At 34.5% G+C, this 72,089-nt stretch overlaps 5 protein-coding genes across 5 annotated transcripts; all 5 read left to right on the top strand.

The window, feature by feature from the left end:
- Positions 1–8,510: 8,510 nt before the first annotated feature.
- LOC100028930 (olfactory receptor 4K2) lies at positions 8,511–9,470 on the top strand. Its single transcript, XM_007480114.2, has one exon. It carries the CDS (start codon positions 8,514–8,516, stop codon positions 9,468–9,470), a length of 957 nt encoding a protein of 318 aa, XP_007480176.2. The 5' UTR covers positions 8,511–8,513.
- Positions 9,471–39,346: 29,876 nt separating this feature from the next.
- LOC103097776 (olfactory receptor 4K15-like) lies at positions 39,347–40,331 on the top strand. Its single transcript, XM_007480113.2, has one exon. It carries the CDS (start codon positions 39,348–39,350, stop codon positions 40,317–40,319), a length of 972 nt encoding a protein of 323 aa, XP_007480175.2. The 5' UTR covers position 39,347; the 3' UTR covers positions 40,320–40,331.
- Positions 40,332–44,731: 4,400 nt separating this feature from the next.
- Positions 44,732–45,703, top strand: LOC100028897 (olfactory receptor 4K3-like). The gene has a single exon (XM_007480112.2). It carries the CDS (start codon positions 44,735–44,737, stop codon positions 45,701–45,703), a length of 969 nt encoding a protein of 322 aa, XP_007480174.1. The 5' UTR covers positions 44,732–44,734.
- Positions 45,704–53,910: 8,207 nt separating this feature from the next.
- Positions 53,911–54,917, top strand: LOC100028882 (olfactory receptor 4K5). Its single transcript, XM_007479726.3, has one exon. The coding sequence runs from the start codon at positions 53,946–53,948 to the stop codon at positions 54,915–54,917; it is 972 nt and encodes a 323-aa protein (XP_007479788.1). The 5' UTR covers positions 53,911–53,945.
- A 9,701-nt stretch (positions 54,918–64,618) lies between these two features.
- On the top strand, positions 64,619–65,567 carry LOC130453508 (olfactory receptor 4K1). The gene has a single exon (XM_007479729.3). It carries the CDS (start codon positions 64,619–64,621, stop codon positions 65,549–65,551), a length of 933 nt encoding a protein of 310 aa, XP_007479791.1. The 3' UTR covers positions 65,552–65,567.
- The last annotated feature ends 6,522 nt before the right edge of the window (positions 65,568–72,089 follow it).

Raw genomic sequence — 72,089 nt, 5'->3', positions numbered from 1 at the left:
TCCCGTCATACTACTGGGCTAAAGACTACTTGATGGGTTATAGTCTGGTCCTGTTTTCTAATTCTGATCTGGTAGGTAAAGATAATATCGAAAAGATTTAAGGCATGATGAATGGCCAGGGGAGGCTGAGAAAATATCAAGGGAAGGAGGAGGGTATTAATCCCTATGATGGAAGTAGTGAAAATAACAACTGATTTGAAGACAGAAAACCTATCATTAAATTCCAGATCTTCTACTAATAACTGTATGACCTTAAGTAAGATATATCATTTTTCTGATTTTCAGTATTTATCCATAGAATTATGTAAAATGGATTAATGATTTTTAGGAACGCTGCCAGCTCAAAAAATAATTTGATTCTTTTTTTTTTGTTGTTCTTACCTTCTGTCTTAGAATCACTCCTGTGTATTGGTTCCAAGGCAGAAGAGTGGTAAGGGCTAGGCAATGGGGGTCAAGTGACTTGCCCAGGGTCACATAGCCAGGAAGTGCCTGAGGCTAGATTTGAACCTAGGACTTCACATCTCTAGGTCTGGTTTTCCATCCACTGAGCCATCCAGCTGCTCCCTACATTTAATCCTTTTATAAGATTTGTCATTATCTTCTATTCCCTTCAAAGAGCATGTGCTAATTGAATCAAGGCATAAAGATGGTGAGTATAATGGTAGAGCATAAAATCTAGACTTTTGAAGCAAATTTAGGAAATTGGAAATGAAAGAATTCACCCAAAGTCCCACAACTAGGTAGCAAAAATAATGTGACTAGAACTGAGATCACTCAGTAAAACTACTTTTCTGTTACACTATACTGTCTATAAAACTAATTTTTATCATGTTGCCAAATAATTTCTAATCAAATACTTATAAAGGAAAATAAGGAGCTCTATATTCTGGAAACTGATAAGCTCTCCAGAGGGTAATCTTGTCCTTAGAGTCTAGGCCCTTACCACTCCCTTTGAGAGACCATTGTTTAGTGCTATCTTATTGTTATTTTAGGAAGCAAAATGTATAAGATCATATCCAAGATAGACTCTTCTTATACTGGATTCCAACATGTAGAAAATAATGTTATTGTGGCAGCCTAAAATGTTTAGCACAGTGCTTAGAATGTAGTTTTTATTGTTCAGTTGTTTTTCAGTCTTATCTGTCTCTTTGTGACCCCTTTTGAGATTTTCTTGGCTAAGATACTGGAGTGATTTGCCATTTCCTTCTTCAGCTCATTTTACAGATGCTGAATGTGAGGCAAACAGGATTAGGTGACTTTCCTAGGACCACACAGCTAGTAAGTGACTGAGGCCAGATTTGAACTCACAAAGATGAGGACCCCAGGCTCACCATTCTGTCCACCTAGTTACTCTGGTACATAGTAGGCTCTTAATATTTATTGGCTAAATGACTTACTATGGATATTAGAAAGAATAATGAATTTTAAGTCAGCAGATCTGTGTTAAATACCTAGGTCTACTCTTATCTAACTCTATTATCCTGAATGAGTCATTTAATCTTTTTTTTGTCTAATATTTATTTGTTTGAAAATTAGGATGTTACATGCAATGGCTTCTAAAGTTCCTTCCAGCTCTATTGTTCTGAAAATGCTTTTCCACATGGTTCTGACTAGAGGATAGAAAAAAAAAATCAATATTGACAATCATTCTACTCATAGTAATCATAAAATTGTAGATTCATAGATGTAGAGCTAAAAGGGACTTTAGAGACATTCTGTTTTAATCCCCTCCTTTTACAGGACGAAACCAAAGCTCACAGAAATGATTTGCCCAGAGACTCAGAGCTAGTAAATATCAAAGGAAATTTTTACATGGATCTTCCTGAATCTCAGTCCAGCACTCTGCAGTATTCATTTCTAGTTAGCATCTGAAATGGAAAATTCAGTTCTGGTTGACACATTTTAGGAAGGACAGTTTCAAACTGGAGAATTCCACTTACAGTTAGGTTAAAGAAACAATAGTAACTTCATAATTGTAACATGAAGAAGTATAGATAAATACAAAGTCATGTGAAAAAAAATGGGAGGAGAGTTTGCTGCACAGTAAGTTCATGATGAATCAATTGTGTGTTATGATTGCCAAGGAAACTAATGAAATCTTGAATTTGTATTTAATGTGCTATAGAATTCAAGAATAAGGAAGTTATAGTTTTCATATATTTTGACTATATGGTCAAACCAGATCGAAAAAACTGTGTTCTTTTTTGGATGCCATATTATAGGAAAAATACTTAAAAAAGAGAATATCCAAAAGAAGGCAAAAAACCTTGAGTTCATGGCAGATAATGATAATTTGAAGGAAATTAAAACATGTATAATGAAGAAGAGGAACTTTAGAAGAACATCACAGCTATCTTTAACTATTTGAAGGACTGTGAAGTAGAAAAGGGACTAGACTTCATTCTGCTCCAAAAGAGCAGAACTAAGAGCCATGGATGGAAGTGGAAAAGAAACAAATTTAGGCTTGATAGAAGAGAAAACTTTAAATAAATAAATATATCCTAAAGTGGAAAAGACTAAATTATGGTCCCCTTAAAGTAGGTTTTAAACAAATGAGGGATGATTTTTGTTGGGGATGACTGTACATATGATTGTGGTTCTGACATAATCTGGACTAGATGGACTCTAAGCTCCCTTTCAAGTCTGAAATTCTGTGATTCAAAGTTGTAATCTGATTGACTACATTTTAATAGAAACTCCTTTCATCATCTCTAATATATTATGTGAACCCTTATAATCAAATTTTCCAAACTGAATGTTGGTGATTACATTTTGTAAAGTATAAAAAGCAATGTAAATGTGAGTTCTCCTCTCTAATTATCAAATGGGATACTATTCTAGGACTATGAATTTCGTTTCTTCTATTGTCAATATCAACCCAATAGTTAGCCATTTTCATTTCATACTAATCTCTGCTTTCAAATCACTTGCCATATGTTGTATTGCTGCTCTTCTCTTGAGGCCTTGATTACTTTCACTGTTTGCCTCCTCAACTCCTACACAAACTGCTTAACAAAGTTGGAGGGAATCCTACAACCAAGCCATTGACTACACAAAAAAATTCATATTATCCAACTTTACTTGAGCCTTTACTGAAGCAAAGCAGTCTTTTTATTTTTTCCTAATTGATGTCCTATCTCATTCTCTGACTAAGCTATTTCAAATCTTGTCTTTTCTCTTGATGACCCATCTCCTTTGATGACTCATCATCTTTCACACCCACAAAATGTAATTCCCCAATATCCTTCTTAAAATGCATCAACTAGAACTGGACCAGGAAAAAGTACAGCAGGAAGCCCTAAGTTCAAATCCTACTTCTCATACTTATCAGTTTTGGTATCTGTGCAAATCATTTATTTTCTGTAAGCCTTGCTTTCCTAATCTGTAAAAGGAAAGGGTTAAACTAGATGGCCTCTAAAGGAAAGCTATATCTACTTGTTTCCAGAACAATGAGAAGGTAAGTAAATTAATTTTCACTTTATTGAATACTTACCATGTACTTATATTGTGTTAGAGATACAAGCATAAGTAAGAGATAGATTTCTTGAACTTTAAGATTATGAGCAATATTAAATGGTTCATAGTTTGAGCTATACATTACTTCTGATTTGCCTGATTAGAGGAGAAAATGTAGCACTTTTAAAAGAGTATTAACTCTTGAATTGTATAATTTGTTTGAGGATTCAATGGGGGGAAGGGGGAAGAAAAAAAATTACCTTGAAATCAGACCATGGGTTTGATTGAGAGCTCTGACTCTTATCTCTACATGAGGTTGGGATATCATTCAACTTCCCTAGGCCTTGGTTTACTTTTCAGCAAGAGGGCTTTGGACTAGATGACCTCTGAGATCCCTTTGATTTCACCCCTACCTGTTCTCAATTTAGAAGTTAGTTCTGGATTAGTTTTGGCCCAGCTTAAGGCTCAGTAGTTTAATTTAATTGATTTATTAAAGGTCCCCTGGCTATACATTGACATCATTAATTAATATCTACTTAAGTGAATCAGATGTGTGTTTGGATTTAAAATCTAAACTTTAATGGCATCTGACTTTTTATTTTGTTGTTTGATTATTAGAGATTTGTTATAGAAAAGTGTCCTATATGGAAACTGCAGATGACTGGAAAGAGTAACAACTCCAGTACTTCTCATAAAACTTTCCTTAACTGCTCTAATTCTATAGTAGATTTTGATTATTTTGAGGGTAATGAGTGTCTGGGTAACTATTACCAACATATTTTATCAATACTTCTAGATGAATTTAATATATGGAATGAAAGAGAGTGAAGAGTCCAGCATAATATCAAAAGTATCAACAATCCATTGGAAAGATGATTCTCCTTTTGACAGAGAAGGAAAGTTTAGAAGAGGGTTACTTTTAAAAAGAATGGCAATGAGATCAGTTTTAGACATGTTAACTTAAAGACTTCTTCAGGACATTCATTTTGACATGTCCAATAGGTAATTGGTGATAAGGAACTGAAGCTCAGGAGACAGACTATGATTATATAGATATAGGAATAGGAATTGTTAAAATTACTGAAAATATGGAGGGGGGGAAGAGGGCCCTTGAGAATAGCCACAGTATGGGAGAGGAGTCTTATGTAGATAATGAGTTATCAAAGGAAACTCAGAAATCAGATTTGTGAGTGAGGATAGATGAATATCATGAAAATGAAGAGATAGAAAGGATATTGGAGAAGATGGAATTTAATAGGGTCAAATGCAGTAGTCTGAGATATATGAGGACCTAGAAAAGATCATTAGATTGCACAATTGAAGGATCACCTATAACTTTGGAGAGAATAGTTTCAGTTGAATGATGAAGTCAGAAGTTGATGACTAAGAGGAGAGATTAAATGGAACTTTGGAGAACTTTGGGATATAAAATAATAACTTGAGCAAATGACATGATTTAGTGAAGGCATTTCCAGAATTGGGAATATTGGAAGCCAGCTGAAAAGCAGAGGTTGAAGGTTCAAGAAAAGGGATTTTATAAAGGCATTATCTCCCTGAGGGGAGGGAATGGGATCAAATGTACATGTAGAGGAGTTAGCCTTATGAAGAAAAAGACAATCTCTTTTTCATAGATCAAGGAAAAAGAGAAGGGAATGGGGAATGATATTAAGAGTTTTTGAAGTGAAACTAATGGTAGAAGAGGGAGCTTATGTCAAATAGTTTCATTTGTTTTTTAGTAAAATAAGTTATGATGAGAGTGAATATTAGGTGGGAAGTATAAGGATTATATTAGAAATTGAGTCTTGTTATATTAGTATTAGTATTGTTATATTAGATAAGAAGTAGAGAAGCTGGCTTGAGAAAGAATTGGAGTTTGAAGCAGATATGAGACAGAGTGTCAATTTCAAATGTTGACAGTTTAATGGTTTTCCTGTGACAATTACTTTGTTTGGGTGTGGCAGCTGGTCTCTGGCAGTAGGCAGAGTCACTGACAGAGATTCACTCTCTCTGAGGGCTTGGAAGAGGTAACTTCTTTCTCTCTCTTGTTGTCTGAGGTAGACAGAAAGGAGGAAAAGATCTGAAGGAGCTTAGTGTTTTCTTTTTCCAACTTGGGAAACACTTTTGACTATCTATTACTGTTTTATAGATTGTTTAACTCTGAGAAGACCAAAGAAAGACCTGGTTTGGTTTGGACTCTGAGTCTGCTAAGGCTCAGAGTCCTAACTTGATTCTTGTTGAGACTCAACTAGCTAGCCATTGTTATTTTTGTAACTTTGAGACATTAAAAATTATAAGGAAAAGAGTGTTAGTTTATTATAGAATAGGGAAAATTTGGGTTAGTCAGATCAGGAAGGATTAGTGTAGCCTGGGGACACAGGAGAAGCAGTTCCTTGTGGAACCAGGGAGATTTATTTGAGTGGAGTTAAAATCCTTTAGAGTTAGAAATAATTTTATTCTTATATTTCAATAAATATTATATTTTTTATAACAAGAGTCTCCATAGTGTCCTTGTGCCTGACCCTGAAGAGAAATTCACTTGTGAGTTTCACTTCACTTAAACTGAGGATACTTTGTAAGCACATCAAGCAGAGTATCTAAATCAGTTTATAATCAATAATCAATCCATTGCCCTTATTAGTTTTACAGTAGCCTTTTATTTTTAAAGAAGAAAAAGTTTGAAATGGCTTCTTCAGAAAATGAGATAGGACTTTAATTAGGGAAGAATCAAAGGATTGTTTTGTGGCCGTGAAGGTCCAGGTGAGGATAACATGGATAACATGGATTTATGATGAACCTAGGCAGCTCAGTTGTAGTACTTCCTCCAACATTGTTCAAAAGTTTGTGAGCAAGAGTGGAGGATACTGTGGGAGTAATCTATTGCTATACTTAATAAAGAGAAAAGCAGCAATAGGATACTGGGCAAAGAATCCAAGAGTAGAGGATAGTGTAGAGATGAAATGGTTAACTTCTAGATAAAGGTTGGAGAAAGGGAAGAACAGCTCTAAAGGTCAATGAAAACACTGAGGGATGAAGGGAAAGGAAGTCAATGATGGAAAAAATGTGGGAAAGGAGTGAAGGATAGAGAGAGGTGAAATAATATGGTCAGATAGCAGAAACTTGGAGTCTAACCATCCCTAAATATGACTAGGCAAAGTGAATAGGTTATTGTGTGACTTAAAGAGATTGGGGAAATGAGAAGTTGGAGAATAGGAAGAAACATGGTGTGACAATTAAAGTCTCCAAGTATGCAGAAAGGGTTTGAGGGAGGCCTGAAGGATGGTGAACCAGGTGCTGAATTCTTTAAGAAAGGAGGAATAATGGTGTCGATGGGAATATACTACATCTATTTTAATTTTGATTGGGTGGAAGCTTTCAATTGTGGGGATTTAAAAGAAGAAAATTTTAATGAAAGCAAAGGGGGAGGCTGGAAATGGCAATTGGGAGAAAGGAATATTTTAATTCCTCCCCAGGATGAATATGAAAGAAGGTACTGGGAGTATGGAAGAAGACAGCCAGGGATGCCACATGATCAAAGGAATCCTAGCCCCCATGGGGGAAAAATATATGAAAAGAGTGGGAGAGAAAGAGGTGTGGGTTGAAGGGAAGTTTATTTTCTTTGGAACTGAAATTCCAGAGGGTGCAAAGGAAGGAGTGAGCAGGTTGAATTAGGATATAGTTGGCATTGGGTTGGGGAGGATAGGGATGAGAGAACATAAGGAGGAACCAGGGGATAATTTTCTTCTAAACAATTACTAATTAATTATTATAGGTACAGGGACAGAAATAGTATACCCCTGCTATAGTGTTGAAGTTTTTATTGTCCAATGCTCAAGATTTCTTATGGGACTGTTGCTATGCCTGTGGGCTATAGTTGTGGAGACACTATAGACTCCTTTTGCCTTCTACTCCTTCCTATCCTCCAAGTTCTGGGTCAATTTTGCTTCTCTCTCATTTTCCCTTTCATCTACTATAGAACTAAAGGTGATTTTAATACCTATAGTGAATAACTAAACCAGACATCTTTCTGGATCATCTCTCTCTCTCTCTCTCTCTCTCTCTCTCTCTCTCTCTCTCTCTCTCTCTCTCTCTCTCTCTCTCTCTCTCTCTCTCTCTCTCTCTCTCTCATCCTTAGGAAGCATAGGACAATAGTGGTTCAATTCTCTTTTAACTATTTTTTAACTATTTATCTTTCTCTACTATTTACCTCTGCCCAGCCCAGGTCACTAGGGAGTATTCAGTGACTCTAGTAATAGCTGAAGCAATTCTGCCAGTTTTAGGCTCCTTCTTCAACCTTCTTTGCACCTAAACCTGATAGATTTTTGCTAATGGGATAGTTTCAGATACCATCTAGCTGATCATTCAACTAAAGAAGCTGGCTATAGTAGGCATTTCTTACCCTAAAATATTCTGTACTAAATCAGCACAAGGTGATGACAGCCACTCTTTTGGGAAGTATATGCCAATTATCATGGTTAAATACTTTTGTTTTAGTTTTCCATCCTTTTATTTGTCTATCCTTCACATGACTTCCCTTCTTTTTCATTCCCTTCCCTTCTCTTTTTTTTTACCTTCTTACCTCTCCTACTCTTTGCCCCTCTTTCTCTTCACTTCCTTGTGTCCTGTACTATTTTGCTTTTCCTTTGGGAAGTTATTTACTTTTTTTCTTGGTACTTATTACATAAATGAGCCACACAAAATTCATAAACAGCAAAGGAGCAATACAACAAGATATGCTTCTATCTCACCAATGTGGAGTAAATACATGTAAATACTGTTCTAAATTAGGGACAAATGAAGAGACAGAAATCTCATTTTAAAACAAAAGTACGAATAATCAACAAAGGAACCTTATGCATTATTCTCCATTAACTTTTAGACAATAGCTGGCAATGTGGTAACTTCCTTCTGGGATCTGAAGTTGATTCAGTGCTTGTGAGAATAAAGCTAATAAATTATGAAGAATAAAATCTTTAAACATGAGGTTATAATTTCCATGCCAACATTATTTATTTATCTCTGATTTCTTTTCTACAGTCCTTTGCCTGTTCCCTGAGACCATGGATATAGGCAATAAATCCACTGTGTCTGAATTTGTGTTGTTGGGACTCTCCAGTTCCTGGGACCTCCAGCTATTCTTCTTCATGGTGTTTTCTTTGTTTTATGTGGCAACAATGGTGGGCAACTGCCTCATAGTCATCACAGTCATTGCTGATTCCCACCTTCATTCTCCCATGTATTTTTTGCTCACTAACCTCTCTCTCATTGATATGTCTCTAGCTTCCTTTGCTACTCCCAAGATGATTACTGACTATCTCACTGGACATAAAACTATCTCCTTTGATGGCTGCATCTCCCAGATTTTTTTCTTGCATCTCTTTACTGGCACTGAGATTATTCTGCTCATGGCCATGTCCTTTGATAGATATATTGCCATATGCAAACCCCTCCGATATGCAACTATTATAAATCCCCGGGTGTGTCTTATGCTTGTAGTGACTTCCTGGGTTGTGGGTGTCATGCATTCAATGAGCCAAGTGATATTTGCTCTTCACTTGCGTTTCTGTGGCCCCAATGAGGTAGACAGTTTTTTCTGTGACCTTCCTGTGGTGTTCCAACTAGCCTGTGTAGATACTTATGTACTAGGACTCTTCATGATCTCCACAAGTGGAATCATTGCTCTATCCTGCTTTATTCTCTTATTCAATTCCTATGTAATTGTTCTAGTAACTATCAAACACCATTCCTCTGGGGGATCCTCCAAAGCACTTTCCACCTGTACAGCCCATTTCATTGTTGTCTTCATGTTCTTTGGGCCTTGCATCTTCATCTACATGTGGCCATTGAGCAGCTTCTTGGTGGACAAAGTACTCTCTGTGTTTTATACTATCTTCACTCCCATCCTGAATCCAATAATCTATACATTGAGGAATCAGGAGGTGAAGACAGCCATGAGAAAACTGAAAAATAGATACCTGAATTCTGACAAGATATCACAGTCACCTCATTACTCCTAATTAGTTAAGACATGATGACACTTCTGAACACCCTAACTGATCTCACTTTCATGTTTTCTGTACTGTTACTTTTCAAATGACAATTGCCAAGTCACTTATGAGGAAAACCTATAGATTTTGAAAATTTCTATATTTTAAAGTGATTTTTTAAGTTCTAAAGGCAATCTTTTTTTGCCCTCTTTAAGTAAGAAAAACAATTTCTGGTAGAAGCAAAGATAAAATACAATATGTATTTTCCCCATTTGCTTCAACAAAGTTATTGAATATTAATTAGGTATTGATTACAAAGAAGAAATGAAGAAGAGGGTGAAAAGTAAGAAACTAACTGGGCTATACAAAATTAGTATCTCATTCACCTTTTCTATATACACATATTTATTAAGTGCCTACTATGTTCTAGGCACCATGCTAAACAATGGTGATACAAAGACAGAAAAATCCCAGAAGTTTCTCTTTAGTAGGGAAAATTAGAGTTGTAGCCCCAGGACATGTGTGTTGTTGAGAAAGTGGGATTCTGGTATTTAGTAGGGTTGATTAGGTCTCAGGGTATTAGATGATAGGGGAAAAGGAACTGCCTTCCTTCCTGAACTGGTGCCATAAGAAAAGACTTGATATTATTCAGCCAGTCAACAAATATTTATAAAGTATCTACTATGTGCCAGGTACTGAAGCTATATTACATTCAATTAGCTTATGTATCCCTTCATTCCCTAAGGCAGGACAAAATTTTTTCAATTTTATTTACATACTAATATGACTTCTCTAGTTATGTATGAACTCTTTTGTGATAGATGCTTTTATCTTTATTTTTTAATTGATTGATTTTTTAAGATTACTCCTATCTTATATTTTAAATTATTTATTTTAAATTGCTTTCATAAATAGGAAATGGAAAATCCTAAGTCTAAAATATCTCAGTCTAGTCATCTACCTAGAATTTCCCTGGTTCCAGTTCTTTACTATTTCTATTGAAAAATGTTCCTGATTTTTCAGGGAACAGTATCTAATAAAACACTACTAAGTAGACTTAAGCTACCCAGAACAACACTTTCACTTACAAGCCTATTACTATTAATTACTTCAGAAAGTGAATAGCTATATCTGTGGTGGGGAAGACTGGGAGAAAAAATAAAAAGAAAATAGAAGTGATAGCACATTGTTTTTTACCAACTCCATGGTCTATCAGATCTCAAAAAGAATTATAAATACAGTCACTAGAGGTGAGTTAGAATTCAGCCTCTGAAACATTCTACCTAGGTGAATTATTAAGCCTGGTTTTTTTTAAATCTTTAAAACAGGAAGCAGTATCTGTCCTACTTAAATCAAAACATTGTTGGTGATTATCAAATGAGATTAAATGAGACATGTAATTGATTTGTAAATTGTAAACCATGATAGACATGTAATTTATTATTATTAGGTTTTTTACTGTTCTAATTATTCAGAAAAGGAAAAAAAAGTTACCTAGTACTACTACACCTGGTGATTGTTACCAAATTATGACTGTTAAACACAAAATTTCAGAGAATAATACTTAGTTTTAGTGAAAAAGATAGTATACACATCTGTTGGATAGAGATCGAAGGTTATTTCCCAGTTGACAGTGATGAAATGACATTTTTGCTTGTTTATTTGTTTGTTAATCACTTCAGGTCAAATTTGTCGTGACTGATGGTTCAATCTGTACTCGAAGAAAAACAGTTCTGGTGCCAGTACAGAATTCCACAGCATCTGCTGCAATTTCTAGAAGGCTGTTATCTTCTGAACATACTGCCATTGGGCAATAAGCAGCTATCCAGATGAAGCTCATATAATGGAAACTGAAAGGCAGCTTGCTGCTCACTCTGGCATAAAAACTTATACATACCTGAAGGGTGCTGGGTGTGGCAAATTGTCTTAAATTCTTCTTTAAACTCAGACCTTTCCTATTCTTCCAGATCTTCTGGTGACTTCTTATCATATTTGTTTACTTGTCCCTTATATTTTGTGCTATTCTGGCACTAACAAAGCTTCTGATCTAGAACCTACTTCTCTTCTCTGCTACTGTCTGCCATTTAGTAATTAATATCTACAATAATTGATCCATGGCCCTGAACTTCCAAACTGTCCCTTTTGTATATCTCTCTGAGAAGGAACCTCCTGACCATGGTCCTTTCCTATTGCTTAGATAAAGATGCCACTTTTTTTTTTTATCATTGGATATTTCTAGTTTTAGCTCATGACTCCTCTGTTCCTTTCCAAGCCCATAGGCAGAATTAGAGTAGCATTACACTCTAAATTCAAGTTATTACTTATGTTTTGGAGCCATTCACTAAGTATAGACAATCATGCTTTTTGATTTCATTATTGCCAGTGATCAGTGAAAGTGAATACCTTGATTTTGTTCTCAAGCCAAAAGGTTATGACAAGAAGGGATTTTTGACTGTTCATTAATGGATCCAATGACCCTATACATTGTGTATAGGATATTGTGATCTGAAGCTAATAGCATCATCTGATGCAAAGAGAGGGAACCAGAAGCTGGGGTAGTTATTAGATTAAAATGTATGTATTTGATAAAATTGCAGTATAGTACTACATAGTATAAATGAAGATTTTGAGAAGTGACAAATGCATGTTCAAAAAAGAAAAGGAGCTCAGAACTTTGTGAAACGCTAATCAACTGAGATGGGGAGACAGTTCCATGGAACCCTGGGGAAAAAGCAGTTAAGCAGCTTGAGCTGGCTGAGGGAATTCCTTCTCTGGCTGTTGGACCAGAAAGTGGATAATAGAACCTCTCTAGCTATTGCCTTATACATAAGATTGTATGCTGAAAAGACTTTTGGGTTTTAGCCCAGAAGAAACCTGTCAGCATTGCTGTCAATATCTCCCCTTAAGGAAAGATAATTTTGTATCCTGAATTTGAATACATCTTGAAATCTACAATCAACAGGATAACTTAGAAAATTTAGGGAGACCTATTTTCTTCTCACACTTCCTCTTGCCTTACCTCCTCTACTCAAAAGAATAAAAGACCTCTTAGTTAAAGGATTTGATTGTGGGATTTGGTTATTAGGGGAAATCTTCAAGCTTACCATCTCTGAGAAGAACATTTCTAAGACAGTTGAAAGGGAACAGGAAGTAGTATAGGGTGAGGGGAACAAGATCCAGTCTTTTCCCTGGCTTGCGTCGTGGTGTTACTGCTCTAACATTTCCCCATTACCACAATTCCCATAGTATCAATATCTACTACAATAGATATAGATACATAGTTAGATTATATGTCAGATAGGAAAATTTAAAAATTATTTCTGTCATTTATTATTTACATAACTTTGAGTAACAACTTCTTAACTTCTTTGGATAATATTTAACTTTTCTTAACTTCTTTGGATAACTTAATATTAAATGTCTCTTAGCCTCAAATTCCTCACTTATAATTGAAAAGACTAGACTAGATAATTTCTAAGTTTCCTTTCAACTTTAAATTGTTTTTCTGAATTATGAAATAAGGATTAAAATAAAAAAAGATGATTAAGTAGTTTGGATAGTCAATCCCATGCAATTTTTAAACGTTGAGATTAATTTTTGACTTAACTTTGTTCTTATTTATAGCTTCTTGGGTAAATATATTAAGAGTTGAGCAACTTCAAAATTATTACTTCCTTAGTGATTGTTTCTAAGAGAAAATCTTTATCTAGCCAAGTAATATTTTTGAAGGTCACCTGAATTGTCATGGTTATAATTATAATCTTATTTGAAGCTAGTAATACTTTTCCATGAAGTCCTATTCTGTACCTACTTAGGGAGGGGAAAACCTATTGTAAAGGAAGAATTTTCTCTTTATTTGGGGTTAGAATTGTCAACATCCATTTTTTCCTTTAAACATGAGAAAACCTTACAGAACAGCAACACTACACTGCCAGTTGCCATAGTCCTCAAAGGGTGTGTATCTTCAATAGCTGCTGTATAAAGAAAATGTACTCTTAAGTTGCTTCAGAAAAGGAATAATTGCTCGTGTCAAGAGTGTTATATTTTTTTTCCTTGAAAAGTAATTTAAATTTAAGGCATATCACTGCTGTAATCAATCTGGTAGTCTCTCATTCATCTGACCAGTGTTGTTGAATTGATTTAAATTATATCTGACTCAAGAAGAGTCTAACTTATGAAGAGCTGAACTCTTGGTGACTCATTTTTGTTATTTCTGGGCAAAGATATGAGAGTGGCTTGCCATTTTCTTCTCCAGCTCATTTATCAGATGAGGAAAAAGGGTCAAAATCCTTCAGTATAGTGATTATATTTTAAAAGGATGATACTACTTTTCTTGATTATTACATGTGATTCATTAACCCTTCCTATCTGAAACAAAACAAAACAGAACTGATCACAGAGAAAATAGAGATCTCTGGATATGTGATAGTAAAGGAGATAATTTCAGGGGTAGCCTAACATGGTGTAGAAAACTTATTCAAATGCAATTATCCCTCCTTCAGTCAATTTTCCTTGTCTGTTATTTGTTCTTTCTTCCTTTATTTTTTGCTTTAAGAGTGCCTGAAATCTTGCATGCTATATTCCCAGGCTCAGAAGAATATAATGATGGGTGATGGTAAAATAAAAAATTCAAAAGCATACAAGTTGAATAATGATTATGTACATTATTACTATGCTTGATTCTATATAGGAATTACTATAACAAAATTCCTGCCTTATGGAACATTCAGTCCAAATAGTCAATGCTCATGAAAACCATTACAATGAACATTTATAGCTAAATGATTGAAGACCATTATACCAACTCATAAATTTTCTGGTGTGACAAGGAAATCACTTTAAAAGACTGATATATATTAATTTAAGGTTGCCAAGGAATTCAGCTATGTAATTCCTAAATGAAAATTCAAGTCAGCAGTCAACCTTTTATGGAGTTTTTAATTACAAACAGGAGGAAGAAAGGTATTAGAGAGAGAGAGAGAGAGAGAGAGAGAGAGAGAGAGAGAGAGAGAGAGAGAGAGAAAGAAAGAGAGAGAGAGAGAGAAAGGGGAGAAAAGGGAATAGGGCTTAAATACCCCTTCTGTTTAGCTGGGGCAAAGAAAGGAGATCAGTCCCTATTACTCATGTGACCAAAATGGAGAAACAGTCTCAGGGGCCTCCACCTCCAGCTTCCTTCAGAGCCCACTCTCAAAGCACCACCTCTCCAACCAACCACCCCCCTCAGTCCTCAGACCTCTCTATCTTTAAGGAAACCATCCAAGTTCCCTCCCCTCAGTTCTCACATCTACCAATCACTGTTCATGTCTTCCCTGTGCCAATGGTGGCTCTACCTTAACCCAGGACCGCCCAGAGGTCTGTGGCTTTGCACATGTCTGTTGAAGGTCATATTCTCAAATAATTAAATCTTGATCCTTTGCTACAGCCCTTCCTAAATCCTGTTTCCCTGAGTAGGGTAGAGATTGGAATAATTAAATTTTGACCTATGCTGCAGCCCTTCCTAAATCCTGTTAGGACTGAGTAGGGTGGAGATTGTAATTTCCAAGACCTGGTTCTGTCATTCCAAGTATCTCTATTGTATCAATTCTAAAATCAATCATGACTCAAAGAAATTCCTGTTCTATGCTTAAGCATAGGTCAAAGCCCTTTCCATTGTTCAGCAAAAGGTTTCTGTCCTAAAGTAATCTTAAGAAGGGAGGAGGAGGAACCTCCCATGCCAATGGGGTTCACATTCCAATAGAGTTCCCACTATCAATAGGAAATTTTTCAAGTATGAAATTTCCCAATGGTGAAATTTCCAACATTTATAAGTCTAAGAAATTTTAAGGTTTACACTGGTTCACTAGGACTTTTACTTTCACATCTATGTCAAGCTAGCCATACCCATTCCTAAATCAAATTGCTATATGAGTTATTTTGTTCTTTCTTCCTTCTTTCTTTTTAAGACAGATTTAGGGAGGCAGATCCTGTTCCTTTGTACAAATTTAACCCTGTTTCCCACTGTGTTAATCTTTAAAACAAAAATAAAACTTTAAAATGTCAATTTATCAATAACTAATGTGAAATGTATCTGATAGGGCAATTAGTCATTTTGTACTTGTTACCCCTGCTGGTAATCACGTTAATTTAAGAAGCTAAATTACATATTGAAAAGTTGATTACTGTGTATTGTCCTCCATCATAATATCCCCTTTAGATCCTGCTCTATTTCCTTTCACTCTGTTCATCCTCACCAGTATCTTACTTTTTTGTCACCCCCGACTTCCCTTTCCTTCAATTATCTACCCCTTCCCTTATCTTATTCTTCTTCTACTTCTCTGTAGAGTGATAGAATCCTATACACCACTCAGTATACTTGTTTTTCCCTCTCCAAGCCAGTTATAATGGGAGTAAAGTTTAGGCATTGCCCATCACCACCCTTATCCTCCCTTCTCTGTAATGATTTTTCACACCTCTTTATGTCGCATAATATACTCCTTCTATCTCTCTTCCCTTTTCTCTCAGTGCAACCCTCTCTTTCAGACTTTGATTGAATTTTTTACATTCATTCACATGCATCCATATCATATCATACATACATATTGCTCCATATCATCATATTTACATATCATCATATACATCAAATCATTATAATCAGACTACCTTTCCACCCTCTTTCTAAAAAAGTTGATGGATGGACATAAGGTTAGAGTAAATGAAGTTATATGTTCTTTTTATTTTTATTTTATTACTTATTTATTTATTTATTCATTTATTTTTTTTGGCAAAATAGTTTTTAATGATTGCCTTGATTTCCCCTTCATTAGAGGTGAGGTCTCCCTTTTCATCTTAGATACTGTCATTTGGTTTTCTTCTTTCCTTTTTTTATATTACGTTGACCAGTACTTTGTCTATTTTATTTGTTTTTTCAAAGTATCACCTTCTAGTCTTATTTATTAATTTAATAGTTCTTTTACTTTCAATTTTATTAATTTCTCCTTTAATTTTTAGGGTCTCTAATTTAGTTTTCATGTGGGGATTTTTAATTTGTTCACTTTCTAATTTTTTAATTTGCATGCCCAATTCTTTGACTTCTGCCCTCCTTAATTTGTTAATATATGAACCCAAGGATATGAATTTCCCCCTTAGTACTGCTTTGGTTGTATCCCACAGATTTTGAAAGGATATTTCATCATTGTCATTTTCTTCAATGAAATTATAAATTGTTTCTATGATTTGTTCTTTAAATAACCGATTTTGGAGAATCATATTATTTAATTACCAATTAATTTTTGAATTGGTTCTCCATGTACCCTTATTGATTATTATTCTTATTGCATTATGATCTGAAAAGGTTGCATTTATTATTTCTGCTCTTTTTCACTTGTTTGCCATGTTTTTATGCCCTAGTACATGGTCAATCTTTGTGAATATACCATGTGCTGCGAAAGAGAAGGCGTATTCCTTTTGGCCCTATTTATTTTTGTTTATTTTTTTATTATATTATTTATATGTTCTTTTAAAAATATAATATATTTACATTATATATATATATACATATATAATATCTTTTGTATTTCATTTTATCTTCACAACAACTCTGGGTGCTACTATACTATTATTCCCCTGTGGAGAGAGCAGGTCCAAGATGGTGGAGTAAAAAGTAGGAACTCACCTGAGTTCTCTCAAATTCCTCTCCAAAAAACATTAAAATAACATCCCGAAATGAATTCTAGAATGAAAGAATTAACAAACAAAAAAAGTTGGATTGATATATTTTTCCATCCTAAGAAAACTTAGAAGTTTGACAGGAAAGATCTATCTCACTGCGGTGAGAGTACAGTATAGTCTAGGTTAGGAGCTGGGGCAAGTCAGTAGTAGACCATGTCTCAGCAAGCCAGTAGCAAGGCCATGTGTCCTGGCATAGCCTACCAGCAAAAGTCAGCCCCAGTAAACCAGCATTGGCTTTGGAGGTAGCTAAATTAGCATGGTGACTTCTGGAGCTCTCAGCCCACATATGGCAAAGAGTACATACAACTAGCCAGTTGTAAAAGGAAATTACAGAAGACACTTTACTGCTTATGGGCGTAGGACTCTGTATCATTGCCTATATGTAAATCCAGGTCCCAGGCTTAGGTTGTAGTTTGAGAGTGAATATAAACACTAGAGCATGCTACTTCAGAGGAGCAGGGATTTTGGTCATAGTACCAGAGTACAAAAGAGTGATTATAGTCCCTCACAGACCAAAGCACAGTCTAAGAACTATGACCATACCTCTCCTTAGATCATATCTCCCCACAAGTATTAAAAACTTATAGGACTTTAGATCTAGTTTTGAAAACAGTATCATAAAAATTTGAAGTTTAGAATAATGCTTCTTCCACATCAAGAGCGTAAAGTTAAAAGTCATAAAATAGGCTAAAAAGGGAGTAAGAAATTTTATAAAGAACCTGGCCATATAAAGTTACTACGGTGACAAAGAATACTATAATACAAATTCAGAAGGGAACAATGAAAAAATGTTTATAGGCAAAGCCTCTAAAAATGTATTTTTGTCTCAGGCATAAAAAAGAATTCCTAAAAGATCTCAAAAAAAGATTTGAATACACTAATTATAGAAGTAGAAGAAAAATTGGGAAAATAAAGAATGGGTACAAGAAAATCATGAAAAAAGAATCAATAGCTTGGTAAAGGAAGCACAGAAAATAGAAAAAAACCCCTCAAAATTAAAATTGGTCTAATGGAAAAGAAGGTATAAAATCTCACTGAAGCAAATACTTTTGAAAAAATTAGAATTGGGTTGTTGGAGCTAATAACATCATAAGTCATCAAGTAATAATAAAGCAAATTTTTAAAAGTGATAAATAGAAGAAAATGTGAACTATCTCATTGGAAAAACAACATACCTAGAAAATAGATCAAGGAAAAATAATTTTAGAATTACTGGACTATTTCCCAAATCAATTCTTAATGGTAGATTTGAATCTTTGATTAGCTACAATGATGAAAGAAAAGATGAAAAGTCACCTTTTAAATGTCATCTAATGGAACTAGAAAAGGAACAAATCAAAAATTTGATGATATATTAAAATAGAAAGATAAGGTTAAGATCAGAAATATATTAGAATCAATAATTAAAGAACAATTGATTTGATAAAAATCAAGAAGTCTTTTTAAAGGGTAATAAAGTTGACAGACCATGAAAATTTAATTTTAGAAGAAACCAAAAACAGATCATCAATATAAGAGATACAAAAAAAGTTATATCACAACAAAAATAATTGGTGCATTATTATTAAGGAAAATTATATAAATTATAAATATCTTTTAAAATAGAATGCTTATTTTACAATTATGGTTTCCATTTCAAAACTTGCTAAAAAAAGAAAATTATATTAAGGCACAAATATGGCATGAATACCTAAACTGGGAAGAATCAAAATAGAAAAAAGAAACGAAGATTAATTTCCATAGTGAACATTAACAGAAACATTTCAAATAAAATACTAACAAGGAAACTGTAACATTATATCAAAAGTGTCATACAACATAACCAGGTGGATTTTATAACAGGAAATCATTAAAGATTCAATATTAGGGAAACTATCAGCATAATTAACCATCTTAATAACAAAAGCAACAGAATCCATGATTATTTCAATAGATGCAGAAAAAGCCTTTGACAAATACAATACACATTCCTTATGAAAACATTAGAAAACATTGGTATAAAAGCTTTCCTTTAATGATAAATGGCATCTATCTAAAATCATAATATCATAAAATCTAAAAAAAAATCATTAGCAATTCTTTACTAGCAGCAATGCAATGATCCAGGACAATTCTGAGGGACTTATGAGAAGGGATGCTATCCACATCCTGAGAAAAAAACTGTGGGAGTAGAAACAGAGAAGGACAACTGCTTGATCAAATGAGTTGATAGGGATATAATTGGGGATGTAGACTCTAAACAATCACCCTGGTGCAAATACCAGTAATATGGAAATAGGTCTTAATCAATGACACATGTAAAACTCAGTAGAATTGAGCATTGGCTATGGGAGGGGGTTTGGAGAAGGGGAGGGAAAGTACATGAACCATGTAACCATGGAAAAATTTTCGATTTCTAATCAACTAAATAAAATTTTAAAAATAGAATTATTAGTAAGTATTATCTGTAATGAAGATAAATTGGAACCCTTCCTAATAAGATCAGGGGTGAAGCAAGAATGCCAATTAGCATTACTACTATTTAATATTGTACTGGAACTGCTAACTAAATATCACAATAAGAGTAGAAAAAAGTTATTGAAGGAACTAGCATAGACAATGAGGAAATAAAACTATCACTCTCTGCAGATAATGTGATGGTATTCATAGAGAATTTCAGAGAATCAGACAAAACATAATAGAAATAATTCACAACTTTACCAAAGTTGTAGGATACAAAACAAACCCATATAAATCATCAACATTTTTATTTATCAACAAACTTCAACAGCAAGAAATAGAAAAGGAAATTCAACTTAAAATAAGTATAGATAATATAAAGTACCTAGGGTTATATTTACCAAAACAAACCCAGCAACTATATGAAAACAATTACAAAATACTTTTCAAACAAATAAAGTCAGGCCTAAACAGTTGAAAGAATATGAATTGTTCATGGATAGTCCTCACCAACATGATAAAAACTACAATTCTATCTAAATTAATTAATTTATTCAGAGCCATACCAATAAAACTACTGAAAAAATATTTCCTAGAACTAGGAAAAAAGCAACCAACATTCATCTGGAAGAAAAAAGCTCAAGAATATCAAGGGAACTATTGAAAAAATATGAAGGAAAAAGGCCTAAGCATACCAGATCTCAAACTATACTGTACAGTTTTGATTATCATCAAATCAGTCTGGCACTGGTTAAGAAATAAAGTATTAGATCACTAGAATAGGTTGGGTGATCAACATATAGCAGTTCATATTCTTAGTAACCTAGTTTTAGATATTGAGGGAGATCTTGCTATTTGACAAAAAATTATGGGGAAAGCTGAAAAACAGTATGGCAGAAACTTGGCATTGAGCAACATTTCATACCATACACCAAGATAAAGTAAAAATGAATACTTGATTTAGAAGTAAAGAGTGACACCATACACAAATTGAGGGAACATGGAAAAGATTTTTTGTAATTGTTATGGTGAAAATATCACCTTTAAAGATTGTTATAATATTAAAACTATGGCCGCCAAGGAATTTACTTATGAAATTCCTAAAAATGAAACACTCAAGACAGAATGGTATTTATGGTGGTTTTAATCACAATGGGAGTAAGAAAAAGGAGAGGGAGAGAAGTAGAGAGGAGAAAAAAGGAAAGGGGTTACTCAACCTCTGGCAGGGAGCAAGAGGGAGTTTAGGCCCAAAGGGGCCAAGGTAGAGAAGAATCAGTCCTTGACTCATGTGACCGAGCTGAAGGGAAGCTGTCTGCGGGCCTCATCCCTGTTCAAGCTCCTAGCACCAACTGCCTCTCTCTCTCTGTCCACAGGAAGTGAGCGAATCCCAGAGCTGCTTTCTCTGTCACTTCCTGTGCCTCACAAGTGCCAATGGTGGCTCAAGCTTGGCTTAGGACAGCCCAGGTGGGCAGTTAGTTATTTCTAATTTGTCATTGACTAGCACATGCCCATGTAGTGTTGGTGTGCACAATTTTGGGTGCAAGATCAAGCAAGATGGAGATTTTAAAATTCACATAATGGAGAAAAAGTTTTAAAGTTTAATAAAATTAAATTATAGAGCAATTTACTTATTGATTATTAATACTAAGCACTAAGTAAAATGCTTTAATATACTAAAAATTTATGATGATCAAGCAAGATTCATACTATATAGGCAAGGCTTGTTCCAGATTTAAAAATAGAAAAAAAATGATATAGTGCACAATAAAACAAACTTTTATTCAATTCATGAGCATTTATGTTCTTTAAAACTTACTATGTGCCAATCTGCCACTGTGATGAATGCTGATAATAAAAAGAGATAACAAAAAAATTCCTGCCCTCAAGGAATTGACATTGTAATTGGGGAGAAAACATATATAAAACAATGTATAAAACATGAATTTAGAGTAGATGGACATTAGACTTAGAGAAAAAAGTTTTAGCACTTGATTAAGGGGAAGGAGCAGAGAAAGTCAATAGGGAAGAGAAAGTACTTGTATTGGGAGAGATTTCAGTCATAGAGAGAGTGAGGGTAAAGACAGAAAGACAGGAAACAGAGCATCAAATATGAGGAATCCCAAGCAGGCCAGTAATGGTAGAGGATAGAGTGAATGAAAAGGAATAACAAATTTAAAGCCTTGAGACATAGGATGAAATCAGATGAGGATTATGAAAAGATTTTAATGCCAAAAGGAAGAGTTTATTTTTAAACCTAGAGAAAATAGGGAATCACTATAGTTTGCTTAGAAGGGGATGACATAGTCGTATTTATTCTTTAGGAAAATTGCATTAGCATCAGGGTGGAGGATGGATTGCAGTGAGAAGAAATTTAAAGGTATTTGACTTAACCTAACTAGGATGGTATTACTACATTAATACAACACATCCACTAATATTGGGTTTCCTTCCTATTACTGGTCTATATTTATATCATTAGATAGAATGTTATAATTGTTTTTATAAAGACCTTGTGCAAATTTAGATGGATCAATTCTCAAATAGTTGCTAGTCTTTTGTTGTTATAAATGGAATTTCTTTTTATGATATTTTCTAAATCCTTATAGTTAAAATACAAATTATTCTTATGTGTTGTGGGTTTTGAGAAAAAGAATATATGCTGGAACTAAATCCCCCAGCATGCCTTGTACTTCTCAGGGTCCCTCCCCCCTACTTCCTGGTGTGGGATTGGCCTATAAATGGACCAATCCCACACCAGGGAGGGACTTTTAAAGGGGACGTGAAGCTGAAAAGCAGTGGGATGGAGGGGAGAGCTTGCCAGAGAAGAGACCTTTGTTATTAAGAAATAAAGACCCTTTGTTTTGATCCTTTTCTATTGCCTTTTCTTTATTTTCTTTCTTACAGTGTTAATATTGTTTCCTGAGATTTTATTTAAATCATGTAACCTCTCCATAATCATTGTGTCCAAATATTTTGGTTTTCAATATGTACAATCATGTACAATTATTATGGTATTTTGACTTTATTTCCAGTTATTATTAAATTAAATATTGACTTTAATTGTGTACCTTTTTACTTTGAGAGAAAAATCACTTAATTCCTATCAATTTTAGTAGTTACCAATGATGCCTTAGTTTTCATATCTAATAATTTCTTCCCAATATTGATCTCTCTTTAGATTTTACCATTGTTTGTAATTTTCCTCTACTGAATATAGTTTTCCTTATATAGATTTTTCTTAGTAGTGTTATAGTTAAGTTAAACAGAAGGGATCACATTAAATAGAGATATAGATCGATATAGATATAGATATAGATAATAGATACAGATGCAACAGGCTTATTAGCTAAAGGGACAAGGAATGGAAGGGGATCAGGAACCAACTTATTATTACCCCTCCCAGATATTAAAATCTTAGCCTTTCTAAATAACCTTAATCTAACTAAATAAAATGATAATTAAAGATAAATAGGGATTAGTAAAGTCCACAGGGCTCAGATTCTCACAACATCAGAGTCCTTGGTTGGGTCACACAGCTGTCTCAAGATGAGTCCTCACAAGGTTCAGGAAGGGAGGAGGATTACACCCACACACACTGTGTGTGTGTGTGGGAAATCACTCACTCAACCTCTCCTTAAAGATGATCCAATTCCCAAGCAGCTCCAAAGTTGGTTTCTTTCAGAGAGACACTTCCACACACCCTTTCTGTCTGCTTCTCAGAGAAAGAGTGTCAGTTGCCAGGTTTCCAACTGCCTTAGAATGCTGACCCAGTCCTTACTCTGTGGAATCTTGGTTTGAAGGCTGTCAAGCCTTCCTTGCTAAGCCTAGCAAGCCAGCCTTACTAGATTCTCTTGCTACAGTAATGTACTAAACCATTATGTGTGTACAGACTAATTTTTTCTACCATGTGTTTCTCCTCTTCTATTGGAATAAACCATTTCTTAAGTTGTCCTAAGTATTCCATGACTTGTAGCCATAAAATAGAAGCAGAATAATATATCAATTCCTTAAAAGATCCATGAAATTTCTAAAATAAAATAAAAACCATTCTTCTCCTCTTATTCAATCCTTGATCTAGCTGATTGTCCATATATGATGTCTATCCAAAATATACATACTATTGGACCAATTCTATGGACCTGATCTGTGTATATCCAGGACCCCCAGCCTAATCATGTAGAGAAGATCTGAATCCCAGGTTGAGGCAGTCTTCCTGGTACTCCAGGTCTATGTAAACACAGAGCTAGGCCTCTTGATCCCCAGTGAACATAGTTCCCAGGGTGCTGGCTTATAGAAGTCCAGACCTAGCTAGCCCTTTAAAAATCTCAAGTCTGAACCCCAGGGCAAAGTAGTCCACAGTGTGTCTGACCTTATCAAGTCCAGAGTGAGATCAAAAGCCCCTGTTCAACTCTGGGGCTAGACTTTAAGCTCCAACATAGGGTAGGTAGCTAGCTTATGGTGCTCTGAGCACTGCAATCCATTAACAGATTCAGGAAGTTATTAAATCAGTTTGGGAGATGGCTTTTAGAGCTCCCACCCCACAGGCTATCATACCACTTTGGAAGAACTGAAACATATAGAAACCCAGAAATAAGGCTAAAGTTAGTGTTAAGGAAGAAATGATGTTTAAGAGAGTGACATTTCTTCCATTAGAACAGAGCCTATCTTTGAAATATAAGTGAAAGTCAAAAAAAAAAGGTCAGGAAAATGAGCAAACATGAAAAAAACCACCTAACCACAGAAAACTTTTACAGAGACAAAGAACAAGGCATAGTCACAGAAGGGTCCAGTGAAAGCAAAGCAAACACATGCAAAGCTTCAGAGAAAAATATGAATTGGCCTCTTCCAAAAGGAAGAACTCAAGATGGATTTCAAAAACCAGTTAAGAAAGGCAGAGGAAAAATGGGGAAGATAAATAAAAGCAATGTAAGAAGAAATGGTCCAAATGAAAAAGGAGACTCAAAAATTCACAGAACAAAATCATTTCTAAAACTTAGAATTGAGCAACTAAAGCTCATGACTTCACCAAACATCAAGAAACAATAAAATGAAATCAGAAGAATGGAAAAACAGAAGAAAACATGAAAAATCTCTTTAAAAAACCAACTGACCTGGAAAATAGATCCAGGAGAGACAATTTAAGAATTATTTGATTAACTGAAATCATGGTCCAAAAAAAAATTTTTTTAAGCTTGAATTCTATAATATAGGAAATTATCAAAGAAATCTCCTTGATATTTTTGAACAATAGAATAAAATAAGAATTTAAATAATCCAAAGATCAGCTACAAAAAGAAATCCCCAAATGATAACTTCCAGGAATATTATATCTATATTCAAGAACGCCAAAGCTGAGGAGAAAATACTGCAAGTAGCCAGAAAGAAACAATTCAACTACCATGGAGACAGGATTACATAGGACATAGTAGCTTCCACAGTAAAGGACAGAAGGTGTGGAATATGATATTCTGGAAGCTAAAAGATCTAGGTTTACAATCCAGAATCACCTATCCAGTAAAAGAGGATATTTTTTCAGGGGGAAAAAATGGTCATTTAATAATAATAATTAAAAAAAGAAGCTTTCCAAGTATTCCTGAAAAGACCAGACCTAAACAGAAAATTTGATATTTGCAAGACCCAAGAGAAGCCTACAAATGTTAATAAGAAAGAGAAAACTTAAGGAACTCAATAAGGTCAAACTGTATATATATTCCTCTGTGGAAAGAGGATATTTGTAATTCTTAAAAAAATTTTTATCAGCTATTATAAAAATTAAAATTAATCTCAAATAATTTAAAATATTATATTTTAAGAGTTTTATTAATTATCTTTAGACACAAAAGAATAAAAAGCTAATAAAATAAAAACCACGTGCCTATGGCTAATCTACTTATCCAAAAACCCTGCTTTCCACCATGGTTGCAACCCAGGAAGAAAAGAGAGGGAGGCCAGTGTAAGGGGGGGGAGGGATTTAATTTTAAAAGGGTTGGACTTTATATTTTATGAATATGGTTACCAGGAATTTAGTTAATTCCAAAAAAAATTATTTACAAAGTGTAGAAAGAGTGAAGCAAAAAATTGGAGAGAAGATAACTAAGTAATTTATCTCTAGCCCCAGGCTCAACCCAGGCAGGGCTAATTAGTCCTTAGCTAGAGGGGTCTTGGCCTTGAGCCAAGGACCTGGGATGCAGGTAGCCTCTCTTAAGAGGAGAGGTCTCTCCTGAGGCTAGTTTCTTCAGATAATCCAGCAGTTAAGAGTATGTTTTTCACTCGCCATGTGTCATTCCATTCAGCAGATTCTTTATCAGCCTCACCAGGAAACAGGGTTTCAGGTCCAGTCAGCAAATCAAATAATGAAGAATGCTCCTGAATCCACTTCCAAAAATGAAGAACTCCCTCTCACAGGAAGTGACAGCCCCCTTTAAAGACATTTTCCTCTTGTGTCACTTCCTGTGTTTTCCCCTAATTTTATGTCTACTAATCACAGTTGACGCTCTGCTCTAGTACTGCCCAGAAGGCAGTCAGTCGATTCTGATTTGTCACCCACAATTGCACACATGGGTAACAGACCTCCTCCACTCAAGTGTGAATGGGGTGTTTGCACCTTTGGTGATTAAATCTAAATTGGGCAGATCTTCATTCTTACCCTTTAAGTAGTATATTTACACTTTGGGGCATTAATTCTAAAGAGTCAGGGGTTATAATTTAATCTTCACAATCAGGGGAGAGTTAAGTATTTTCATTGTTATATTCAGGGGAGAATTAAATTTAATCTTCACACCAGGAACCCCACTCAATATATCCCCTTTCTACAGGAAGTATGTAACTACAAGAAGTCAATGGACTCCTGGGAAATGCAGTTTTTAGGGTAACAGATTTCCAATTACACCCAAAAGAGCATTTAAAAGAAGTATATATAAACAGAGGATATGGAAGTAAGTTGATTAGGATGACATGATATGGGGGAAAAATCAAGAGGTCAAAAAGAAGATTGCACTGAGAAAAAAAGGGAATGGAGAGATGGAATTAGGTGAATTATTTCACAAAAAAATACATGAAAAACTGTTATAGTGGAGGAGAGGATGAGGGTGGTGATAGACAACGCTTAAACCTTACTCTCATCATAACTGGCTCAGTGAGCAAATAACAACTCTACTGACTGAAGTATAAAATTCTATCTTACCCTATAGAGAAGTAGGAAGGGAATAAGACAAGGAGGGTAGTAAAAGAAAGGAGGAGTATGGGCAGTTGATAAAAAGAAAAAAAAACATGAGGAGGGCAGAATGAAAGAAAAAAGAGCAGAATCCAAATGGGAAAATAAGATGGAGGGGAATACATAGTTGGTGATCACAATTGTGAATGTGAATGATATGAACTCACCTATAAAATGAAAGTAGAGAGCAGAGTGGATTAAAAATCATAATATTACTGTTTGTTGTTACAAGAAACTCATTTGAGGCAGGGAGACACACAGAGTAAAGGTAAGTGCTGAAGCAAAATTTATTGTGCAACATCTGACATAAAAAAGCAAGAATAGAAATCATGATCTCAGACAAATATGAAGTAAAATAGATCTGATTAAAAGAGATAAGGAAATTTGGAAAGAGAAATAAAAAAACTAATAGAAAACTAAATAACCTAATGCTAAAAAGGGGGTAGTTAAAAAGAAAATTATAGAAATAATCAAAAATCACATTAATGAGAATGACAATGAGGAGACAACATATCAAAAATGTATAATATATAGTTTAATAGTGAAGGGAATGAAGAGGATTTAAGATGTTAAGGGGTACTGGAAGGGCTGGTATCTGGGAATCTGAGGAGCTGAAGGGATAGAGGGAATATGGATGCTGGTGAGGTAAAGGGAGAGATACCCCTTGCTACGAGGCTGTCTTTGAAAAATGGGGTTCCTGAGAAATGGGCCAACTGTGATGCCTGAGGGGATGTCTTCTCTATTGATTGATATTGAAGATACCCCAGGGCAGGTAAGGATAGACCTTCCTGAGGGACAAGCCTCTCTCCAGAACAAGGTTGCCCAGCAGGGGTCCAATAAGGACCATTTATGGTTGAATGGTTGTCCTTAGGTTCTGCTCCCTCTATGTCCCCCTGAAATGATAGTTGTCCTCTTATCTGACTGTAGGTTAAATATGGTTTAATAACTAGCTGTAATCAAGAAAGGGGATAGGTAAGTGGGAATAGGAGACCCTTGCTGCTTCTGCAGCTGAGCCAAAATGGCTCAGCTTCAGCTTTCTTTGTCTCTTATCTCTATCTCATTATCTCATTATCTCTATTTTTCTAAACAAAAGGCAAGTGTCTTTCTTTGGAAGGGTAAGGAATGGAAAGAATCTTCAGAGTGAGCCCCTGAATTTAATGGATCAACCCCTTTCAGCAGCATACTTTGTCTTGGTCTTTCTCTAATGGATGCTCTTACACATATAGGGACCTTCTTTTTCTTCTGGATAGAGGAAATGGAGGCAAGGTAGTCCATAGGTTGGGATACAGAGCTTCTGATCTATGCTTCACACTCAGCTGAGTTCAAAGGGCAAAGACCCTTCCATTAGCAGTTTTCCCCACAATCCTCTTTTTTCACCTCAACTGTCAAAGACCCTCCCATCACATTCCAACCTCTGTCTGTGTGACCTCAGTGACAAAAATGCCAAAATTTGATTCAGTTTTCCTTTCAGTACAGAACAGTTCTTAGGGGAAAATTGATATCTTTAAACACACCAATAAAATAGAGGGAGAAAAATAGATAGATGAATTGGGCATGCAACTAAAAAAATCTGGAAAAAGAACAGACTAAAAATCCTCAAATGAAGACTAAATTGGGGATCCTTAAAATTAAAGGAGAAATTACTAAAATTGAAAGCAAGAGAACCATTGAATGAATACATAATACCAGGAGCTGGTTTTATGAGAAAAAAACAAAATGATTCCACAAAGGAAAGAAAAAAATAAAATAATCAGTATAAGATATGAAAAGTGTGAACTCACCCCAATGAAGAGGAATTAAAGCAATAATTAGGAGCTATTTTGCTCAATTATATGCCAATAAATCTGACAATCTAGACATCCTTGCCTAAGTTAACAAAAGAGGAAATAGAATACTTAAATAATCCTATCAGAAAAAAAAATTGAACAAACGTCAGAATGGAATTTTATTGTGGTTTATTTACAATGAAGGAAGAAATTAAGAATGAGGGAGAGAGAGGGAAAAAGGGGAAGATCTTTGCTCTGGCCTGGTCTTAGCCAGGGGTATTTCAGAGGCCTCAGCCAAGGGGCCTTCCCAAAAGATTAAATCTAGCTCGACTTCCAGCCATGAGGCCTCCTCAAAGATGAGGGGCCTCTTTGGAGGCTGGTGCCTTCAGGAAGGTCAAGGGAAAGGGGAGTCAGCCTTATCACTCACCACATGATTGTTCAGGAAAGCAGGCTGAGGACCCACGCTCCACCAAGTCAAGTTCCACCACCAAAGTCCCCAAAAGCCCCTCTCACAGGAAGTGATGTGAAATATAAAGGCAGTCCTTTACATCACTTCCTGTGTCTCACATGTACCAATGGTGGCTTAAACTTGGTTTTAGATAGCCCAAAACCAAGTCAGTCAGTTGTTTTGGTCAGTCAGTCGTTTCTGATTTGTCACTTGCTGGCACACATGGGTCATAGACCATCCTCCCCCACAGTTAATCCTTAAGTGGGGGTGTATACATTCATGGTTGCTCAAATACTAAAGACTAAGCAGGGTGGAGTAAATCTAAAATTCACAGAGTGTATCATAAGATGTAAAATGAATAATTTTGATGATATTCCAATTAAAAGCTTTTTTACAAACAAAATTAATATAGCCAAGATTATAACAAATTTCTCTGATAAAGGTCTACTTTCTCAAATTTATAGAGAATTAAGTTAAATTTATAAGAATACGAACCATTCTCCAATTGACAAATGGTCAAACAATATGAACAAGCAATTTTCAGATAAAGAAATTAAAGGCATTAATAATCATATAAAATGTTTTAAATCACTTTTGATTAGAGAAATGCAAATTAGAACAATACTGAGGTACCACTTCACACCTGTCAGATTGACCTATAAAATACTACAGTAGTAAATATTAGAGGGGATGTAGCAAAGTTTGGACACTAATGTATTTTTTCTTTTATTAAAAAATCTTAATTTTATTCCAATAACAAGCTTACACATATGGTTTCTAAAGTTACATGATTCATGTTGTCTCCTTTCCCCTCTTCCCTCCCCTTTCCCAGAATTGAAAAGCAATTCCACTGGGTTATACATGTATTATCACTCAAAACATATTTCCATATTATTCATTTTTTATAAAGGAGTAATCTTATAAAACAAACTTCCCCCAATCATATACCCCCCCCCCAAAAAAGTGATACATCATTTTTTCATCTGCATTTCTATTCCAACAATTCTTTCTCTAGAGGTGGTTAGCATTCTTTTTCACAAGTCCCTCAGAATTGTCCTGGATCATTGTATTGCTGTTGGTAACAAAGTTTATCACATTTAATTGTATGACAATATTTCAGTTACTGTGTACAATGTTCTCCTGGTTGTGCTTATTTTACTCTGCATCAGTTTTCATGTGTTTCTCCAGTTCTTTCTGAAATCATCCTGTGAATGATGATCCCTTTTTAGCCAATAGTATTCCATCACCATCATCACTATTGCATTGGAGTTGTGAACTGATCCAACCATGTAGAGAGTAATTTGGAACTGTGCCCAAAGGGTTGTCAAACTATGCATATACTTTGATCTGGTAATGCCACGACTGGGTCTGTATCCCAAAGAGATAATTAAATAAAGGGAAAGGACCTACTTATACAGAAACGCTTATAGTAGCAATTTTTGTAGATGCAAAGAACTGGAATTTGAGGGGATGTCTATCAATTGGGCAATAGCTGAACAAGTTGTGGTACTTGTTGGTGATGAAATACTATTGAGCTATAAGAAATGACAATCATGATAATTTCAGAAAAAGCTGGAAAGATCAGCAAGAACAGATGCAGAGCTAAATCAGCAGAACTGGAAGAATGTTGTACACAGTAAAAGTAATATTATATAATGATTAGTTGTGAAAACTTGGCTACTCTCAGCAAAGCAATGACCTGGGGCAATCCTGAAAGATGACAGGGAATTCTATCCACCTGCATAGAAAGAACTGTTGGAGTCATCTTTAACATTAGTTTATTTATGGTTTTATTTTGGGGTTTTAGTTATATATGAGTATACTCTTACAAAAATGACCAATATGGAAGTATGTTTTGCATAACAATAAAAATAAAATTTAAAAAATTTAAAAGAGTATTAGAAAGACATCTCCTTCTGATTAGAAACATTCCCAGAGGCTTGTTATTGGTGTTTCAGACTAGAAATATTTTAGAACTAAAATAACTGTAGAGTGATACTCATGACATGCAAACTTTTTATGAGGTTATTTCCTCCCTCTTTCTTTCCCTTACTCCTTCCCTCTTTTCTTCCCCTCTTCCCTCCCTCCCTCCGTATCTCCCTCCCTCCATATCTCCCTCCCTCCATATCTCCCTCCCTCCCTTCTTTACTCCCTCTCCCTTCCTTCCTTCCTTCCTTCCTTCCTTCCTTCCTTCCTTCCTTCCTTCCTTCCTTCCTTCCTTCCTTCCTTCCTTCCTTCCTTCCTTCCTTCCTTCCTTCCTTCCTTCCTTCCTTCCTTCCTTTCTTCCTTCCTTCCTTCCTTCCTTCCTTCCTTCCTTCCTTCCTTCCTTCCTTCCTTCCTTCCTTCCTTCCTTCCTTCCTTCCTTCCTTCCTTCCTTCCTTTCTTCCTTCCTTCCTTCCTTCTTTCCTTCCTTCCTCCCTCCCTCCTTATTTGAAAACAGTAGGTCTTATTGAACTGGATTGAATAGGATTGGGTTGCATTTAGGGCAAGATGGGGCAAAGGGTGAGTTGTGAGAAGATCTAGGCAGTCTTGAAATACTGCAAATTCATGTTTTCTTTTCTTAATCTCTGTCCATTCTTTTTTGCCCAAGTGTGAATTCCATCTCAGTGAAGATTCAATTCTTATGCTCTTAGTACACATTTAATGCTTTTAACAAGATATTTCTTTTAAATTTATCGGAGTCATACTATATTTAATTGGTTGTGTGAGAGGCATAAGGGAATATCATTAAGAGCCCAGGGAGAGAGACTAGTGGTTTAGATGACTGGACTTAAGCCATTTTATTTCTTCTTTTATGAGACAGAAAAAAAAAACCCTCAACAACAAGGGATCTCACTGGAAACAAGTCACTTTGTTCTGAATCATTTAACCCCCACTTTTTAGAGAAATTGATGAAGAGTGTAGGCTAAGAATAGGATTTATATGGAGAGAAACCAAGAAGAACTTCATAAAAATATAAATCTGTTATGGAAGTGGTTTGTGAGCTAGCTTAAAGGGGAAAAATTCATATATTGTGGTATTGTTGAAGTTGCCAATAGGAGTTTCTGAATTGGAAAAACCAAGCAACATTTCTTAATACAAATATAATTCAGGTATGTGTCCCTATGATACTTTATTTAAGCTTTGCTATGGATTTTCTTCCTAGAGAAGACTGAAAAAACACTTTGCTAGAGAAATGGTGACTCAATGGAATGAATTATGATATACTGAGAGATATGGTGGTAAATGTTGACCAACTGGGTCTTCAAAATATGTACCCCAAATACTTTTAAATTTAATCTGCTTTGTTAAGATTTTTCCTGTCACTTTGCTAAGCCCAATCAACAAAATAAAAAGTAGAGTCCTGATTTGTAACATTTGCAGATTTTTAGGGTGAAATTGCTTATAGCAAATATTAATGACTTGCTCCTCCATTCATTTGGTTCATCTCTTTGATATACAATGTATGGAAAGTAGTAGTATGCTGGAACTAGTTCATATCTTCTTGGGAGAACTATCTGATAAATGCTTGAGCATTGACACTGTGAAAATTGACAAATGGCTACAAATCAGGGCTCAAGTTATTGTTTTGCTTATTGACTAAACTTAAGGAATTGGTGGAGAAAATTTTGTTAATGAAGATTAAACTTGAGTTTCTTTGTATGTCCTGCATCCTTTTATTTTTATTTTTTTATCTCAGAGAACCAGTTGTTAAGTATTTACTATCACACCTCTGATTAGAGGATTACTCTTTATCTGAGATCTTTAGTGAATGAAAGGACTCTTGAGTAACCGATATTTATCAAAACTCATAATTGATATTTGGGTGCTTGCCACATATGTATGTCTGGTAATTTGGAAGTTTAGAACATTCTAAATGAAATAATGATGTTTCATAACAAATACTTTATTAAGAGATACTGGGAAAGTTAATAGCATAAATAAAACCCAACTTAATCATTTTTATAAATATCATTGTAAAATATTTCAAATTCTCTTCTGCTTTTTTAAATAGTATCATTACTATGATTTAATGTTTAGTATCTGATGACTTAGTTATCAGCATGAATATCAATGGTTACACTGTTCTATAGTTATGACCACTTGTCAAGATGTTATAGAGGGGATTTTTGTTGAGGCATAAGTTGGACAAAATGACCTCCAAGATCTCTTCTTGATTCTATGATTCCATGACAGATTCTCTATTAATCTTCTTTAAAAAACACTAAAAATTTTCTTTTAAATACAAAATTCACATTTACTCTAGTAAAAACAGTCCATAAAAGCTTCAAAAAATGGAAATATTTAATTATTTCATGCACATTAAGAAATAAAAATTAAAAAACAGTAAACACTTGCTAGGTAAGAGTAATGTAGACAGAAATAATGAGCATATAAATAGCTCTGCTTGGGATTTTGTCTTCTTCCTGTCATTTGTACCTCATTTTGCAAGAGATAGTATTGTCCATTAATATGGGCTGGCAGTAGGAGTAGAGTGGGGTGAGGGCTAGTGCATAGAAATTAGAATCCTTTCTATCTTCACTTTAGTGGAGTTTCCTTCATGAAGTCTCACTGTTTTGTTGGAAATCTTATGAAATTCCCACTTCTCACCAAAATGTATTTGTTTGTTGTTACTTGCCAGGTAAATCCTTATACTTAGGTACACAATCAAGGGTAGACCTTTAGATAATGCACAATTTTGAATTATTATTATTATTACTTTTTGATATTTGGGAAAGGTAGTGGAAGGTATTGTGTAGGGAGCTTCTAGTTAGGAAACTCCTTCTACTTCAGTAGATAGTTATCTGCTCTGAAATATAATGAATTGTCTGAGGATATTGAGGCTGTTAATTGCCTGAGTTTTTCTTTAATTACAAGCAGGTAGGTGATATAGTAGACAGAACACTGTGAGTAGAGTCATAATGATCTGATTTCAAATTCAGCACCAGATGCTTATTAGATGTGTGAGACTAGGTGAGTCAATTAACTTCTGTCTGCCTTACTTATACCAACTGTAAAATAGGATTTATAGTATCCTCTATAGTCTAAAATTGTTGGGAAGATCAAATTACATACTACTTATAAAGCACTTAACACAGCACCCTGACACATTGTAGGTAACCTAATAAATGATAAATGACTAACAGCAAAATGAGAGTTGGATGAAGTGACTTCTGAGGTGCCTTCTGGTTCTAAATCTATGGTCCTGTTATCAGTAGAGACTATTACAAACTGCCTATCTTTGCCTGGTTTTGTGAACACATTCATTTAAAGTGAAATGGTATAACAAAAGGCACTTAGGTTTCATTGGAATAATGTTAAGAATCTGTGACTGACACTATCCACTTTTAGGCAGAGAACTGATAGACTCAGAGATACTGAAGTATTTTTTTCTCTTGATTTTTTTTTTCAGGGTAGCAGAATTATTCTCTGTTCTCTAAAATTGACATTTTATCTTCTCATTATGTGCATTTATTCAAACCTTACCTAATATATGGAAATACATTCAATTAATCAACAAACATTTTCAGTTGGAGACAGCTCCGTGGCTTAGTAGATAGAACAATGAAATAAGAGTGAGGAAGACCTGAATTCAGATAGGCATTAGTTTATTAAACTGGGGTAGCGGCTTAAAAACTTATTGGTTAAATACAGTTGAAATTTTAGTAATTTATGTGATCAAAATACACTTCTTGGTTGGTTTGGAATGTAAAAGAAGAGAACTAATAGGGTAACTAGTAGCAGATAGAAAGGAATGAATTTTAGCATTATTATCCAAGCTATTTGGATTACTTATGGGATGATAGCTTAGAAAACTTGTGCAATTTTCTTCTTTTGGTTACCTTCCTTTTTGAAAATTTATTTTTATTACTATTTTAAATTACTTTTATTACAAAATATATTTTTCCTCCTCCCCACAACCCATTGAGCCATCCCTTATCCAAGAAAAATGAATAGCATATCAGCAAAAGTAAACATTATAGCCTGTAAATGCCGTATTCCATATTAAGAGCCCCAACTTCTCTGAGGGAAGGGTAGGATGTCGATTTTCTTTCTTCTTCAGGGAAAAGTTTGCTAATTATAATTATATTGCTTTGAGTAAATTTTTGTTGTTAGATATTTCCACTTACATTATAATTATCATGTGTTTTATTTTCCTGTGTCTGCTTATTATAATTATTATTATTTTTATATCAATTCATCAGAAGTGAGAGTATTGTCTTACTTCTCTAAATTCTTCCTTTTCACAATTCTAAAAAGTATAGAAATATTTTATTGCCTTTGTGTATCACACTTTGTTTAGCCATGCCTTAGTTGATGGGAATCTACCCCCAAAGCATGCCTATCTTATCCCCTTTTAAGGTTCAATTCAGTTGCTACCTCATCCTTGAAGGCTTCTCCATTTTCCCACACACACTTTATTGCAATCTCTCTTTGCTCAATAAATCTTTAGGTAAGTTATATTGCTCCATCCCAAAGAAGAAAAGGTCCTTGAAGGCAAGGCCTATTTTCATGCACTAACTTTTAAGATTTTAAAGAACAATTTCCTTTTTCCAATTACATGCAATAAAGTTTTCAACAAACATTTTCCAAAATTATAAGATCCAAATTGTCTCCCTCTTTCTCTTCCCCATAGCTCCCTGAGATGGTAAGCAATTCAATCTGAGTTTTACATGCATTATCATGCAAAACATCTTTCCATATTGCCATTGTTATAAGAGAATATTCATATAAAAACAACCCCCTAAAATAGAAAAGCAAATAAACTAAAGTGAAAAGTAGTATGCTTTGATCTGCCTTCTGAAGGAATATGAATTTAAACCATAGCTATTTGTCAGTTCATATACTTTGACTTGATCAGACCTCCCCCTTCTATTTAGAATGTTGGCTTCATGGAAGTTTCTTGAACCCTTGGCCATCATGGCAATTGTTGTGCTCTGCATTCTATTTGTGTTTTCAAATCTAACTGATGTTACACTTCCAATACTTTGAATATGATTATCAATATTAACTGTATTTTGAGTTCCATTTCCCTTTAGATTTGAATTTTCCAAGTTGTTTTTTATAGGGTAAAAAGTTTCAGCTTCTGGGTTCAAGTAAGATATTTTCTCAAAGGAAGTTTGTACCAAATAGCTTTTTGAAGTTTTAATTGGTCCAAGTAGGACCAATTTTTATCTGTGTCTGTGAGATTATTTACCTTGTTTATAGCCCCTTTATATATATCTGGTATAGTAACCTTAGTCTGTGCATTTCTTTGGTTATCATGTTGCAGGGAATTGAAATTTTGTTTCACTGTTTCTTCCATCATCAATTTATGATTATGTTTATGCAAGTTTTCATGAATTTTCTTTCTCTTCATTTCAATCCCTGAAATTAACTTGCATTTAAAGAAGTTTTCTAGATATGTTTTGATTTGTTCTTTGCTTTTCTCTTTACTGGTTACTATGCCCCTTTTATATGAATCTCCCATATCAGCTTGTAACTGTGCTACCATATAATTAATCTCTTTATCTAAATACTTTACTTGTTTCTGCTTCTCATTAAATTTTGATTTGGTTTTTCATCATAACTTCTCAAAGACCCAATAAATTCACTTTTAGGTACCACCCATGTATTTTCTTTTCTCTTTATATTTTTATATTTCCCTCCTGCAAGTTCATCATTATTTGTCACACCCTGCCAGTCCTTTCTGCCATCCCTTTGTTTATTTCCAATCATCTTAAATTCCTGGCTTCATAAAGGGCATCTCCCTTTGGTTAAAACATCCAAGCATTTGGGTTTTGCACCTGTTTTTATGGCCAATTTCATGCTATCAAGGTCTGGTGTCTCTGATTCTGTTCTCAACCTGCAGTGCTGACAGCTTGAATTTGTTTTGGATCTACAATATGTTCTCCCCATGTACTATTGCCTTTGTTGTTTTGCTCATATTTCTTTTTGAGATATGTCTTTTATCAAATGACCAACTTTATGGCAAAGGAAGCACTTTCTTGTTTCTCTTTGAACTCTCTATTGCTGATAGGAGGGTCTAGAGTACACTTAATGGTTTGTAAGTTCTTAATCTGTTCAATTTCCTTTTCTTTAAGAGATTGCTCTGTATTTTCTAATTTTTGCCTTAAATTTCCCTTCTCCTCCTCTTGCTCTTTGTAACCTTCAAATAAGTAACTTTTTGCATCATGTAACTCATTAATTGATATATTGTCATATTTAGGAAAATAATTCTTAAAGAAAGTTTCCAAATGAGAGTTGTAACCTCTTAAAAATTGCCTTCTAATGTGTGCCACTGATTCTTCTGAGTCCTGATTGATAGCCATGATCAATTCAACTGTCTCTGCGAGTCTGTCTATATAGCTTGCAGGATGTTCTTCTTTCTCTTGGTTTAACTTGTCAAATTTGCTCCAAGCTTGGAACAAAAATCGCTTACAGGAGATCTTCCTTGCACTTCCTCAGATATAACAAACTAGTGGGATTGGCAAAATCAAAATCTTCCCTTTCCTCCTCTGTGGGCCAACCTTCCTGGCCTTGTCTATGAATTGTATGTTATTGTGGGCTAAATAATTTGGACAAAAGAAAATCTGAATCCTGAAAATCTGGCTCAAAGATTTTAAAGGCCATTTTCAGCTCCTTTAGAGCTCAGTAAGGCTTATTTAAAATTTTGGAAGCCTCATTTTTATGGAATCCAATTCCTGGGTGGAGAATTGTTTGTGTATTTTGGAATGGACCACACCAGCTGAGTCATAAATCTTAGCTATATCCCTAGGAGGCAAGATCTTTTTGGTGTTTGTATCTTCCTTAGCTTTTCCTTCAAACTTTCTTATTCTGATCTTTAGATTTCTTGTCCTTATCTTTGTTTCCTTCATCTACAAGCCCTGTTGTCTTTTTTCTATTCCCATCCTGAGCCTGTTATTATCCTTGCTTCTGCAGATATTCCTCACACATTTTCCTGACCATTTGTTCAAGGTTGGTATCCAACACAAGAATCTGGGCTGCCTTTTTAGGTATCATGAGTTTAATGATATTTCTAATATATGTCAATGTCTGGATTGTAGCCATAGCAAATACATAGGCCTGAGTTATAATTTTCCATACCACTGTCTTGGTAGTGAATGTCATAGTTGTTATGAAAGTCATGGTATTAGCTATCATCCCTATTGTGTCCATAACTACACCAGTGACAGCACTGTAGAAAATGGTGTACATCCAGTAACAGGAAAAAACAGCCAATACTAACACTCCACATACAATTTGCAACATCATCTTCTTCCCTTAATATATTTCTCTCATCCTGGGATGGGTAAGACTTTTCTTGGGGTGCCAAATTGTAATAGATACCACTATTAGGAGATTTATGGTAGTAGGGCAGTAATACCAGGAAGCAATCTGGGGGAATGATTGGATCTTACATCATTCACACACACACACACACACACCATTTTCTGTTCCCCTCTCAATTGATTTGAGTGCTCTTCTCAGAAATGGTAAAGTTGAAGATTTATTTTAATAACTAACTCTCACCCTCAAATCTTTAAGAGATCTTTTATTCTTTTAAATAGAGGAGGTAAGGAGAGGGAGGGGGAGAGAGGAAAATAGGTTTCCCTAACTTCCTATATTTTCCTGTTGGTTGGAGATTTCACACTGTTCAATTCAGGAAATAAAGTTAATTTTCTCTAAGAGGAGATATTGACAGCAAAGGCTGACAGAGTTTCTTCTGAGCTAAACTTCAAAGTCTCCTCAGTACTCAGTCATATAAATAATCAAATGACCAAGAGAGTGAGTCTGGCTTTCACCTTCCTCCCAACAATCAGAGAAGAAGTGAGTTTCAAAACAGCTCAAGCTGCCCAACTGCTTCCTTCAAAATTCCATGGTACTGTGACTCCATCTCAGGTGATTAAAGAAAAATTTCCCCCAAATTTCCCAAAGTTCCAAGCCTCTTGCTTTTCTGCAGATCCATTTTGTCACTTCTCAAAATCCTTATTAACTTTCTGACTCCAACATTTCTTTCTCTGGAGGTGGACACCACTCTTTGTCATAACTCCTTCAGAATTGTCTTGCTGAGAGATCATTGCATTGCTGAGAGCAGTTAAGACTTTCATAGCTGTTTATTGTACAATATTGATGTTACCATGTACAATGTTCTCTTAGTTCTGCTTATTTCACTCTCCATGCATGCACTTTTTTGTTACTGTATCCTTATTGCCTATTAGAATAACTTAATATTTGCAGAAAACAATGTTCTTAATTAAATCTCTACATAAATGAGACATAATCTTAGGAATGGGTGTTCCTTTCATCTCCTTAACAGTAATTTGTCTTTTTTGATTAATTTTCTTTTAGGATAACTGTGAAACTTGGAAGTAATGGACCAGGGAAATCATTCAAGAGTAACTAAATTTGTATTGGTTGGACTTTCCACTTCCTGGGAACTCGAGATTCTTTTCTTTGTACTCTTCACTTTGCTTTATATGGCTATTGTGCTGGGAAACCTTCTAATTGTGCTCACAGTGATGCTGGAACCTGTCCTACACACGCCCATGTATATGATGCTGAGTAACCTTTCTGTCCTTGATATTTGCCTGGCTACCTACGCAACCCCAAAGATGATCATTGATTTTCTTGCAGAGTTAAAGACAATCTCTTTTGAGGGTTGCATGGCCCAGATATTCTTTCTTCATGTCTTTGCTGGTGGTGAGATGGTGCTCCTTGTGGCAATGGCATATGACAGATATGTGGCCATATGCAAACCCTTACACTATGCAGCCATTATGAGTTTTAACAAGTGTATAGGACTTTTGGTGGCTTCCTGGGTAATTGGAATCCTGCACTCCCTAAGCCAACTGGCCTTCACCATGAACTTACCATTCTGTGGCCCCAATATAGTAGACAGTTATTATTGTGATCTCACTTTGGTCATCAGACTTGCCTGTACTGATACTTATGTTCCAGAAGTTCTAATGCTCTTGGACAGTGGTCTAATGGGGGTGACTTCTTTCCTCCTGGTGCTCATTTCCTACACTGTCATCCTGGTCACTGTACAGCATCGTTCATCAGCTAGTCTGGCTAAGGCACGTGCCACATTAACAGCACACATCACGGTAGTAACTCTCTTTTTTGGACCCTGCATTTTTATTTATGTCTGGCCTTTCAGCAGCTTCCCAGTAGACAAGATCTTCTCTGTGTTTTCTACTGTTTTTGCCCCAATATTAAACCCAATAATCTACACCCTAAGAAATAAAGAGGTAAAGGCAGCCATGCAGAAGCTGAAGAGCCAGCACATAAGTGTCAGGCAGATTTTTCTGCCAACCCCAGTATCAACTGACATGATGCCTTGAATTTATTATAGTCACTATGTGCTTCTTTTTTTCCCCCATGATAGATATTATCTTTAACATCTTTTTGTTCTTATATAAAACTGAGAAAGGTAACCCAAAAAAGGAGAAAATAGAGCAAAAGATAAAATCCAATTTTCATCAACTTCCATTACATAGATCTAGAAGAATTTCAACACATGGCTAATGTTGCTAATTTAAGTGTCATAATTCTGTCACATTATTGTACCTGATGAATCATATAATCATTGTATTTGGGAAAGAAAAAGATCAAAATGAGATGTTCCCAGAACAAGAATTTATGAAACATGTAACTTCTATTAAAGGTGTTTTGCCTCTTTGTATGAATCAATATCCCTCCACTTCAATTTATCCATACACAAAGATGGTCTTGCCCTTGATCTTTGTCACCCACAAATGCAGCACCTTCATGTTCAAGTATTTTAAAATCCCTTTATCTGACCATAATCCATTGAGTTTCCACACATCCCTCTGCCTTCCTTCACCAGATGCTACTCGTTATCCACATCATGATGTCCAATTCCTCAACCCCTTAGTCCTATTCCAGACCATTACCCCATGCACTAGATACTTTCACTTCATTTCCCTCTCTTGACTGATTTAAAACCAATTGAATTCTAATTTGTCCTCTTCTTTTAAATGCCTTGATCCCTTATCACATAACAGATAGTATACTGTCAAGTCTCAGTCTTTGATCACTTCCCAAATCTGTTACCTTTGCTTCTATATACATGCTGCTGAAAAAAAGGCAGAGAAAATCCTGCAATCATTCTAACTAGATCCACTACAAATTTATGTTACACAACTTCAACTGGACCTTCCCTGCTCTAAGGCAATCCTTTTATTCCCCCCTTATCTATTCACTTTTCTGCTTTCAACATTGTTCCATAGATACCTTTTTACCTCTCCTCAAACTTCCCATACACACTTTCAGCTAAGAAGCTTGTCTCATATTTTAGCCCTCCCCCAAAGATGCCATTATCTGTGAGCTCCCTCTTCTCTCTACCTCCTCATCACATATCATTCCTAGCTCCTTCTTTACCCCTGTCTCTTGTGAAGAAGTAGTCTTACTCTTTGAGAAAGCAAATGCATTTATTTGCATAAGTGATTGCAGGCCATTCTGTCTCCTCCAGAAAGTCTTCCTCCTATTATATCCCTTTCATCTCCATTCTCTCACTTATCTTCACTTTTACCCTGTTTGACTCCTCCCCTGTGGCCTACAAATACACCCATATCTCCTCCAGCATCAAAAAACTCTCACCTGATCCTTTTGCTTTTGTTTTGTCATCCAATTATGCTTTTTGTGGTTAAACTCCTCAAAAAGGCTATCCATTTTCTCTCCTCTCACTGGCTTCTTACCATCTGGCTTCCAAACTCATCATTGCACCAAAACTGTTCTCTGAAGTCATTAATGATCTCTCAGTTGATAAATCCATGAGCCTTTTTTTTTTTTTAGTTCTCATTCTCTTTAACCTCGTCAAAGGTTTTGACTTATTTTGCTTATTCTGCTTACTTCATTTATTATTTGTATAATATATGTCAGTCCTTACCTTTCTGACTTATTCATATCATTTTTAAAAATTGCACAGAGATATACTAGAATGAAGGCTACATTTCCCTATTGTAGTCATACCATAGAGTGTGCTCAGAGAACCTGTTTCTGTTTCTGGCCAAAACCTGAGAACTTTGGGGGCTGTTTCTGGCTAAATAGTGACTTTGCATTTCAGTAAGATGTGGTAAACACTATTTACCTTTGTTCTCTCTCTTCCTTTAACATCTGGAGGGGGCAGAATGCAAGTTCAGTAATTGGATGACAGCTTTTGGCTGACATGTTCTTGCTGACACTCTTACTTAGACACTCTATATGAAACTATGTGAATCCAACAATTCCAGTTATCCTCTTCATCTCAACACTATGGGGAATATATCCATATAGCAGTTAGTGCATGATGATTCAATTAGGCAAGTGTGTGCTTGGATTCAAATTACTTTTTTCTCTTATGTTTGTTCTTTCCATATTTTAGGAAAACACTAATAATAGCAAATAATAATAATGATAGCTAACATTTATATAGTGCTTATTATGTGCCAGGCAATATGCTAAGTGCTTTATAGGTTTTACCTTGTTTGGTCCTCACAACAACCCTGGGAGATAGATATTATTATTATTACTATTTACAGGTAAAGAAACTGAGGCAGAAAAAAAGCTTAAGTAAATTGTGTGGGTCACACAGGTAGAAAGTGTCTGTAGCTGGATTTGAACTCAGGTGTACCCTTACTCAAGGTCCTGTTCTCTATCCACCATACCTTTTATTTTTCCTCATGTTCAGGCATGGAGGAAATAGGTTAAGAACATTTAATCTCTCTGGAACAAAACTTCCTTCCAATGAATGAGCAGAATGCAATACCCACTCCACCTTCCATGTTCATATCATTCAACAAAGAAGTTAAGTGGTCCAAATGAGAAAACAGTAGGAAGTAAGAAAGGAGTGCTTATTTATTAAAGTCACAATAGCACAATTTATTAATTTGGAGTGCCTGAAATGAACAGAATATACAGATACCCACACTGCCAATGAATCTACATGGCAACTTCAGAATGGCACATGTAAGTTTTGTTTAGCTCTCAATTAATAATACCTTCCACAAGAAATATTCATATTCATAAAACCTACATTAAGAAATATTTTCTTTGGTGTTCTTTTTAGAAAAATATAAAATTTATGTGTACTATCTATGAATTTAAATCTATTTAAAAATATTGTTTTAATTTTGCTGTTTCTTTTCTTCCAGTCATAATTTATTTCCAGATTGTTTTTCTTTTATTTGTTAAACTTCTGATCTTAAAATGAGGATCCTTTCATGCTGATCCAGGTACTCAGACTTCCAGTCTGACAAAGCATTGTTTTATCTTAGGAACAGCTCTTTTCACTCAAGATTTGAAAATGATGGCACCTGTCTATTACTGTCTAAAGGAGAATAAGCTTTCACTTTTACTCCTGTGACCTGATTAACAAAATAAATATATGACATAGAATGGAATTTTTTCTGGCTTTCCTTATGTTCATTTATAAAGAGCCATTTTAAGAAGTGAACTCTATTATTGCAACCTAGGCAGCTCCCTCTCCCACCCTGATCTAGGCTCTGGTGATGTCCAAATTTTGTTGTTGTTGTTGTTGTTTCACTGATATTTAGTACAGGCAACCAGCAAATTTGCTTAAATTTAAATGTTTATTTTTTTTCCTGGACCTGTATTAAAATTTGATGGCTTATCAGGGATGTTATAGGGGGCTCATTTGTGAATGGGATTGTCAAGGTCGTTGTGGCACTTTCTAGCACTGAGTTTCTGTGATACTACAATTTTGTCAAGTCATAATTTTATATATCTAGTAAATGAGACCCAGATTCAAATCTTGGTCATATGTCTAAAATTCAGTTTCTTTATTTGTAAAATTCAAGGGACTCTAAACTCTAAAATTCCTTTCACCTGTAGATCCTATGATTATATCAGTTTAGAAAGGTTGGGGAAAAGTCTAGTCCAAGTTGGTGATATACCTAATTATAGACTATTTAAAAGAAATGCAGTTTTATCAAAACCACAGCATCTTGGATTTAGAGGGTAAGTCAAACAACATCTAGTGAAGTTCTTGAATGTGCTATGAATACCCTCTACTTTTCAACTATTTCATTTTCTTCAAATCTATTTTAAACCGTATGCAAGAATCCCTACCAGGCTAACAAAATGTTGACAAATAGTGGTCTTGGCGAAGAAGTCCAAGAGAACAGATAAAAATGACATGGAAATTAGCATTTAATAAAATCTTAAAGTACTTTCTTTTATATCTTTTATACCCATTCATTTCACTTACTTATATATGCACAATTGCTATTAAAGTTCTAAATAGCCTTTTTTCTTAGTTGAAGCATATTCAATGCAGTTTTGTTTAACCTATTCTTTTTCTTGACATATAGCTTATATATGTATATGTGCATGTGTATGTATGCATGTGTAAAGGTAAGTTTAAGAAGAGCCTCTATCTGAATTATCAGAAATTCTAAATCAGTTAAATCTGAATTAATGAATTATCAGGGTGTGTCTTGGCATAGCTATAACATGCCAGGATACTCTTCTAAAGGGTAAGAGAATGCATATATACTTCCTATGAAAGAAAATGAAGTGTGTGTGTGTGTGTGTGTGTGCATGCACATGCACGAGGCATGCATGTATGTTTGTGTATTTAATAAAGTACTGAAGAAGGTATAAGTGAAATTGGCATTCAAGGGGAATTTGTCTTCTGATTCTCTTTTATTTTTTATTTCTATAATTATTCTTTGATATTATTCTCAATTCTTTTTCCAATTTTCCACAGAAAACATCTAACTTGAAACTTGAGACCATGGACAAATCAAATTATTCAGGAGTAACTGAATTTATATTGTTGGGGCTTTCTGGGTCCACAGAGCTCCAAATTTTCTACTTTCTTTTTTTTACCATGTTCTATGTGGCTATTTTACTGGGTAATTTCTTCATTGTTCTCACAGTGATCTCTGAACCCGTCCTGCACACTCCCATGTACTTCCTGCTAAGTAACCTATCCTTTATTGATGTGTGCCTATCCACTTTTGCCACACCCAAAATGATTACAGACTTCCTTTTGGAACACAAGAGCATCTCCTTCAATGGTTGCATGACACAGATATTCTTTCTCCATGTCTTTGCTGGTGGTGAAATGCTGCTTCTTGTAGCCATGGCCTATGACAGATATGTGGCTATCTGCAAACCTCTACATTATGCAACCATTATGAGTTTGCACAAGTGTGCAGGATTAGTTGTGGCCTCATGGGTCATTGGACTCCTGCATTCCTTGAGCCAGTTGGCCTTCACTGTGAACCTGCCCTTCTGTGGTCCCAATGAAGTAGATAGTTTTTTCTGTGATCTTCCCCTGGTCATCAAACTTGCCTGTGTGGACACATACATCCTAGAGGTAATGATGCTCTCTGACAGCGGACTGATGGCCATGGTCTCCTTTATACTGCTGCTGATTTCCTATACAGTCATCTTGGTCACCATGAAGTATCGCTCTTCAGCTAGTATGGCGAAGGCTCGTGCCACTTTAACGGCTCATATCACTGTGGTAACATTGTTCTTTGGACCCTGCATCTTCATCTATGCTTGGCCATTCAGCAACTTTCCAGTGGATAAAGTCCTTTCTGTATTTTACACTGTCTTCACCCCTCTCTTAAACCCCATTATCTATACCTTGAGAAACAAAGAGATGAAATCAGCAATGCAGAAACTGAGAGGTCAGCTCCTGAATTCCAGAGGGCTTTCACAGTTCTTGGCAAGGAGAGCCCTTCATAACTAGAACCTGTATTAATGGCCATTACTTTCTTGCATTTCTGTTAGTTCTGATGTGGCCATAATCATCTTTTAATTATACTCTAAAAAGCAAGGTTAAAGATAAGGTAGATGGGAAAATCAACTGGTCATCATTTATATAACTTACACAAGTGCCCTAACATTTTCACATATAGAACACACTAAATCTGTTTTGTGGATAAAATAATTGCTTGTAGCTACATAGAGAGATAAGTAAACAGATGTAAAGATTGGTAGGTAATAGATAATAGATGGCAAATAATAAGTGTGTAAGATAATTATATATTATATTTGTGTATAAAATAGATTCTGTCGATGACATGATTTTATTTTCTCTGAAAACATTTTGGTCTGATAGTAAACATGTTCCTTGCAGTATAGTTTAATGGACATAGAACTAAATTTAGTAAGCCAATAAGCATTTTGTTAAGAACTTATTATGTTCCAGGAACTAGAACAAGGGAGACACATACAAACAACAACAACAACAACAACACAACCCTTCCCTTCAAAGAGCTTATAGTCTGATGGAGGAGAGTAACCTATAAAAGGGATCTGAGAAGCTGGTGGACAGAATGGGATAAGAAAAGGGAGATACCTGCATAGGCCAATGGTGACAATATCCTGAGAGTCACAAATAGAGCCAGGAAGTCCTGTACTGATGGCTGTCCTGAGTTCTTCCTCAGAACAGAGATTCTCGAAGGAACTCAATATTGGGAGAAGGGATCTGCAAAGGGAAAGTAATGTTCCAGGGTGAGGAAGCCAAAGGCAATGAGAGAACTTGCTATGGGAGAAGGCAACTGAGGCATGGTACTAAAATCTGAAGAATCAGAAGCAGAGCCAGTAAAGTCCTGGGTTCAAACCTTTCCTCGAACACTATTTGCATGAACACAGACAACTCACTCAACCTTTTAACAGACTCTCTAAGACTTTAAATTACAGATTATTTGTTCATCTGATAGATTACATTAGGAATTCTCTATCTTCATGAAATCATAGGTCCTATAAAATTATAAAGATATTACATGAAGTGGCCTTTGGATTATTCATTTTGATGAATCCGTCCATTATAGAAGAGTTAAATGTTAGCTCTATTTCTTTATGAATTATCAATGTTCTGAGTAACCATAATTCAAATGAATGACTTTAGCTGCTTTCCTCTCTCAAATCAACACTATTATTTTTATATATATTCTGCATATATGTCTATATTGTTTCCTTCATTAGAATATAAACTCCTTTAGAGAATGTCCTGTTTCATGTTTATTTTTTCATTCCCAGTGCTTAACATAGTATCTGATGCATAGTAGATGATCAATAAATATTTGCTGATTAACAATGATATTTTCTTGTATATCTATTCTGCATGAGAGAACCCAGTTCAAGTGTGAGTAAATAAATATTTGTACCCACTCAGGAAATAAAGGAATTGCCTTTAAGTTAAATGGATAAAAGTAGGGGAAAAGCTCTGGAGTATGAATTTAGAAGGTAGATTAGTTAAAAGAGAAAGAGTTTTTCATTTGCTAGTCATTATTTTGATTTGGGAGGGAATTTTGGCAATAGTCTCTTCAACTGTTGTGAGACTCCATTGATTTTTAAGTCCATAGACAGTCTGAGGAGTATACACTGAAAAAAAAAACAAACTTCACAGTATACTTAATGGGACAAGAACATAGCTATTGGTCTTCTGCTTTCTAAGGTTTTCTTATGTCAAACACAATAATATCTTTTGTGCAAAAAATTCCCTATAATAGTGATTGGAATTGCACAGGACTCCCATAACACATTTTATGTCATGGCAAAGGGCAGATGCCTCTACCTTTCCCTCTTACTGTCCTAACAATCCCTGCTAATCATAAACTCTAGTTTAAGAAGTTGTCCCTTTCACACCATTGGGAAAACCTAGTTGAAGATTTTAATAATCCCCATTGCACAATGAGCTTTGGTTGTCTATTTACAGGTCTCAAAAGCTTCATTGGTCACATGTAAAATGCTGACAGCCTTCCAGTTCACTACAAAAAGAAGAGTTTGCAAAGATTTACATTTTGAAGTAAATCAACTCACTTTAGAAAAGGAGAAGAACTTAGTTTCTCAGACACCAAAAAGAACTTCTCTGGCATGCTCCATAACTGGTAGGTGAGAAAACAAGATTGCAAAGAATTACAATAATAGGAGATTGTGTCCAGAGTCTTATTACATTTATTATCAAATGATTCCTGAAGGGACACCAGGTTTTGTAGGGGAGCAAGTAAGTACTGAGAGAAATAGGAGGGAGACTGAAAAAAGGAGGATTCTAGTTTTTTAGCATGTGACAAGTTTTTGAAGAAAGTGTGCAAGAAGGCTATAATTCTTCAGTGAGGTCAGTAACAAACTGACAAACATATCAAACATATCATACATATATAGATAAACCCAGACAGGCTCACACAAATATACTTTCTAAGTCTAGTCAATTCTTGTTCATATTTTCCTATAAATTTTCCAAAGAGAATTTATTCTTCATGCTGAGAGTAATTGTCATGACCTTTAAATAAAAAAAAAACTAAAACAGGCAGAAATTGTATTTTTTACATTGAACAGGTATATGTCTCTATAAATTATTGTAAAATGTTATCTAGACAAATTATTTGCTATAGATGAGATTTTCTTTCACCATTAACTCATTTGTTCAAGCTATAACATCATGATATACAAATATTGGGTTGAAAAAGGAAAAGATTAATCAGCACATATATATGTAGATATATATATATATATATATAATGAAACAACTGATGATTTGTTTTTTCCTCTGAATTAATATATTGGATAGATTAATATTATAACTTGAATTTTTTCCTGTGAATTAATATACTGTTTTGATACCCCATAGACAATGTCTTCATATAGAGAAATCTATAATTTAGATAGGCCAATTGACTTCTCAATGCCTCTTCCTCACGATTTTTATTATTGAAAATTAATCAATATAGTCATCCACATTTTTTATTTTTAAATTTAATAACAAATTTCCATGTATGTTTTCTGAAGTTATATGATCCACATTGTCTCCCTTCTTCCCTCTCTGCTCCTGGGGCTAACAAGTAATTCAGTCTGGGTTTTATGTGTATTACCACGCAAAACATATTTCCATATAATTCATTTTTGTAAGTAAATGATCTAATAAAACCCCAATTATATACCCAAATAAACAAATGATAAATCATATGTTTTCATCTGTGTTCCTACTCCAACAGTTCTTTCTCTGGAGGTGTATAGCAATTCCTCAGAATTATCTTAGATCGTTGTAATGCAGTTTGTAGCAAAGTTCAGCACATTTTATCATTCCATAATATTTCAGTTACTTTGTATGATGTTCTCTGATTCAACTTATTTCACTCTGCATCACCTCATGTACATTTTTCTAGTTCTTTCTGGAATCATCCTGTTCATCATTCCTTATTGCACAATAATATTCCATCACCATTAGATGCCATAATTTGTTAAGTCATTCCCCAATTGATGGACACCCCTTTACTTTCCAATTCTTTGCCACTACAAAAAGAGAAGCTATAAATATTTTTGTACAAACAGGTTCCTTCCCATTTCCATCCACATTTTTTAGAAGCTTCACTGATGCCTTACGGTACTACCTCCATTTCCTCACTTTCAGCCTAATTTTCTTCTGTAAAAGAGAAAATCAATTAAACAAGATGCCCATGTAACATCCTGCACCAATGGTCCCCCACCCCTGCTTTACTGAGAAGAAAGCATATTTCATCATTTAACCTACAATTAATGTGAGTTCATTTCTTCCCACTTCAGTGTAAATTTCATTTACAAAATAGTAGCAATTGTGTATTCTCATTTGATTCTGCTTATTTTTGCCACTTCAATGTAGTCTAGTAGTTACTTAATTGATTTAATTCACAAAAATCCTTCCCTGTTTCTATGAATTCCTGATTTTTGTCACAAATTATTCTACATAGTAGTAAATATTATTTTGGAGATGTGTGACATGGATAAATCACTTCACCACTTTGGATCTCAGTTTCCTCACCTGCAAAATATAAGGGATTGATTTGATTATCTATAAGTAGCACAGAATTCTACTTTAAATTTCCTCTCCAGCTGAAAATGATGTTTTTCTCTTCTAAATTTTAGTGAATTCAATTTCATATCAATCTTTCTCCATTGTGTCTACAGTGGTTTGAGAATTTTTTTGGAAGAATAAGCAGTTATTGAGTTTGGAGGGGTGTGTGTATGCATTTGTATGTATTTGTGTGCATGTGTTTCTTTATAAGGTTGATTAAGAAACATAGGATCCATAAAAAGGCAGTATCAGGATGTCCTTAAATAACACTAAGATTCAATCAAATCAGTTAAAAATTCAGCTTAATTGTTTTTAAAAATTAGTCACACTGTGCCACCTGGGGAAAAATGAGTATAGGTTGTAGACATCTTGCTATTTAGCCTGAGATATTGTTTTAGCTCATATATTGAGTAAACATAATCTGATATAAATGAGATGGGCAAGTACTTCAGCATAAGAGAAGGGAAAAATCATAACCTAGGGACCACACAGGGTTGTGTTTATACTTGTAGGTAATAACCAATAGGTAAAATTTATATCATGCCCCCCCCTCTTTTTTACAAAGCACTTTGTAGAAATTGTCTCATTTTATCCTAAGAACATCCTTGGGTGGTAGGAGATATTATTCTTATTTTACAGTTGAGGAAACTAACTGAACAGACAGAAGTTAAATTATTTGCCTAAGGTTACACAGCTGGAATAAGTATTTAGTTTCTCTGTGACCCATTTTCCTAATCTAAAATATGATGAGGTGGAAACAGATGATTACTAATAATCAGTCTCATTCATCACACTCATATCAGAAGGGTGGCATAATGTTGGAATGGAAGAATTTGGTTCCCCATATTATGCAACCAATGGAGCATTTTCTGACTGGAGTGAATTTAAAATGTCTTGTTTTAATCTGTGGGGACAGAACAAGAGAAACAAAAGTTTACAAGACTGAAATGTTCAGTTATATTGACTCAATCCTAATAATTTTCTGATTATGATACCTAATAAAAGTAGCTTTAATTTATGTGGTTTAAAAAGCACCTTATATAAACTCATTTGATCTCCACAATAATACTGTAAGGTTCAACACTGAATTTTATTTTATCATTACCACTAGTGTTAGTTATATAGATATAGATGAGAATAGATATATAGAAATTTTCAGACTGTATGTGCTGATTTCTCCAGGACTGGAACTCCACTGAATTTTTCCAAGTCAGAGGAAGCTATGCTTTATATTTGGAGCCTCTATATGTGTCTATAGTATGTTAAAGTGACATAAATGAAAAAAGGATCCCACAAGTAGCATATAGGAAATGGGATGGGAAAATGACTGTATTCTATGACTAAAGCTAAATTGTTCTTAAGATTTATAAGTGGAAGGAAGAGATTCTTAACTTGGAGTTAATGGGCGTATCTTTTAAAAATACTTTGAACCCTATTTCACTATAAATTGACTTCCTTCATAATCCAGTCTATTTTTAATGTAGTTAAAAATATTATCCACCAATTTGGAAACATCTAAACCAATTGTGACATATGACTGTGATAGAACACTACTGTGCCATAAGAAATGACAAGCAGGTTAACTTTGGGAAAACCTACATGAAATTAGGAAGAATGAAGTGTGCAGAACCCAGAGGTCACTATATACAGCAACTGAAGTACTGTTTGAGGAATGACTTGTGTATGTCTACATCCAGAGAAAGAAATGATAAATGGCAATTAGTAAGACATCGTTTTATATACAGCTACCTTTTTGTCAAGTGCTGCTTTTTCTAATGGGGGAGGAAATGGAGAGAGGAAGTTAACTGGGTATTTTAATTTAACAACAACAACAAAAAGAAATAATTTTAAAATAGTTCAAAAAGCTTTCCCAGATTAACTCTGGTCCATGTCACAAAAATGTTTAAGAACCTCTGGATCCAACCATTACATCTCGTAATTAAGGACATTGAGACCTAAAAAGGTTAAGTAATTTGCCCAAAGTCACCTAGAGTAGTAAATATTAGAAGCAAGATGTAGACCTACATTCTCTGACTCAAGCTACATTTTTATCTGTATTTCCATGAAGAAAACTTTCCCCAAATAATTTTTTAAGTCTCCTAAATGTCCTATCTCCTTATATAAATTATGTTTCTGATTTTTAAAATGGGCATAAAAGAGGCTAATCTGATTCTCTGAAAACAAAGAGTGAAATGATACTTGAGGCAAAAATAAACAATAATAATAATTGAAGTTCTTTTTAACTGGTACAAAAGTAGGGTCATCCAACCTTAGACCTGCGGTTCAAACACAACCAGTTCACTCTGAAGAGTAATATACCCAATGCACTTTCTTGGCAAAATATCATTTAATAAACAAAGCAAAATGAACAAACAAATAAACAACACACACACACACACACACAAACCCAGCTTACTATAATTGAACTAGTAAACTAAGTAAGGTAGACCTGCCTATCTTCTATTGACATTGCTGGGTAAAACTGACTTCTACCACGTCAGGCATTAGGTTTGCATCATTTAGCCATTTTAATTGGAAAAAATAATTTTATACCCTCATATAAATTCTTGATCCCATGTCCCATCATTGGAAAACTTTGGAAGACTGTATTATAGGGATAATAGATAGGAGTCTACTTTGGATGACTAACATAGAAATATTAAATGTGGTTGTGCTTTTTGTGCTTAATAAAGGTTTTGTATTTTAAATTTAAATTATTAAATTATTAATTTTTATTGCTATGCAAAACACTTCCATATTGTCATTGTTGTAAGAGCATACTCATACATAACCAAACCCCAAAATAAAACCATGACCCTGATGTGAGAGATGACTTCAAAAATTCATTCTCTGGAGGTGGATAGCATTCCCTGTCATGAGTCTTTCAGGATTGTCCCAGATTATTGCATTGCTGAGAGAAGCCAAATTTTCACAGATAATCATCATCCCATATTGCTGTTATTCTGTACAGTGCTATCCCATCTCTGTTTATTTCACTCTGCATCAATTCCTGCAGATATTTCCAGTTTTTTTCTGATATCATTTTGCTAATCCTTTCATATAGCACAATAGTATTCCATTACCAATAGGTACACAATTTGTTCAACCATTCCCCAATTGATGGACATTCCCTCAATTTCCAATTTTTTGCCACTACAAAAAGAGCTGCTATAAATATTTTTGTACAAGTGGATCCTTCCCCCTTTTTTATTATCTCTCTGGGATATAGACCCAGTAGTGGCTATTGTCTTGATCTCTAGAAGTACAGTAGGGAAGTGCCAAAAATGTGCCACCAGACAGTTGGATTGGTCAGGTGGAGATTGCTGGATGATTGAGGTCATGGCTGCCTTAATTTAAATGAACCATAGAATACATGTGGGAAATAATATAAAATAAGGCTAGAAATGTAGAATGATGCAGATTATGAAGGATCTTCTCAGGTAAAGGATTTTGAAATTTAATAGAAAATAGAAAATTCTGATAATTTTTTAGTAGGGAATATGAACTCCACTTAACTCAAACATAAACTCCTTGAGATTGTGTTTGCTGTATTTTTTCCATGTGTGTATGCATACATATGTATGTACACATGTATTTGAACACAGGATCATGTCATTCACTATATATATATACATATATTTATATATTATATGTAAGTTTACATATATTTATATATAGATGTGTGTATACATGTTCATGCTGAATCTTTAATATCTTTGTTCAAGTGAATTTTCAATGTGGAAATTCCTTCTATCAATGCATGTTAACAGAAAGGTATAATATTAGAGAACTGCCTGAAAAATATTAGAGCTATAATATTAATGGTACACTAAAAAAATAGGTAGGGGAATATTTAAACAAATGGCATAATTCAGTTATGGGATTTGAATGAAGGTCTTCCTGACAATAAAATCAACATTGTATCCTGACCCTTACCTTGTATATAATAGACATCTAATAAATGCTTGTTGAAATGAATTTAATTATATTTAGCAGTGATAATAATTATATTCATGTATGATTAGCATTAATCTGAAAGTTGTATAAAGATGTTTGGGGTAGGAGAGAGAGTAGGGATGATGCTTTGCATTCAATCACTTTAATTTTCGCTATTTCCTCTCAAGGTTCTCTCTGAGCAACTCTGGTGCTTTTGTCCATGGAGGGAGCTAATTCTACTGTGGTTTCTGAATTTGTGTTGCTGGGGCTCTCCAGTTCTCAAGAGCTTCAGCTTTTCTTTTTCATCTTCTTCTCCTTGTTGTATGGGCTGATTATCCTGGGCAACCTTCTAATCATCATTACAGTGACCTTTGATGCTCACCTGCACTCGCCCATGTACTTCCTGCTTGGAAATCTGTCTTTTGTTGATATCTGTCAGTCATCTTTTGCTACTCCGAAGATGATTGCAGATTTTCTGAATGAACACAAGACCATATCCTTCAATGGCTGCATAGCCCAGATTTTCTTTATTCACCTTTTCACTGGTGGTGAGATGGTGCTGCTGGTCTCCATGGCTTATGATAGGTACGTGGCCATCTGCAAACCTCTACACTATGTGACCATCATGAACCAGAACGTCTGCATTGCTTTAGTATTAATCTCTTGGGCTGTTGGTTTTGTGCATACCATGAGCCAATTGTCATTCACTGTGAATTTGCCTTTTTGTGGCCCCAATGTGGTAGATAGCTTTTTTTGTGACCTTCCTAGAGTGACCAAGCTTGCCTGCCTTGACTCCTATACAATAGAAATATTAATTGTTGTCAATAGTGGGATTCTCTCCTTAAGCACTTTCTTCCTTTTATTGATTTCATATATAGTCATTCTGCTTACTGTCAGGTATAAGTCTTCTGCTGCAATGGCTAAGGCACTTTCCACCCTGAGTGCTCACATCATGGTTGTGATCTTGTTTTTCGGGCCCTGCATCTTTATCTATGTGTGGCCTTTCACCACCTACCCAGTGGATAAAGTCCTCGCCATATTTTACACCATTTTCACCCCTATCTTGAATCCCATTATTTACACATTAAGGAACAAAGACATGAAGGCTGCCATGAGGAAACTTATGACTCGAAACTTGAAGCCCAAGAAGATTTCTGAGATGTCCCTCATGATGAGATCCTCACTTTATTGAGACGAACATCTTCTAACTTTATAGCCCTTTGTGAATTGTATGCCACTATATATGTCAACTATCATTGCCATTAAGCTTTTTGTTATCATTGTTACTCCTTTTCACTCTTAAAAGATAGCTACCTAGTGAGAGTGTTAATATAGCTGTATCTTAAATCATAGAATGTTGGGACTAAAAGTAACCATAGATAAATCTTTTAATGCTCTACATTTACAGTTGGGAAAATTAAGACCAGAAAAGGAAAAGTGACTTCAAGCACAAAACAACCAATAGACACTATCCTAAGCTTTAGGAAGGGGTTTTTAACTGGGGGATCATTAACACATTTCAGTCACTATACTTCAGTATAATTGGTTCCCTTTGTAATCCTTTGTTTCTTATTTTATGTACTTAAAAAGACTTCACAGAAGGAGTCCATAGGATTCACCCAAAAGCCAAAGGGATCCATGATATAGAAAGGGACAAAAACCTTTGCTCTAAGTATATAAAATTTAAAAAAAAAATGAAGTAATCTCTTTTCACTGGGAACAGCTAGCAGGCCATTCTGATAGAAGTAGAGGAAGAATGGAGGGATATGAGAAGAAATTAAGACTGGTATTGGGAAGTGATAGACCAGATTTAGGAGATCTTTGGGTCAGACATCAAACGAATGATGTATTTAGGATTCAAATACACTGTGTGACTCCAAATCTAGTTTTCTGTCTCATTTTATGCCTCCTTAAGATACACAAAATACAAGTCATAAACTCATTTTTATTTTATTTTAAAAATATTTTTCAATTTTTACATATTTCATTTTTTCCCTCCCCACTTCACTCCTCCCTCCCAGATCCTATAAGCACTTCTACTGGGTTATACAAATGTTATCACATATCTATTTCCATATTCATTTTTGCAGTGAAGCAATCTTTTAAAACCAAAACCCCCAATTATATCCATATAAACAAATGATTAATTTTTCTTCTGTGTTTCTATTCCCACAGTTCTTTCTCTCAATGTGGATAACATTCTTTCTCATAAGTCCCTCCAGATTATCTTGTTTTAGCAAAGTCCCTTATATTGTATTGTTCCACAACGTTTCACTTTCTGTGGATAAAGTTCTTTTGGTTATGCTTATTTCACTCTGCATCAGTTCCTGGAGGTTCTTCCAGTTCATATAGAAATCCTCCAGTTCATCATTCCTTTAAGCACAGTAGCATATCCCATCATCATCATATGCCACAATTTGTTCAGCCATTCCCCAGTCAAGGGACAGCCCGTCATTCTCAAACTTTTTGCCACCACAAACAGTGTGGCTATGAATATTTTTGTACATGTATTTTCCCCTATTATCTCTTTGGGGTACAAACCCAGCAGTGGCATGGCTGGATCAAAGGGCAGGCAGCTTTTAAAGACCTTTGGGCATAGTTCCAAATTGCCTTCCAGAATAGTTGGATCAATTTACAACTCCACCAGCAATGATTTAGTGTCCTGATTGTGCCACATTCCCTTCAACATATATTATTTTCCTTTACTATCATGTTGTCCAATCTGCTTGGTGTTTTGATTTGCCTTTCTCTAATTATGAAAGATTTAGAACACTTTTTCATGTACTTATTGATAGTTTTGATTTCTTTATCTGAAAACTGCCTGTTCATGTCCTCTAAATTATCTTAAGATAATTTTTGAGTGTGGCAAAATTGTCCAAAGAATGGAGATCAGAAAATATTGCCCTTATTTTCAGGGTAATAATCTGGGGGGATTAAAGTGGAATATATATTTATTCTATAAGTCTTTGCTCTTATATAATTTCTTTTGTATTGAAAAGAGAACAATGATCATCCATTAGTGAGGGAAGTTAAAGAGAGAGATGTCATAGAAGGGTATCAGTGGGGTTCTCATTTTGCAGCCCCCATTTCTCAAACTGTGATTTTGTCAGTCAGTAGGTGTTTGATGGCTCCCAATAATAGTTGGTGGGAGAACTGTACCCAAAGGGTGTTGATGAATAGATTAGCAGAAAACTAAAGATTTCTAGTGATAAGATCATTATTCTGTTGTTGTGACTTGTTTAGCATTATTAACAATGACTTGAACAAAAATAGAATGTATTTGTCTCATCTGTAGATAAAAAAAATGGCACAGGCAATAAGTGTATGACAGAATCAAGCTTCAGAAAGATCTTGTCAGGTTGGTACAATGGAGTGAAGCTAACAAAATGAAATTTGATTAGGGTAAACATAGAGATCTTGAAATAGAAGGAAACTTTAGTGATCATTTTATCCACCTCTTTAGATAATTCTTTAGATAAAATGTACCTGGCACCTAAAGAAGAAAAGTGTCTTGCTTAAATGTATGCAGGAAATATGTGGAAGAATGAGAATGTGAACTTAAATCTTCTGACTCTCCTTAGTTTGTTTGTTTTTTCACTATATCCTTCTGGCTCAAAAATTAGCTGTATAAATACAAAACAACCAAATCTGGCTTAATAGTAGTTCATATGAGAAAGACCTATGAATTTTGGTTAATTCAATATGAGATGAGTGTTAAATGATGAGCCAAAACCAATACAATTTATTGTTCAAATGGAATGAAAGAATAAAGCCCTAAATCCTTACTATCTCCAAATTTAAGGCAGCTAAGTGACACAGTGGATAGAGTGCCAGACCTGGAGTCAGGAAAATTTGAGTTCAAATTTGGAATTAGAAATTTACTGACTATGTGTCCCTGGATAAGTCACTCAAACATGTTTGCCTCAGTTTCCTCATTTGTAAAATAAGCTTAAGAAGGAAATGTCTAACTATTCCAGTATCTTTGCCAAGGAAATTCCAAAAAGGGATCATGATGAGTTGGACATGATTAAAAATCACTAAATAACAAAAATATGCAAATTTAATTACTCTACTTTTTAAATTGAAGCATATAATCCAGATCAAGGATGGTCCTGATGTACCCTGCATGAGTTAGATCAATTCTGGATCATTGTATTCTATTCCAGGTGCTGTAATTGAAGACAAATATTTGCAAACTGGAATACATCAAGAAGGGTGTAACATGGTTGGGGAGAGTTGAAGAAATCATCTTGTATTTAAATATTCCAATGGATTTGTGATCTCATTACTATGGATATTCATTCCCTCCAGTGATGCAGATTGCAACCCATCCATGGCTGCCCATTATATATGATTTCATCCTTTTCTTCCTATTAGTTCACTTCAAGTGGCTCAACAAAAGTGAAAGCATATTTTCTCAAATTCTCTTGGCAACATAAAGACACTAGTAGAGGAAGAGAGCTGTTCTTTGCTTCTCCTTTTAAAAAAATACAACAAACCCTTTTCTTCCATCTTGGAATCAATACTAAGTATTGGTTCCAAAGCAGAACAGCAGTAAGGTCTAGGCAATTGGAATTAAGTGACTTGCCCAGGGTCACATAGCTAGGAAGTGTCTGAGTTCAGATTTGATCTCAGTACCCTCTGCCTTGAGGCCTGGCTCTCTGCCCACTGAGCCGCCTAGCTACCCTTTCTCCTTTGTTTTTGCTCTGTATCCAACATCTTTTCTTTTCCAGGAATTTGATGGTATGCTTACATGATTTTTCCTGCATAACTCTTTGTTTATAATCTATTATAACCTACTCATACCCATCAAGTCTGGCAATAGTCAGGCAACAAATAGCAATAAACACATATTTTGTGCTAGGCTCTGGAAATTCAAAAAGAAGTAAAAGACAATTTCAGCACTAAAGGAGCTCATGATCAAATGGGGGAGGCTGCAAGCAAAAATATGTACAAATAAGCCATATATAGAATAAGCAGGAAATAATCAAGAGAGGGAAGGCATTAAAATTAAGAGAGGTTGGAAAAGATTTCCTGAAAATGGTATTGTAGTTGTAACTTAAAGAAAGTTAAGGAAAGTCAATATTTGGAGATGACAAGAGAGAGCATGTTATATATGGCAACAGCCAGGGACAGTGTCCAAAGCTGAGAGATCCAATATTTTGTTCATGTAATATCGAGGAGGCCAATGTCATTTGATTGAGTATATGGTGGGGGATAAGGTGTAAAAAACCTGAAAAGGTGGGAGAGAGAGAATTATGAAGGGCTTTGAATATCAAAAAGGATTTTATAATTTAATCTGGAGTGAAAGGACACCATTGGATTTTACTGAGAGGTAGGTTGACATGTTTAAATCTGTGCTTTAGAAAAATCACTTTTGTGCCTGAAAGGATGATGGATTGGAGTGGGGAGAGAATTGAGTCAATTAGATCCACCATCAGTTCCTTTCAATAGTTTAGACACCAGGTGATGAAACCTGCATCAGAGTAGTGGTAGTGTCAGATGAAAGAAGGAGGCATATTGGAGTAATGTTGCAAAGGTGTAATCAAAAGTGTCTTTCCATTACCTTTCTGAGTGATTACTTTAAGTCTTAAAACTCGGTGACATTAAGAATCATTTTAAAGACTTAAGATATTTCACTTTGGGAAGAAAAATCTTTGTAAACAGATGATTTACAGTAATTGCTTTCCATTATTTAAAAGGCTAAAATGTTGAAAAAAAGAAATGGGCTGTATCATGACAAGAACCAATATGTGGCATTCAAAAGAAAAAACTTTTCATTTTTAATTTTTTTTAATTTAAAATTTTAAAATATTAATTTTTCAAAATTTTTTTTGTTCACATGATTCATTTTCTTTCCATTCTCTCTTCCCTCCCACCTCACAGGGCCAATAAGCAATTCCACTGTGTTACACAAATGTTATCACTTGATACTTTTTTCCATATTATTCATTTTTGCAATATAGCAGTCTATAACAAGTTTTTTTTTAAAGAAGTAAAATAGCTTTAAGGTAGAAATGTACTGTTTGTGTAAATAGTTATTTCCATTTAATTGGAACATTTTAAGAATAGCTTTAATACCCCTCTGTTTGATAAACTGTAAAGAAAACAAAAACAAAACTAACCAAACCAAAAAACCCAACTGTATTACATTCTTGTAAATGGATAAAGGTTGGATTGTGATAGCTGTCATATGAGTGGTCCAGAGAAATTTAACTTCTCCTTACCTCAGTTTTATCACCTATATAATGAGGAAGTTTGAATTCAATAATCTCCGAGTTTCTTCTGAGAGCTATAGTAAATGATTCGCTGAAATAAAATGATTCTTTTGACTCTATAATTCTTTTTATATTATATTCTATACATAAAATATGAGACGCTATAGTTACATATCTGGAAGACAGAAAGTCAAGAGTTAACAAAATAATGACCCTAACTTTAATATTTTTTTATTTTTAGCATAGTACTAAGTCTAGCTGACACTAAAATAAAATCTTACTTTTTTGTCCCTTGGAAATTTTACTTAATAGCTTAATAATTCCCACTGCAGGATGATATCATAGCTCTCCAAAGGAGGAGCCTATATATTTCCATAGTATAAAGATTGTGTAGCTCCTTGATAGAGAGCCATGTGTGTACAATCGATGTTTCTGTTGAAGTTGCTACTCCCTAGAGGCTTAGAATACAGCAGGGTAAACTAGAGAAAATTCATTTAAAATGCATTAAATCAATGAAACATTGCATAATTTTCAGTGTCAAATTACTTGTATCAGGCAAAAGTATTTAGAAGCAAATTTAGAGACGTCAGTCAGGAAGAAAAAGAGAAGAACCAAGGACTGTAGAGAAAAATATATTTGAGAACGTAAGTATGTATGTTGGTATCTTATGTTTGATTTAGGTGCTTGAACTTAGAATGTACAAATAGTGTTCAAACTCTGAGCTCCTTTCTCTAATGGGGCAATGTTTTCCATTGTGAGGCATGCGATTTGAAGTCAGGGCTATATCAGGTTGAAGGGCATGAGTACGGACTCTGTCTCCTTGAGACCATTAACAACACTTTCTCCTTGTGTTATGATCTAGATCCAGCTCCAAATCTAGCTCCAAAATTTCCTAGGAATAATTGAGAGATATACCTGATATGATTAAAGGCAAAACATGACATTATAGAGAGACCAAAGGGGAAGACCATCACAGTTATTTTACTTCTTTCTTTTCCACTCTATTCTTCAGATTTTTATTTCATAACTACATTAATAACTAGACTTTTGGAATATAGAAGAGGATACTATGTAAGGGCAAAAAATTGGCTAGCTGAGGCAGTATAGTGTGATAGGAATAGCAGAAGTCTTGAGGATCTAGACATGAACCCTTGCTCTGACATTGGGACCTGTTGCTTTTCTTTTCTGAATCTCATCTGTCATTTGACTAACAAACATTTTTTTAGGCACCTACTATGTGGCAGGGACTATGCCAAATTCTAGAGGCACTGCACTAAGTACTAGAATATGGCTTGTTTTTCCTACCTTCCAAGATTATTGTGAGAACCAAATAAAACAATTTCTGCATATTAAGTTCTTTGTAAATTGTAAAACATTACAGAAAGGTAAGTTATCATTATTGTACAAGGTCCTTCCTTGCCATAGGTTTCTGTGTTTTAGGGATCCAGCCATCAAAGCATAATTTTAATTCAGGACAGAAAAAAAGAAATCATGTATCAGTAGTGCCGCTAGCTCTTTATGAAGAAAATCCAATGGGAGAAATCCATAGGATCATAGACTTAGAACTAGAGAGGACCATAGAGTCTATTTTGTACATGTGGAAAGAGAGGCACAACAAGACTAAGTGACCTGCCCCATGTCATAGAGTTCATAAGTGCCCAAACCACATCTCTGACTCCACCTCCAATATGCATAGTATTGGACTATATGGCCAGTTTCTTTTTTTTTTTTTTTTGCATCAGTTGTGGCCTAAATATCAGTAGAACATTAGTTTACTTTGTATTGAAAGGTTCTATATCAAGTCCTATCTAGAAACTTCCTTATACCTGAAGTGTGCTGAGATAATAAGATAATAAGAAATCTTGGCCAGGAAGCAACTGGACTCTAAAGAAAATCAAGGGATCCTACATGAGTTTCCAATATGTATATGTTCCTATCACACAACTACATACTTTGTCTTAGGAAAATGTTGCAACAGAGATGGAAGTAACATCACTTAATTCCTCATGTTTTTGATGAAGAAATTAATAGAGATTAAATAGTTTTATGATAATTATAGAAGTAATCAATGGCAAAGTCTCTTATCTTTCCTTATTAGCATATATCTACCTTGCTAATTAAAAATAACTTTAATTTAATTTGTTTGGATTACATTATTTCCTTTGAATGTCATAGAAATGTTGGTGCTAAATACATGATAAATTCTTACCTCATTTTGTAGTTGAAGCAACTAGAGCTCAAAGATTTACTCATGGTCACACTGTAAATAAGTGTAACTGACAGAATCAGAAGTTAGGTCTTACTGACTCAAAGTCAAACACTCCACTCACCATCAATGCTGTGCTAGAGCAAGCTCATTGTTATCAGATACATTGGGTTAATCACTGATTAGCAGTTGACAGTCATTTGTGAAACTCTCAAGCAGTTAGACAAATTAACCAGAAATTCAATGGAAATAGGAAAAGTAGAAACTAGAGGACATTCAAAATTTCTAGCATAGAGCATTTTGGGCTCAGAGATACAAAAAATCATGCATTAATGCTAGTGACTATTTCAAGTTTGCTAAGAACAATTACTTTTTATTGTCCTCCTTTTCTTCCATTTCTCTTTCCTTCTTTTCTTGTTTAAGTTTTTCCTTTTTCCTCTCATTGTTTCCCTGATACAGGTAAATACATGATATTATAATAAATTCTGTCTTTTTTCACAATTTCCAAATTTGACTCATACATGTCTCTTTCAAAATTTAAAATGAGGGGGCAGCTGGGTAGCTCAGTGTGAGAGTCAAGCCTAGTGATGGGAGGTCTTAGGTTCAAATCAGGCCTCAGACACTTTCCAGCTGTGTGACCCTGGGCAAGTCATTTAACCCCCATCGCCTAGCCTTTACCATTATTCTGCCTTGGAACCAATACACAGTATTGATTCCAAGAAGGAAGGTAAGGGTTTAAAAAAAAGTTAAAATGAAATAAGGCAAATGATTCCTTCTGGCATTCTGGAGACTTCTTCTTGTCACTATTTTAGCTTTAAAGTTGGAATATTCTCCTAGATTAACTTCAGAATTTGGTTGAATAGATTGATCTCAGTGACTCCATGAGGTCTGAACTCCATCCTGTAGGCCAGCATCATCATTATCTCCTTAAACTCTTATCACATTTAATAGAGTTCATAGTAACACCGATTTAGAGCTGAATGAACTCAGATGATCTCTTCCATTCCCTTCATCTTACAGATAAGAAATAGAAACTCACTGAAATGTCTTGCTCAAAGTCTTATAGTTTGTAAAGAGCCAAGACTAGACCTGGGCCATCTTTTTCTATATTCAGATTTTCCCCCCACTGTATAGAGCTGCCTTTGGGGGGATGAAAAACTGCCAAATATCCATACTGGTGTTAGATTGGAGTCTCTGAACCCCATTATTACATTTCAACTTTATACTTTCAGCATGGCATGTATATATCTAAAAAGCTGCTGTTAAATGTCTTTACAGAGTTTTAACACATTTCACTTATATCTCCCCAACATATAGTCTCTTTCCCTTTGCTACACCTTGTCCATGCATGAACCAGCTTGGTATAAAGGTAAAAGAAATAAGGAAAGAAGCCAACAAAAACCCCTGCTGAATTTGGCATATGTAAACCTAAGTCTGAGTTATGGCTCTGATCTTTATGGCATGTGTTGTTTAGGTCTGGGCTCAATCAGTTAGTTGCTGCTAACTTTGTTTTCTTAAACTCTTTTAGGGCAGGAACTGTTCAATTTTTATTGTTATCACAGTGCCTCTCATATAGTAAGTGCTTAATTATTGAATAATTCACTCACTTATGAATGAATGAAAATACTTTCTTTTAATCCATGTCAGGATTTAAAAAATATTAAATAGTGAAAAGATGATTAGAAATGGTAAATGACTAAACAAATGTAAGCTATTATGATTGTTGTCCAAAAATTGGTCTAATCCCATTACTCTCTAAAACTTTTCTCGAATCTTTGTTTTAAATAGGATAGAGCCTCCTCTATGTATACTAATGCTCAAAATCCTCCATGATCCAACTCTTTTAAGTCTTATCTCTGACCACTCTCTAGGTTGACCCTTTCAGCTCCAATTGGACTAGTCTACTAAACATACCTTCCTTCACCCTTATTCATATAATTTCCCATTCTTGAAGTGCTTGACCTTTCTTTTCTGCCTATTTAAATCTCATTCATTGATCTGTAGTCAAGTCAATTCTGTTTTCTCTGTCAAGCCTCTTTTCCATTCTATCTTAAAATGACTTCTCCTAGATCTCTCATTTATCTATTAAATTACTATTTACTTGTCATAGGTAGATTGTCCATATAATTTATCTTTATATGTCTAAATCTCAACTCTCCTTAATATGTCTACTAGGGTATAATAGGGTTGGGAGAATTAAAAAAAAAGTGGAAATACTCATCTATTAAAGTATTATAGTTACATATTAGAGCATGAGAGATTATATGATACGTATATGATACCCACAAAATGCTTTTTGATTAATATTACAAATATTTGTTTTGTTATTTTGGCATAAAATCATAAAATAAATATTCCCTTTTATAAGAAAAAATCAACTGGTTTTTAATGTATATTATAATACAATCAGTCAATTATTTCTTCCTCCATTTTCTTCTCTTTAGGTGGTAACACTTTGAGACTGAATAAATGGCTGGAGGAAATCAATCAGTGGTGTCAGAGTTTGTGTTGCTGGGCCTCTCCAATTCTCGGGAACTTCAGTTTTTCTTCTTTGTGATCTTCACCATAGTCTATGTGGCATCTGTACTGGGAAACATTATAATCATCCTGACCATTGTCTCTGATTCCCATTTGAACTCACCTATGTATTTCCTGCTCAGCAACCTCTCTTTCATTGACATCTGTCAGTCCAACTTTGCCACACCCAAAATGATTGCTGATTTTCTTGTGGAAAAAAAGGTCATCTCCTTTGAGGGATGCATGGCCCAGATATTCCTTCTTCATAGTTTTGTGGGAAGTGAGATGATGTTGTTGGTAGCAATGGCCTATGACAGATTTATAGCTATATGTAAACCTCTGCACTATAGTACTATCATGAATCGGAGACTTTGCATAATTTTTGTGGCTATATCTTGGGCTGTGGGGATTCTTCACTCTGTAAGCCACTTGGCCTTTACAATAGATCTGCCATTTTGTGGACCAAATGAAGTAGATAGTTTTTTTTGTGACCTCCCCCTGGTGATCGAGTTGGCCTGCATGAATACTTATGAAATGGAAATTATGACATTAACCAACAGTGGCCTGATCTCTTTGAGCTGTTTTCTAGCCTTAATTATTTCTTATACTGTTATATTAGTTATTGTCCGGCGCCGTTCCTCAAGTGGATCATCGAAGGCTCTCTCAACCTTAACAGCTCATGTCACAGTTGTAATACTTTTCTTTGGGCCATGCATCTACTTTTATATATGGCCCTTTAGCAGACTCTCTATAGATAAATTTCTTTCTGTCTTTTATACTGTTTGTACCCCTCTCTTGAACCCTATCATATACTCTTTTAGGAATGAAGATGTCAAATCTGCCATGAGGAAATTAAAGAACCGGTATCTCAACTCGTGGAAATAATAGATGACTACTATGAGGAAGACATATCTAATCTTCTAAGACATATCTCCTTCAAAACCATAAAAGTTTATTAATGAATTGGGCGTGGTTAGCCTTATTAGTGTCTCTAGAATGGGTAAAAATTAGATGGAATCTGTTCGTAATTTTAACTGATAATGAGGATTATGGTTCATTTTTTGATCTCTGCTAAAATGGGATTAAAATAGAATATATTATAATACATTTTTATCAAGTTGTTTCCGTTGCACAAGTGAGAATGTAGAAGATATTTTCCCTTCAAACAGGGTCTAAAGAGCAACTGCACAAGGATTTTTAACATGGAAAGAAAAAATAAATATTGGAGTAATATTGAATCTCCATCACAGATTTTCATATTTCTTGAAATAATAAAGGTAAGGAGGACTTAAGTCCCCATCTATATCTACTATAAATCTGGTAAGGTGACTTTTATAGTTGGTTCAATTTTCTGGCCATAATTCTTTTAACCCAAGTTCCACATGCAACTTAAACAGAACAGAGGAAAATCTACAACTGGTTAACAAAGCATATTTTTTTTTTTGCATGAAGAGGTATTGTAGAATAGGTGATGGAGAAGTGTGCAATTTTCATTGCCCTCAGTTCAGTGTTTTTATTTATACAATAGAATAAAAAAGGTCAACTTTGTTCTTGGGTTTTGTTCAATATAAAAGCAGTACAAACATTTGAACCATAATATTGGTTAAAAGAAATTTCTTGGGATTTCAGATAAGACAATTGCCACAACTATACAATGCCAAATATTGAGATGGCTAATAGACAACTTAGTCAATGATCTTGGAAACTTGAAGAACATCTATATATTTCTTCTGTCTTGTGCCAAGCACATTGTGCTTCTAAAATTGTTATTAAAGTAATTATTCATTCTTTAAGGATGCTTTGTTTCTTTTGCACACTGTCCATGCTGGTTGAAAAAGAGGTAATTTTATTTGCTTCACTTATGAACAAGCCATCTTTCCAAATAAATAAACATATACATGCATATATGTATGGACAGGGAACCAGTTCTGAAAATATTTGATTCTAACACTTGTACCTGGGAATGGTGCCAAGGGAAAAGCTCAAAATTCTATTTTTACCAGACTGATTATAATCCTTCAATGAGAAAAATGGGTAGTTAATGAAATGGACTTTCAAGCATTCCTGATGAAAAGATCAGAGATGAAGAGAAATTTTACTTTTAATTATGAGACTCAAGAGAATCATAAAAAGGTAAACATGAAAGAGAAATCAGAAGGAAATCAATAAGATCAAAATGTTTATAGTATGATATGGGAAGATGATATTCATAACTCTTAAGAACTTTATCATTATTAGGGCACTTATAAAAATAAACTAGAGGGGGCAGCTGGGTAGCTCGGTGGATTGAGAGCCAGGCCTAGAGACGGGAGGTCCTAGGTTCAAATCTGGCCTCAGTCACTTCCTAGCTGTGTGACCCTGGGCAAGTCACTTGACCCCCATTGCCTAGCCCTTACCACTCTTCTGCCTTGGAGCCAATACACAGTATTTACTCTAAGATAGAAGGTAAGGGTTTAAAAAAAAATAAAAATGATGAGTTGATTATGATGAATGGAGATTTCAACTTTTCTTCTGAGAACTATATTAATCTTATTATAAAATAAATATGAATGTATCTAAAGAGATGGATAAATTTTTAGAAAAGTTAGAAATGGTAGATGGGTGAAAATTGAATGAGAGTAGAAAGGAGTATACCCTTTTCTCAGTTGTGTGTGGCATCTTCACAAAGACTGACCATGTGTCAAGGCAAAAAACCTCACAAAGTCAGAAAAGAAGAAATATTAAACATATCACTTCCAGACCATAATTCAATAGAAAATAAATTCAATAAAGGGCCTTGGAGACATATATTAAAATTAATTTGAAATTAAATTTAATCCTAAAGTATGAAATATCAAAGAACAAATCATGGAAACAGTAATTCCAAGAGAATGACAGCAAAGAGCATACCAAAATTTATGGGATGCAGTCAAAGCAGTACTTGGGGGAGGAAGTTCATATCTCTTAATGCTTACATCCATAAAATAGGAAAAAAAGAGCAGATTTATATACTGGGTCTGCAATTAAAATACATCAAAAGAACAAATTAAAAATTGTAGTTTAAACATGCGTCCTAATTAAAAATTCTAGTTAAAAATGTAAAGAGAAAGAGACCAAATTACCAGAATAAAAATGAGAAGAGTGCACTCACTACAAATGAAGAAATTAAAGCAATTATTATGAGTTATTTTGCCTAATTATATGCCAATAAATTTGACAATCCAAATGAAGTTGTTGCCTAAAAATTTCCCAGACTAACAGAAAAGGAGATAGAATAACTTTAATTAAGAAAAATAAAGTGAACAAGCTGTCAATGAGCTCCCTGAGGGAAAAAAAAAACCATGAGGACCAGAAGGATTCACAAGTCAATTCTATCAAAAATTTAAATTTTAATAATATATAAAATGTTTTGAAAATAGGCAAACAAGGAGTCCTATAGAATCACTTCTATTACATAAATATAGTAATGTTAATTCAACCCAGCTAGTATATGAACATAATTACAAAAAACACTTTTCATATAAACAAAGGAAGATATAAGTAATTGGAGAAATATTAATAATAATTAATAATAATTATAAAATTATTTATAATTTTATAATAAATAAATAATATATAAATATAAAAATATAAATATAAAAATATAAATAAATAAATAAATAAATGATATATAAATATGTAAATATATAAAAATAAATAAATAAATAAATAATAAAATAATAATTAACAAACAAATATAACAAACTCATCAATTATGCCTAAATTAATTTAGTCATTCAGTTTGATGCCAATTACATTACCAAAAATTTATTTTACAGAGGTATAAAATTTATAACAGAGTTCATATGTTAGAAGGAAGGATCAAGAATATTAAGGGAATCAATGAAAAAATGTGAAGGAAGGTGGCTTAGCAGTATCAGATCTCAAACTGTATTATAAAGCAATCAACATCAGAATGATCTGGTATTTCCTAAGAAATAGAGCAGTGGATCAATGGAATAGGAAGGTACCCACTGAGCAGAAGTAAATGAATTCAGTAATCTAGTGTTCTCAATCCAGTTACCAAATTTAAGTGTTACAGGATGAGTCAGAGACATCTGCTTGCCTGCCATCTGAGAGAGAACCTAGTTAAGTTCCTGGAGGCTCACCACTAGAATGTTGACTACCAAGGGATGGCGGAGGGAGTGCTTACCAACACAAAATCCAAGTCTGTAGTGGAGTGAGTACTCTATTTGCAGTCAAATGAGTCTGAATCCTTGTTCTGTTATTTACCACCTGTGTGATCTTAGGCAAGTCACTTGATCTCAGTTCTTCATTTATAAAAAAAAAAAAGCTTCCATTATACCTCCCAGTTCTGTATCCATGATACTGTTTTGAGGTTTGAGGTTTGAGGCCATTAGGTGCTCAGCAGAGAGAGCACCACATCTGGAGAAAGGAGAATGTCGGTTCAAATCTGGCCTCAGGTACTTTGTAGCTGTATGACCCTAAGTAAGTCACTTAATCCCTCATTGTCTAGCCCTTACTGCTTTTCTGTTTAGAATGAATACTAAGACAGAAATTAAGAGTTAAAAAAAAAGAAAGTTTTATATTCCTGGAGACACTAAGAAAGCATTATATTATATTATATGATTTATTATTCATCTATTATATTATTTACATATATTATATATGTTTGTATAATATATAATAATATATCAAATACATCTATATATAATGTAACATGTTATATAACATATAACATATAATATATTATAAGAGAGCATTTATATAAATAAATATATATTTAAAGCACCTCTGTATAGATAAGGAGAAAACGTGGCACACTGATATTTAAAATTTCACCTATAGCTATTGGTGAATTTTTGTTGTTCAGTTGGGTATGATTCTTTGCAACCCCATTTGGAGTTTTCTTGGCAAAGATATTAGGGGTGGTTTGCCATTTCCTTCTCCTGATTATTTTACAAATTAGAAAAATGAGACAAAGTTACACAAATTGGTGAATTATGTGATGCTCTTGTCCCCATTTTACAAATCAGAATCAGAAGTGTGAAATAAGTGACTTACCCAAGATCAAGCTTGGATTAATAAGTGTCTTAGGTGTGGTTTGAGGCATCCTAAATCAGGTCTTTGTTACCTCTCACAGCCTCATAACTGGTTTCACCTAATCCACGTTCTCTGCTCTATCCTTCACAGAAGTGATGCCTAAAGCATAATTCTGATCATGTGATTCTCTTGTTCAGGAGGTATTGAGGGTTCCTTTTTGTTTTTAGGATAAAATATTATTTCCTCAGTTCTGAATTCAAAGTCTTTCATAAACCAGCTCCAGCCAATTTTTCAGGATGATTACAAAAAATTTCTGCTTTGATGCATTCCAAGCAAAAGCTCCACTGCCTTACCCAGTATTCTATCTCCTGCCCTTTTCTTAAGCTCATCCCCTTGTCTGGGAAGGCTCATCCTCAAGCTTCTAGCCTTGCAGCTCATTGTTCTCTTTGAGTTTTATTTCTAGTGCCACCTCCTTCAAAAGGTCTTTTTTGATTCATAGGACCATACAGAATATAGAATTAGAGGTTTATGTAGTATTGGGATTAACTGTTCTTTAAATGTCTGATAGAACTCATTTGTGATGGGGATTTTTTCTTAGGTAGTTCACTGAAATGGAATTATTTAAGTTTTCTATTTCCTTTTTTTTGGTAATCTATTAAATTTATTTTTTTTAAATATCCATTGATTTAATTTAGATTGTCAGATTTTTTTTTGTCATTTAATGATTGCTTTAACTTCCTCTTCATTGGTGGTAAGTTCACCCTTCTCATTTTTTATACAGGTAATTTGATTTTTTTTCTTACTTTTTAAAAATTCAAATGAACCAATACTCTTATTTTATTTGTCTTTTCATAAAATCAACTCCTCCTTTGATTTATTTTTTCAGTAGTTCTCTTTCTATTTTCTTAATTTCTTTTATTTTCAATATTTCTAATTTAGTCTTTAATTAAGGATTTTTCATTGATTCTTTTTCTAGTTTTTTTAAAATTGCATGCCCAATTCATTGATTTGCTTTTTTTCCTATTCCATTGTAAGTGTTTAGAAATATAAAATTTCCTTTAAATATTGCTTTGGCTTTTCCCATAAAATTTTATATGTAATTTTTTATTGTCATCCTTTTTAATGAAATTATAGATTATTTTTTGTAATTTGTTCTTTGTCCCACTCCTTTTTTTAGAATTATATTATTTAGATTAAAATGAATTTTTATTTCTTTCCATATAGCCTTGTTAATTATGCTTTTATTGCAATATGACCTAAAAGATGCATTTATTATTTTTGTTTTTCTGCATTTTGTTGTAAAGATTTTGTGCCCTAATGGTCAAATTTTGTGTAGGGGTTATGTACTGCTTAAAAGAAGGCATATTCCTTTCTATTCCCATTCAATTTACTCCAGAGAGCTATTAAATCTAATTTTCTAAAATTTCATTTACTTTTTTTGTCCATTTTTTTAGTTAGATTTATCTAGTTCTGGGAGGACCAAGTTTCAGTCCCCTACTGATATGGTTTTACTGTCTATTTCCTCATGAAGCACATTTAATTTCTTCTTTAAAATTTTGGAGGCTATCCATGTGGTACAAGTACGTTTGGTATTGATACTACTTTGTTGTCTATAGTAACTTTTATCAAGATGTAATTTCCTTCCTTATCTCTTTTAATAAGATCTATTTTTGCTTTAGCTTTGTCCGAGATCATGATTACTACTCCTGCTTTTTATTTAACTTCAGTAAAAGCATAATAAATTCTGTCCCAACTCCTTCCTATTCTTTGTGTATGTCTCCTTGCCTCAAATGCTTTTGGTTTTTGGAAACAACATATCATAGAAATCTGTCTTAATCTACTCTCCTTTCTGCTTCCATTTTATGGGTGAGTTCATTCCACTCATTTTCATATTTATGATTACCAACTGTGTATTCCCCTTAATCTTATTTTTCCCTTTTGATCTTGCTTTTTCTCTTTCCTTTCACTCTGTCCTTTCTTATAAGTATTTTGCTTTCAATCATTGCCTCCCCACTTCCCCTTCCCTTCTATTACCTCTTATATTATTCTACTCCTACTTCTCTATAATATGTTAGGATTCTATATCCAAATCAGTATGGTTGTTTTTCATTCTATAAATTAATTCTGATTAGAGTAAAGTTTAAGCATTGCCCATCACTGTTTTCATCCTCTTCTCCACTCTAGTAGTTTTTTATGCCTGCAGATGTCAGAGTGAGATCTCTGTAGCTGAGATAATTAAATCTATTCTACCTTTCTGATCCCCTTTCTCTCAGTATAATACTCTTTTGTACCTCTTGGTCTTTTTTATTTTTATTTTTTGCATATCATGTCATCCTAATCAGCTTAATTTTACACCCACTCTCTGTATATTCCTTCTAACTGCTCTACTACTGATAAAAAT

The sequence above is a fragment of the Monodelphis domestica genome, chromosome 1 (assembly GCF_027887165.1).
Source record: "Monodelphis domestica isolate mMonDom1 chromosome 1, mMonDom1.pri, whole genome shotgun sequence".
Lineage (NCBI taxonomy): Eukaryota > Metazoa > Chordata > Mammalia > Didelphimorphia > Didelphidae > Monodelphis > Monodelphis domestica.
The sequence above is the reverse complement of the archived record's forward strand: the minus strand, read 5'-3'. Positions and strand labels throughout refer to the sequence as shown.

What these genes read in the sequence shown, in the direction of transcription:
- LOC100028882 (XM_007479726.3), top strand. Translation starts at nt 53,946, where the DNA reads ATGGAGGGAGCTAATTCTACTGTGGTTTCTGAATTTGTGTTGCTGGGG.
- LOC100028897 (XM_007480112.2), top strand. Translation starts at nt 44,735, where the DNA reads ATGGACAAATCAAATTATTCAGGAGTAACTGAATTTATATTGTTGGGG.
- LOC100028930 (XM_007480114.2), top strand. Translation starts at nt 8,514, where the DNA reads ATGGATATAGGCAATAAATCCACTGTGTCTGAATTTGTGTTGTTGGGA.
- LOC103097776 (XM_007480113.2), top strand. Translation starts at nt 39,348, where the DNA reads ATGGACCAGGGAAATCATTCAAGAGTAACTAAATTTGTATTGGTTGGA.
- LOC130453508 (XM_007479729.3), top strand. Translation starts at nt 64,619, where the DNA reads ATGGCTGGAGGAAATCAATCAGTGGTGTCAGAGTTTGTGTTGCTGGGC.